Source organism: Hydra vulgaris, chromosome 09 (genome assembly GCF_038396675.1).
Source record: "Hydra vulgaris chromosome 09, alternate assembly HydraT2T_AEP".
Classification (NCBI taxonomy): Eukaryota; Metazoa; Cnidaria; class Hydrozoa; order Anthoathecata; family Hydridae; genus Hydra; species Hydra vulgaris.
This window is the reverse complement of record NC_088928.1, coordinates 33,386,598-33,458,686: the sequence shown is the minus strand read 5'-3', so window position 1 is coordinate 33,458,686 and position 72,089 is coordinate 33,386,598. Positions and strand designations below refer to the sequence as shown.

Below are 72,089 nucleotides of genomic sequence, written 5' to 3'. Positions count from 1 at the left end.
TGTTACACAATTAAACAAGTATCAGTAAATAAGTATACAATACTTATTAGGGTTAGGGTTAGGGTTAGGGTTAGGGTTAGGGTTAGGGTTAGGGGTTATATATATATATATATATATATATATATATATATATATATATATATATATATATATATATATAGTTCTATAGTTTGTTGCGTTTGGGAAGCACGGAAGGAAAAAAGTGATTCTTACGCCAACATATACGTCACTTTTAATTACTTTTGACTTTCGTCCAACATTTGCGTGTTGGACGAAAGTCAAAACCATTAATTTAATTACAAATTAATCGTTTTATAAAAAAACCACAAAAACGCAAATTTAATTTACCAGAATGTTTTTAAAAACATTCTGAATGTTTTTAACAATATAAACAATGTTTTTATTTTAATTTTTTTTAATAAAATGTTTTTATTTTTATTCTTTTTAATAAAATGTTTATGTTTTATTTTTTTTACTGTAAATCATGTGCTGAGTGTTGCTACATCGACTATCTTATAGCCTGACTCGCAAGGGAGTGCTGCTACATCGACTGACAAATAGCCTGACCCGCAAGGGAGTGCTGCTACATTGACTGAGGGTTTGGTTGGGGCAGGCAGTCTATCAATAATAAAAAAAAAAAATTCCGGTCTTGCATTTTAATTTTTACTTTTTGTCAACAAAATATGGAAAAAACATTCGGACAACATATAAGTGTTCTATATATATGCGCATGTATATATATATGTATGTATATATATATGTATGCATATATGTGTATATGTATATATATATATATATATATATATATATATATATATATATATATATATATATATATATATATATATATATAAGCATATATATATATATATATATAAGCATATATATATATGTATGTATATATTAGGGTGGGTTGAAAATAAAAGTTTGGTTTTTTTAATAGTGAATATTTTGTTGCGTCTACCTGTGTTAATGAGTAAAAAATAATAAAAAATAGTAATATGAGACATGGAGCCGCCTATTTTTTTACTTTAAAGTTTTGTCATTATTGCTTTAAAGTTTTTAATACCAAAATTTGCAGTATTGTTTGTATTTCATCTTATTTAAACAGAACATACTTGTTACACAATTAAACAAGTATCAGTAAATAAGTATACAATACTTATTAGGTAGAATATGATTAGGTAGATAGTGATCTACAAAGTTTTCAGCATAATCCTTTTTTTAGTCAAACTGCTGCATAAGACTGAGAGTAAACTCGGTTCTTATGCAACCATCTCTAGCTTTAAAGCTTCTACTGCACACTTTTGTAACAAATCTCACACAGCGTTCAACATTTATGTAATTAGGATGTTTAGCCAGAAAGTGACATTTCTCTGAACTGGCCTATTTCTTCATTTAATAGGCTCATAGTGGCTGGTGGCTCAGATGCATTAACCAATCAATAAGTTTCACCCAGTCATTTACATCGAAGTTTAAGAGAACTTCGAAATGGAACATAGAAAACAGGAACTAAGAAATGACAAATTTTGGTTCCATTGTCTTTTTTTCTACACTGAAATTATGTAAATTGCCCCCGGATCGTTTGCCTTTATCGGAGTCTGCAAACATTGCAAGCAACAATTATCAATGATTCTGAGTATCAATATACAATCGGCTAACTCTGTTTGCCAATTGTATATTGCCACTCAGAACCCAGTGTCAACCATCTTGCGTGGTTTAGAACACCTGGTTTTGTTGATGACACATTATCAGACACAATGCCGCTTTTAACTGTATTAATTATGTGATAAAGATACAGTTGGTCTGACGAAAGCTCATCTAAAACCTCTTTGTTTAAAATTGACAAACTGTCTCAGCATTCTTCAGCATTCTGAACCAATTGTTCAGGTTGTAACTGAACAATTGGTTTTGATTCGCAGGTCTGCAGTGCTGTTTCAATCGGGCCACCTAAACTGGTAGCACCAGATGTAGTATCATCCAAATGTGTGTGTATATTTAAACAGTCGCGGACAGGAAAGGCGTGCGATCGGACTCTATTCCTGACCACATATTTATTATTTTTTTGCGACAACTTAACCACAGCTTTTTAGATTTTTGAAAATGTTTAAAAAATGCACTAAATAAAGTATAAGGTAATAAAGCGAGAAATTGCTTTTAAAGATTGTATGCTATAAAAGACATTTATTTAAATTATCGAAAGATATTATTTTGTTGAAAAATGTATTTTTTATGAGTATAAATGTTTTTAAAGCAGTTTGTACAATTAATTTTATAAAAACAACGAAAATGATTTTTTTAATAAACTTTTTAATGAATCCATAAATTTGATTTAATAGTCGAAAACATAACAAAGTTATTTCTTTTGTTATGTTATGTAAACTGTCTAATAAAATTTGTTAATAAATAAAATTAGTTAATTCATAAAGTTAATTCATATTTAGGGTAAGCTATATATAGTACAATACACACAAGACTAAGAACACTAGACATAAAGTTAAAAATAAATTTAATTCCAATTTAGATTAACCTATACAGTACAATAAAATAAGACTAAAAACAAAAGACAAAAAGTTAAATATAAAGTAAATTCCTATTTAATTTAAGCTATACAATACAGTAAAATAAATAAAAACAACAACTGCTATCTGTTGCAGTCAATTGCGTAGTTACGTCCACAGACGGCATAAGATGATTTTTTATGCTAAAAGGGGGTAAGTCAGTGACTTAACTCCTTCTAGCATGAACAGCTCTACAACTGATTCCAGTTACTGGGGTAACCAAGCGTCTGGCATGTCTGATTTTATCATAAATAGTTAAAACCTACTATTAAAACATGAAAACCATTATTAACTCAATTTTCAATTTTTGTGACTTATCCCCTTTTAGCATGACCCGATTCATATATAACCAACATTAGACAATATTGTTTCGTCCTTTAGGACTCTTCAGTAATGTATTAATTCTTATGAGACCAAATCTTAGCAATAAAACTAGAAAACTGATTTAAAGCAATTTAAAAGATTTGTTGTGTCATGCCAAAGTGCTCAAACTACAGAGTAGTGAGCCAGCATTATGCAAACAGAAATGACACATCTCATAAACAGAGTGCTCAACAAAACAAAAGTTAAGGAGCTATATCCAACAATAGACAATATTGTTTTGTCCTTTAGGACTCTTCAGTAATGTATTAATTCTTATGAGACCAAATCTTAGCAATAAAACTAGAAAACTGATTTAAAGCAATTTAAAAGGTTTGTTGAAATTTAAAAGAATTGTTGTTATATATATACATATATATATATATATATATATATATATATATATATATATATATATATATATATATATATATATATATATATTTCATAATATATATATATATATTTCATTATAATATATATATTTCATTATATATATATATATATATATATATATATATATATATATATATATATATATTTCATAATATATATATATATATATATTTCATAGTATATATATATATATATATATGTATATATATATATATTTCATAATATATATATGTATATATATATATATATTTCATAGTATATATATATATATATATATGTATATATATATATATTTCATAATATATATATGTATATATATATATATATTTCATAGTATATATATATATATATATATGTATATATATATATATTTCATAATATATATATGTATATATATATATATATATATATATATATATATATATATATATATATATATATATATATATATATATATATATATATTATGAAATACTCCTTTCGTAAGGGGCTGTTGCAAAAGTCTTCTTTCGAAAGGAATCGTTTTGCAAGTCATTAAAACGGAATTTACATTTTTTTATTTTTTGTATAACGCTTTACGGAAGATGAATTTTTCCTTATGTAAATTCCGTAATTTTGAAATACGGTAGATAAAGTCTTGTATTTAGGCAATCAGCCCAAGTCTTTTTTACTTTTTCACTTGTGGACCACCATACTCGTGTACTTTTATTCTTCAACAGTTAAAGTCTTTTTTTAACTGTTATAAATACTAAATAAATTTTTAATATTTTAAAATACTTCAATGTGTAAACAAATTTGTCAGTTTTTTGCAATCCTTTTGTTAACACAAAAATCTAGAAGTTATAAAATAAATTAATGAAACCTAGATGCACCGCGGTTTTTAATGTTTCTTGTTTATTGAGGAAGTAAATGTTTTTATTGTTTTTAGCAAGCAGTAAAAGATTACAAGACAAATGTCCAACCTCGTCTTAAATTGTTTGAAGATTTTATAGGAGACTTTCCTTTCTTAGCTGGTGACAAGGTTGGTATTATTATGCTGATATATTGGTGTAAAAATAGTTTTAAAATGTTATATTCTTAATCATAATGAACAATATATTTAAGTGATGTTTTAAACTTTGATGTTTTAGTTAACCTTTGTTGATTTCATTTTCTACGAGCTTCTTGATATACACAAAGTTTTTCAAGAAGATATATTAGCCTCTTTCCCAAAACTAGAGGTAATAAAATGTATTTAGATATTTATTGATATCGTTATTAAAATTGTAGTCTAACTCGTGTAAATTTTATTTATTACAGGCATTTGTAAAGAGATTCGAAGTATGTATTTTATATACTATTTACTTAATTATTTTATTTTATTGAACTATATGTTTTTTGATAAGCTATATGTTATTTGGTGAAATTTATAAAATATTGTGCCATTTAAAAAACCAAAGTTTTGGTTGTTTTTAGACCATTCCAGAAATACACGATTTCATGACGTCTGAGAAGTTTTTTAAAGGACCTTTGAACGGTCCAATGGCGCTTATAGGTGGCAAATAAAAAAAAAATTATTTTTTAGTAATAAAAATAGTTCTTTCTTTTTAATGTTATTACTATTTTTCGCTTATAAAGTACATGGGGATTGATGCTTGAAACAAATGAAACATCAAAAATTACTGACATCAAAAGTTGCTAGTTTTGGTGCAACTTGCATTTTGATTTTAATTAGTAGTAATTTTTGATGTTTTATTTGTTTCAAAAACAGCACCGTAGTGTCGTAAATTTAATTCCTCATACAACAATTGTTTTAAGATTTGGTTTATAAAGACTTTTCAGATAATTTAGTGATTGATAATTTGAAAAGTACATTTTTTCCATAAATGGCATAAGATTAAAACAAAAATCAAAAAAGAAGACCCACCTAAAAGAGTCTTTACTTAAAGGTAAAGATTTTTAATTTTTTAAATAAAACTAACTATATTTTGAGAAGTAATAAAATTTATTTAACAGATGATCTTGATAATTTTGTTCGTATAATGTGTGCATAAATTTTATTATTTTTTTTAATCTAAATAATAATATGCGACTTAATAATATAGTGGTTTAATTAATGTAATCCGTGGTTCTCTGCGATAAGACTTTAAGAACTTGGATTTTTCACGATTTCTTTTGAAGTATATTTAAATTTTAGAGACGAAAGATAGCACAATCAAAATGTATTACGTCAAAAGAAAATAATAAAGGCCTGTTTAGAAATACGAAAGGTGTTACGCCAATTTGCAATAAGCAAAAATGGTCTGGATCCATCAATTCAAAAAAATTTAAAAATCTCTTACTAGATGGTCTGGATCCGCACCTGTATGTGTGTGTGTGTATATATATATATATATATATATATATATATATATATATATATATATATATATATATATATATATATATATATATATATATATATATATATATATATATATGGGAAGGGTGGTGGTTACTGGGTACTTTTTACCCGGGCACAGGATCAAAAAGGGCGCACACATGACAATATTTTTTTTAACTTTAATAAAATAGATATACAGGGCTTCGAAGAAAAACTCCTACTTTTATAATACAAGTTTGTTGTAACAATACACTTGACACTTATATTTTAAAATTAGTAGTTTGAGAATTGTTGTCTCAGAAATACAGCATTATCCGAATTCATATGCGGAAGTCTGAGACAAGTCAAAACCTTTGTGGGAAAATACTCATAATGGCTGCTTTGTTTATAAAAAACACATGTATGTATATATATATATATATGTATATATATATATGTATGTATATATATATATATATCAACAAAAGTTAAAGTACATTGCATAACTGAGATTCCAAGATTTCATTTAGATTCGCTAAGTAACATAAAAATAGCTTTAATACTTAAATTATTTTGTTTTGTAAAAACAAAACATGTTCAGTTTCAAGAGAAAAGATTCTGGCTACCAAAACAGAAAAAATGCGGCAAATAGGACAGCAAATGAGAAAAACAATAAACGTACACTCGAAGATAGGCCTGCAGTTTTCAGATTATTACAAATTCCTCCCAGATACGTCAAGCTTTTGAAATAGTAACGTCATTAATCTAAAAATAACCTTCTTTTTCATATATATTTTTCCCATTATACTATTGCTATATAAAAGACTTGAGAGAAAGAATGAAAACTGAAAGGCAGCTGGGAAAATTTGCATATATAGCGTATGATAAGCTAATTGTACGCAATTAGGTATCAAAAAAACCGTGCCAAGAAAGCAAGAGTTAAGTTTTATTGTTTTATTTGCAATTTTGTGTTTATACTAATGTCCTTTTTATTTTCCATTATTATTATTTTATCTTTTTTTTTTTTAAACAAAAACAAATAAACAAAAAAATGGAGGAAAACCTAATAATTAATTTTTTTGATGAAAATATCATTCTCAGGGACGAAAATGACTCTGATAATTTTAATCAACAAATATTTGTCAATACTATACAGTTTTCGAATCTTTCCAATATATACAAAACAAGGAAACTTTTTTTTCAATTTTAAACATTAATATTCGAAGTTTAAAAAAAACTTTTAAAAACTTTAAGTTTTTGTTGGACGAATTAAAACATGACTTTAAAATTATTTGTTTTACGGAGACTTGGTGAAACAAATGCGGAACTTGAAACTAATTAATTACAAATCAGTTCACCAACTACGTAATTTTGGTATTGGTGGGGGCGTAAGTATTTTTTATCCACAACTCAATTAATTATAGTTTGCGTAACGATCTCTGTGTGAATGAAATAGATTGTGAGTCATTATGTATTGAATTAAAAAATAAAAACACAAAAAACATAATTGTAAACGCGACATATAGACCACCATCAGGTAATTTAAAAAAATTTAAAACTCATCTGAAATCATTTATAACAGCTATCAATGAAACGCGAGATCATGTCTTTTTGGCTGGTGATTTAAACATTGACCAAAAAAAACATGCTTCAAATAATAATGTAAAAAATTTTATAAACACTCTTCTTCAAAATAACTTAATTCCAACAATAAACAAGCCAACTAGAGTGACTAACAATTCTTCTACACTTCTTGATAATATAATAACTAATAACTTTTATAATAACCGTCTTAACACAGGTATAATCAAAACTGACTTATCAGATCATTTCCCAACATTCTTAGTTACTAATAACATGATAAAGAACAACCTTCCTTCTAAAACTACTTGAGTTGCGAACCGCCTTTTATAATTTTAAAACTAACAAAAGTGATGGATTTGATAAAATTAACGTTAATGTAGTAAAATCTGTTTATCATATAATCGAACCTCTTGCTTCACATCTTTAATCTTTCTTTTAAAACAAGTGTTGTCCCGGAAAAATTGAAAATTGCACGAATCACACCGGTTTTTAAGAATGGCGATGACTCTATTATTTCTAATTATAGACCTAGATCTATATTACCGTGTTTCTCAAAATTTTTGAAAGAATAATGTACAACAGGTTATTTAATTATTTATCAGAAAACAATATGTTGTACTTAAAACAGTTTGGTTTTAAAAAAAAATGTTGCACTGAACATGCAGTGCTTGAAATAGTCAATTAAATAACAAACGCATTATGTACTAACTAATTTACATTAGGAGCTTTCATTGATCTGTCAAAGGCTTTTGATACTGTAAACCATAACATACTAATAAAAAAACTTGAATATTATGGAATAAAAAATAATAACTTACTTTGGTTCAAAAGCTATTTGACCAATAGAATGCAATTCATCCAATATGCACAAAAACAAACAGTTCCATATGCTGTAACTTGGGGTGTCCCCCAGGGCTCTATTTTAAGACCCTTATTATTCTTAGTATATATAAATGATTTAAATTTAGCAACACACTTCTTAAATTGTATTTTTTTGCAGATGACTCTAATCTTTTTTATTCCCACAGAGATAATAAAACACTTTTTGAAACAGCTAATGAAGAGTTGGGTAAGGTTAATGAATGGTTTATAAGTAATAAACTGTCTCTAAATGGGGATAAAACCAAATTTATTTTATTTCATAAAGTAAATAAATTAGAAAATATTCCCATTAAACTACAAAATCTAATAATTAATAACGCTAACATTAAAAGAGAAACTTCAGTTAACTTTTTGTACGTAACATTAGATGAACATTTACGTTGGAGTGATCATATAAAAAGCATTGAGAAAAAATTATCAAAAAATATTGCCATGATATATAAACCATTTCTAAATAATAAATCTTTAAAAAATTTATATTTTTCTTTCTTTCATTCTTATTTGGTTTATTGTAACATTTCACCGGCAAGTACACATCATACAAAATTAAAAAAAATTGTACAGTAAACAAAAACATGCCTGCAGAATATTATTTGGAGCTGATAAAATTTTACCATGCGAGCCTCTTCTGCGTAAACTGGGCGCATTAAATATTTATAAAATAAACATCAAGTATTAATGTTTATGTATAAAATAAAAATGGGAGTCCTAAAATAATTCAGTCCTATTTTGAAAAAGTAGTGCATAAATAGCCGACAAAATTTTCAAATAATAACTACATTGTTACTAAATATAATTCAAAACAAATTATATATTCAATTCAATATCGTGGACCTCATTTGTGGAAAAAGTTTCCTAATATTGCAAATACGAAAAAAGTTAGTATACATCAGTTTAAAAATGAATCGAAACAGGTGTTAATACTTATGGACTTTAACATATCCGATTTTAAATGCCTCTTTTAAACTAAAATTCAATTATATAAAATATGTTTCAGAATTTATCAACTTTTTTTGTTTTGTTTTTTTGTTTGTTTTTTCATTATTTCAGTTATGGTGTTTCCTCTAATCTTAAAAGTTACTGCTGAAATCTTTGTTCTTGAACATTTTACTTTTTAACTATTAATGAATTGTTATTTATTTTACTTTTAATTAAATTGGTTTTATAATAAAAATAAAACGGTTTTTTTTAAATTAAGTACTCTTTTATTTTGAATTTTTTGTTTTTTGTTTAAATATTACTTTATTACAAATTGTTATAAATTTTATTTTCATATTTTTCAATAAATACTTTGTATAATATACGTATATAGTGTGGCTCTTGTAAATACGTGCTCTCTAATTAATGAATTATTTTTTTTTTACTTTTCTTTTAGTTTTTCTTGTTTACTTGATTATTACTCTTAACATGAATATTGTCCTTGAAGTATTTCTTAAACTAATTATTATTTATTACATTTATAATTTTTAATAAATAGTTAGTAAAGTATAAATATATTATACGGCTATTGTAAATACGTACGATTGAGGCTCGGTGATAAGACAAAATAATGTCTTCTACTTTTAAATTGTAAAAGTTATTAAACAACGAAATAAATAAATAAAATAAAAAAAAAAGAAGTGTTTCCACCAAGTTCAGTAGCCCTTTTTTGGTATATTTCAGCGAGGTCAACTAATTTAAAGATACGGTTATCTTCATACTTTGCTTCTTGTATCATATAATTTTTCAATTCAGCAAGAACCTGGTAATCATTTGTTTTTCAGAACTATCATGACATTTTATCCGAATCTTTTTCATTAGATCTTCTATAAAGACTTAGCAAACAAGTTAAATGATACGTAGCATATTGGGCTATCATGTTACCAGCATTAAGCTTACCTAATAAGGTACTATCTTCAAGGAAAGTGGTGCATTTTCTAACACGTTTTTCTTATTCCCGATAAAGTGCACCGTCAGAGCTTTCACAGAAAAAACACTCCAAAATGGTTTCACAAGCTGCTATTAAAGAAGTTCTCTTATTTGGTAGCTGATTGATTGAACAAAAATTATGCTCAGTATCATTATCTTTCTTCTTGTACTCTAGTTGGTGTAGTAGTACATATTTTTCAGCTCTTTCTAACTTTCATATCGCTAAATTTATTTTATGAAACTTTGCATCATGCTGAATAAATTTGTCCATTAGAATATTTGCATCTACATTATCAAATAATATTGTAATTGGTGACTCGGCCATTCTTTCAAATTTTTCCATGTTTATGGCAACTTTTTCATATGTAGCTCTTGAATCGTGGTTTTTTTCTTTTAACATTCCCTGGACAAATTAAAATTTCAGTGGTCTTCACCTGACAATGCAAACACAAGTTCCAGTCAATTAACGAAAACTCGAATAAATCCGCATTTAAACGCCTTTAAGCCATTTTTACTTTTTATATTTTTCTATTTTAAATTATATGATCTATAAAATTTCCTCGAAAACTCATTTTCGAGGAAATTTTATAGATCATATAATTTAAAATAGAAAATTGTATACAAAATAAATCGTTACAATCAAAAAAATCGCTTTTGTTTCTTTTATTTCTTACAAGTTTTTTAAACAACCTGTCATGCCGAATCCAGAATTTTTTATGTACACAAAAAAATTTTGTAACAAATTAAAACGAAAAAAAACATGCAAACCACCTATAACCAGCCCCATGAGTTTGATAGAACAATTATATTAATAAGATATAGCAAAAACATTTGCTCTAAAGTATAATCATTTTTGTACTAAAAAGTGAAAAATAAACTTTTTAATTCAAATTTAATAGTTCAGTAAACTAAAGATTGACAGGTCTGCAGAAGATTTATATAGAAACATACCTGTCAATCTTTAGTTTATGAACTGAAATATTAAATTTAAACTAAAAAGTTTATTTTCCACTTTTTAGTACAAAAAAGATTATACTTTTGAGCAAATGTTTTTGCTATATTTTATTTTCTACTTTTTAGTTTTTACAAAGAGTTACGATATATTAATATTAAAAAATTAAAAAAAAAAAAAAAAAAAAGTTTTTTTAAAAGATTTTTATAAAAAAATTCACACCCACAAGCAATCTTAGCCAATTTTAAAAATGAAAAGATGTGTTTTTAAATTATCTTTATTTTATTGAGAACTTTTGATGCTCTTAACTTGTCTTTTTAACTTTTATTGCACACGTCGGCTTCAGCTTTTGTCCTTTTTACAAATAGCGAACTATATTTATAAACAAAAAAAAGCGTTATATAAAATTATAATATTATATGTCATTGCTTTTTTATAAAAACTACTGACGGAGTAATTTTGAACATTAGCTTTGAGCTTTTTAAATTGCATTTCGTCGTTTTTTTCTTAAGTAAAAAATAAAAATGTTTTTTTCTTTGCACTTCATTGCCTTACCTACGTTTTCCAAAATACGAGTATGCGTTTTTTTCCGTTTAGATTTTATGCTCGCAAGATCAATAATTTTTCTTTTTTCTTACCACCAGTTAATATTTTAGAACACCATACTTTTTTGTTACCTCTATGTTAGGCATCCATTTAAAAGATTTGTATGTAAGGTTTTGTTTAGCAAGCAGCATGTTGATTAGCCTGGGGACTAAAAACATTTTAGATATTAAATAGTTTTTGAACCTACGAGTGTATAATTCTCTAGTGAACACAAAAGAATAGTGTTTTATCTAAATATAATATATTTTTTATTTAAAAAATCAATATTATATAATCAAAAAATTATGACAATCAATCCTATTTAATGAGAAAAGATTGTAGAAGCTAATCCATCTGAATAAATATAGAATTAATTAATTATGAAAATATTGAATGAAATAAAAATTTTAAAATTACTCATAATAATGTTGATGCTAATACTACACAAAAAAATAACTTTTTTTCACTTTTTTTTTATAACATAAATGGTAAGTCGAGGTTCTTCTCTCCATAGCCACAATAACAATAACCAAATATTTGTGTTTCTGGTACATGGTACGCAGTAAAGCCTAGCCAATGCAAACTTCTCAAAACAATAACAGCGCCACCGCGTTCCTGTTGAAGACTCCAAGAACCTAAATTAATAGTAAATTATAAACAAACCTAATTTAATGAGTCCCAAATCCGTTCATATATAAAAAAGTACAGAATAGTATAGATTAAAGTATAGAATGAAAAAAACATATAGAATAAAAATACAGACTAACAAAAAACCACACAAAAAAAAGTTTTTACTGCAAATTTATAATAAACAAGCGTGTGATTTAAAAACCTTGACGTTTTACAAATTTTTTCAGTTTGAAAACGCGCAATTTTGCAAGATTAGTTAGTTGTTAATAGAGTTACGTTAACATCGCGTAAGTGTACGAGTGGCTGCTCATCGGGTTACCGTTAATATCGTTGGTTTCACTATGTAGAAATTAAACCAGGTCACTTATATGAAGTTTCCACTCATCCGTTTTTCTACGGAACGGGATAGGGAAGGTAAAATAATCACGTGAGCATACGTAGTTTTCTTTCGGACAAATTAAAAGTTACCCACGAAATTATTTTTTCCTTCCATTTCCCGTATTTAGTTACAGGCGATACGTTGGCATAAACTACGGTACTGTTAGCATCGCATTGGTGTATGCGCCGGGATTAGTCATTTTTCACTAAAATAGCGTTACAAAGCCGCTCTTGGTGTGAATAAGCTAGGAGTTATAATTTCATGTTCTTTACCAAATTTTTCGTTTATTAAAAAAAAAATCTCTCTAAAATTAATCATTACATTGAGGTTCAAACCAACTGAACAATATAACTATAACGTTTCATTAATAATTAGTTGCTTGCATAGCTTAATTTATTTGATTGATGTAATTTTATTATCACTTAATAATAGTATAAAAGTTAGTACTAATATTGCCAAAAATTACTAGTATCAAAATTTAATAGTGTTTTCAATACCACAACGTTACATGAAGTGCAGCAATATTTTAAAAATAATGCATTTATCACTCAAAATCTATAAATAAAATAAACTATAATTATTACATTAACAATTGTAAGTAATCTATTTTTATTTTTTACTGTGAAAAGTCTTAAGTATTTAAAAACACTTTGAAATAATAAACCACTGCTACTTATTATATACAAACCAATAAAATAAATGATAAAATCATAGTTTTTATTAAACTTTTATTTATACAAACCAATAAACCAAAAATTTCGATATAAGATTTAAACGAACGAATTCTATTTTATAAAAGTTTGCCATATTTTCATTCAGAAAATAGTTGAATTTTTATATATACTATATTAGTTACTTTGTTAAATTTCAAAACCTGCATCCAATTTTCCATTTATTTGCAAATAGTTTATAATGATATTCTAAATCAAATCTAATCCACATGGATCTGAACCCAAAAGAGTCCAAGAGAGCTACTACAGTCGAGGAGACTACTTTATCTTGGTTGAAATTATATAAAATTTTGTGCTTTAAAAAGGAAATCCTATGGTATTTTTACTAATAACTAAAAATGAAACTGGAATCTAATAAAGCTACCTATAAGCTATCATCTTCCATGTTTGCATAATTAAATTTACAAGATAATTCAACCATCTAATAACAAGCTAAAATATTATGGTTAGCCCTTGTAACTTTAGCATTTTTTAAGCACTGAGTCCTAGTTTGTGTTTCATTGTAATAGGCAAGGGTTTGCAACAGAAGCCCATTTTTTATGGAAAGAATTGTAAAAATGCCAACTCTTTAACTCCCTCCAATTTAAATTTTGAATATAATTTATCAATGGTGTAGTAAATTCCTGTTAAAAGTAAAACGTTAAAAAGTTCTCTTTATATTTAAAAGTACAGAAGTAAACCTAATTTTTTTTAATGGTGTTAATGTTTAATATAAAATTTCTTGCTTTAACTTATAAAATAGGCAATTTAAATTTAATAATAATTTGGGAGCTACAGAAAAAAAAACTTGAAACCTGGATGAAGAGCAAAAAGAAACAGAGAGCAGGAGTTCGAGCCATTCAAAATATGGCAATAGCATAATACTTTTTTCTCCCAGCTCACCATTTAATAAGTTGAGAGGGAGGTATAAAAATAACTTTTACATTTTTTTGTATGTTTGAAGAATAAAGACAAAATAATGTTTTTAGTTTGAAACTTTACCTAAACCCCACACTCACCCATTTACCCGAACACAACCTATTTATTCCTTAAAAATAACTTATGTATTAAAAATAAAAACCCACAAAAAAATTTTGTGAAAATGAAAACAAATGAAACAAAAAAATTTTAAATAAACTTTTTTACCACACTGAGGAATATCAACATCAATTGGATCAAGAAAATCAAGAGCTTTGTCGAGATCAGCCTTTGACAACAAAATTGATAAAATAAAAATTGAACAGTTATTTAAAGATCAATTTTATAAATTCAAAATGAAAAATATTTTGAAACCAATTTGAAACGGCCATTTAAAAAAATACCTTTTCCATAAGTGATTTATTTTGAAGAAGAACTGGATTGCGAAAATGAAAGTAAGAGGACAATTTCATTGCTTCAACCTGTGTTAAACCTGAAATAGAAGTTTTAAAATTGTTACATAGCTCTTAATTATTTTGAAGTGATTAGCAATTGAAGTTATTGTTAAAAAAAATCATGCAACAGAAAACTGCAACTAAATTTTTGTTAACTAAATCATTAGATAAAAAAACCTGAAAATAACTTGTTTTTATGAACTTGACCCAATGAAGTACGAATAAATGCACCACGAGGAACAACAGAAACATCATGATATATATTTTCCACTGTTACAGCCAAACGATCTTCTTCTTTAATTGATGTCTAGATGTGTGTGTGTACATGAAAATAGCAATATATAATGAAAATAGTTTGTTTACCTCTAAAACTAGTTTGTAAACAAACTAGTTTTAGAGGGTTTAATGGCAACCCATAGCAAATTTTCAGACACCCCCAGTTAGGGTCGCAACTTATAGTTTAGAAACTGCTAAACTAAAGCTAATTATGTTACATAAACTTTTATAAAAGACTTTTATAAAAACTTTTTGGGATTTGTATAACTAGTCATAATTTAATAAAACTTTTACTTTTTTAAGCCGCTGCAAAATACATTGTATGCAAAACTAACAACAATTTAAAATTAAATATTCATACATCATTTGGATGTTCATCATCTGATTTTTTTTCAGAAGGATTCTCATATATATAAGAAGGATCACCAATGAATCGACCTTTTATCATTGAACACTTTCTTCGTGTTTCTTCATTTGGGTTGGAAATAAGACCCCATTTTACACAATCAACACTGAAAGAAGTTTATATAAAAAATGTAATAAATGTTGTTAAATATGTATGCATATATATATATATATATATATATATATATATATATATATATATATATATATATATATACATATATATATATATATATATATATATATATATGGGCAATTCCATACCGTTGGTTTCAGACATTAGAGAAGATTTTACAAGAATTAAAGTATTGCTAATGGTTTTGAATAACTTTTCCAAATAAATATGAATTTAATCTAACATATTGCACAACAAAACACTGTCAGAACTTATGTAGATTACTTTTTATTCAACTTATGGTGCCTAAAAGTAATGTTGCGTTCAGAACGATAAGATTAAGAAAAACAAAAATAGCGTGTACTCTTTTGAAATTCTCTGAAACTATTAATGCCAAACATTGTAAATGGAGTTATTCTCAAACATTATAAATGGAGTTATTCTCAAAGCATAGGTCTTAAATTTTAAAATAATATAAAACTTTTGGTATCCAAACGTATATTATGCAAACATTTTCTGGAATTTCTCTTTGGAGCTTAACATAAAATGGTCTGCTGAAAGCGAATTTTGAAAAATTCATAGACACACCAGCATTGTCATTCTTGAATATCTAAATGCTTCCTTAAGTGTGAATAGCAAATGACAAGTTTGTCTTTTCTTCTGAGTGACTTTACTGATAGTAACATCTTTGATGTCAGGTGCCTGATGGGAGATATTATTGCATTCATAAAATTTATGAATTAGTAGAGTAAGACAATTCTTCTGTTCTATAAGTGTACTACTTGGTCCATCATTATTACCTACTCGCAAACCAATCGTTTTGCCCACTTCTACAAACACAACTCACCAACAGTCTTCATCTGTTAGTAAACTCTTCATAACTTTATTTACTGCCTGACCAAAAGACTGTGGTGTATAAAATGTTTGTCGATTTCTGGATGTACTTTCTGCCTCTCTCTTTCTTTTTTTTTGCCTCTCTGTCCCTTTTACGTTGTTCCTCTAATTGATCAGGTGTCATGTTTTGTCTCAAGGAAAGTACTCGGTTCATTTCTTTTCCTTTGTAATATGGATGAGAGTCACAAAACTTTTTGAATCTAAATCCCATATCTAAAATAAAATAGTATTAAAATATAAATTATGACAAACAAGCAACTTTTGATTATATAGGGTAATACAAATAGTATATTGGATGTTGGAATTAAGGTATGCCCTAAGTTAGAAATACTTCACTATGCCACATTCAGACATTTTATGTTGCGTTCAGACATTAAGACAAAGACGTTCAAAAATTACATGTTACATTGAGAAACTTCATGTTGCGTTTAGACAAATTTAAAAATCATTTTATTTAATGACATAAACATTGAATGATAAGTTAAAGTTATAATCATAAATATATTGATGCTAATTACAACTTATATAAATTTAACATTACAAATGACAGAAAAATTACAGAATAGCAATAAGTTATTAATAATGGTGTTGCGTTCAGACAAAAAATATTTAAAACATAAATAACTACCAAACAACAGATAAGAGTGATCACAACCTTGTGTTGAAAAAAAAATTAAGAGTAAGACTGGCTGTACAAAATAAAACAAATAAAAATATGTTGTAATTAGACATATTCTGCTAATCTAATTAGCCTATATTTACTAACCTAAATTTTATTGTTATTATATATTTTTAATAAATGAAATATCAGTGAACAGCAAAGTACTTTTTCAGAATAATCATAGAAAACATTTCAATATTTATATTTACCTAATGTTGAGAAACACATATAGTAATTTTTTTTTTTAACATGATTTTTAATCTTCTGACATGGAATTGCCCATATATATATATATATATATATATATATATATATATATATATATATATATATATATATATATATACATACATATATATATATATGTATATATATATATATATATATATATATATATATATATATATATATATATATATATATATATATATATATATATATATATATATATATATATATATATATATATATATATATATATATATATATATATATATATATATATATATATATATATATAGCAGGCTTCAAAAAAAATATTTAACTACTGTGAAAAAGCAAGAAGAAAAGCAATCAAGAAATTTTTTGAAACATTATTTTTTAATAAACTTTTAGTGCAATTAAATAAAAAAACAAATGTTATTTATTAAACTACAAAAAGCCATGTGTGAAAATTTAATGATTATTTTGCTCTTGTTTTAACACATTTTTGAACTTTATTTTTAAAAAATTAGGCAAAAAGTTTTATGCTTTACCTATATAAAGTTTTTCTATTGACTAATTCATCATTTTCAATACCTTGACATATAAAATAATCATTTTGAAGACCGATAATCTTCCCTAAAAAATAGATTTTTTTGAACTTTTGCTGATCTTTAACAAGTGTTAGTGAGGCTTGAAGGGCGGTTTTTTTTTCAACACTAAGAATAAAGCCACTACTACTAACATAGTCACAAGCAACTTGCAAGCTATCAATGTTCATACTTTAGGTTATTGCCACCTAAATTAAACTATATAAAAATAAGCAAAACTGAACAAGTTAGATAAAAGATAATAAGCTACAACAAAAAAATTTGTTATATACATATATATATATATATATATATATATATATATATATATATATATATATATATATATATATATATATATATATATAGATATATATATATATATACATATATATATATATATACATATATATATATATATATATATATATATATAACTATATATATATATATAACTATATATAACTATATATATATATATATATATATATATATATATATATATATATATATATATATATATATATAATAGATATAACAATAATAGATAGAATAGAGAGATTACACAAGAGAGCTTAAATCTGAAATATGTAAATCAGCCAAGCAATGTGCTATTGGGTTTTTTTTATTATTATTTTTTTATCATTTTATTTATGTACCCCAAGAAGTCCTTATGGCCTATATCACAGATATCACAGATATCACAGAGCACCGCGGATGAGCATTTAATTGGAAGTTCACATCTCCTTCCTAACCAATGTTGCAAAACTTGCCCAGAGGGGTGGGGTTTGAACCACGGATCCTTTGTTTTTGAGGCAAGTGCACTACCACTGCCACGGCTGCTTAAGTTAAATAAAAGATAATAAGCTACAACAAAAAAATTTTTTTTATAGATTTATATATATATATATATATATATATATATATATATATATATATATATATATATATATGTATATATATATATTGGGTTATTCAATTGGTTAATGGAATGAGGTAAAGATCTTAATCTCCAACTGATTGGCAGCGAAACTATAAATGAAATGTCTGGATGGAAAGATGGAATACTTAATTTTATGAAAGAACTTCTCAATACAAAACTTTTTAGATCACTTTTCTGGTTTCACATAAATGAGCTTCCATTCTGTCATTTTGTGGAAAAACTTGATAGGCCAACATCTTCGAAAATAGAATGGTTTGCATGGAAGTATTTGAATGCAATATTAAAAACAAACCTTGAAGTAGCAGCTTTTAAATGCAGTAGGTTGTCTCGCAGTTGAAGGCTTATTTATGGCATGAGATACTTGCTTCTCTATATGCAAACGTGATCTTAAACCCGAGAATGTTTATCTTCCAATGTTTTTTAAAATATGCAATTTAAAAAGTAAATTCTGGTGGGCTCGTCCTAAGAATATACTTATTGCACTTCTCTGGTCTGGTAACTCAGGACAAAGATTATTTGTCGTCAATATAATATTGGCAATCAGGACTGAAAGTGAAAAGGGCTCTACTGATGTGAGACCTTTTAAAGTTCCACAAACAATAAACTTTGATGCTTGTGACATCAAAGAACTTATTGATTGGAAAAAAAAAGTCATTACTGAACCAGTTTTCACAACAAACTTGTTGAAAGTCCAATCGATTCATTGAGAGTTTCTACCCTGGAGCTTCCTTAACAATCATTATATATCTAAAGTTGTGAGAGAGCAGTCAAATTAGTTACCAAGGCAGCTGAGTCAGTCTGCAGTTGGGTCAAGAGAGTTGGTTTTAAACAAACATAATTGCCAAATTGAGAAATAATGCTTGTGATGAAATTAGAAAAAAAATTCTTCAAGTGACTAAAAAAAATACATATATATCGTAAAATGTTTAAAAATGTTTTTTGTTTTCTTACAGAATGATTTTATATTTAGTAAGTACCAATTTTTTATTTTTTATTTGATATTATTCGATTATTGTTACTGTATTTGTCACTTATTTTACCTTCAAGCTTTTTAAATTAGTTAGTTTTTTTTATTTTATTTCTTTATATATTGTTATTTTAACTATGGCATTTCCACTATTTGTTTGTAGGTTTACTTGCTTGTTTTTTTTTTAAGAATGGAGTGAGGGGGTGTGTAAGACAATTCTAGTCTTTTTGTTAATCTTTATAAAACTTTAGTATGCATAACACGTTTAAAAAAAAAGCTTTTTTATTTATGTTAATATAAACAGTATTTGAATATATCTTAATTCTATAACTATAATAAAATTATCAAATATTGACAAAGACGAGGAGCCCTAACCTTTTTTGTACATTCCTGTCCTAAGAACCCTGGAATCTGATGATAATATGATATATATATATATATATATATACATATATATATATATATATATATATATATATATATATATATATATATATATATATATATATATATATATATATATATATATATATATATATATATATATATATATATATATGAAGACCTCAGTAGAAAAACCGGCGTTGTCACATTTAAAAAGTATTGAGAAACTATTTATTGATCATTAATAAAAGTCTTTATTTAAAGCAAATGAAACTAAGCAATTTAAAAAAATTTATATTATAATTATTTTATTTAAAACTTATTCAAAACAAAACATTTTGTAATTTTTTATACAAAAATTTTTTTTTCTTTGCTTTGAATAAAGACATTTATTAATGATCAACAAATACTTTCTCAATAAATTTTTTAAATGTGACAACGCCGCATTTTCCACTGAGGTGTTCATATATATATATATATATATATATATATATATATATATATATATATATATATATATATATATATATATACATATATATATATATATATATATACATATATATATATATATATATATATATATATATATATATACATATATATATATATATATATATATATATATATATATATATATATATATATATATATATATATATATATATATATATATATATATATATATATATATATATATATATATATATATATATATATATATATATATAGGAAATAGTGTCAGCGTGCTGTAACTTTTGGGGGCCCTGTGCAGAAACTAAAAAAAAAAATTTTTCTTTTAATTCGTAGTAATTTATGGTATTGGAGAAGTTTTTCTAATTTATTTAATAGGGGGCCCAGTGCGATTGCACTTGTTGCACTTGCGATAGTACGGCGCTGAATAGTGTAACAGTATATAAAAAATATACAGTTAAAATTATACTTTACAATTTCATATTTTTTGCTATTATGTTTATAAAACAACGTGTGTTTATTTTTCAAATAGTAACCTTTTATTTATTTACAATAATTATTATATTATTTAAAACAAATTTATTACGTATGTACAACAAAATCTCACAACTAATTGCTGCTTAATTAACAAATTATTTGAAAAAAGTTCATACAAGTTGAAATATTCAGTAAGTAATAGTCGAAGAATCAGATTAAACTAAAAATTGCATATTGAACTAAGATAAGCTGCAACAATAAATAAGTTTTAGTCTCAAAAACTTATTAAAATTAAATAACAACACAAGAAAATTTTTTTAGATAAATTCAAAAACAAACATGAAGTAACATTTTAGAAAAATAAAGCCAAAAAATAATAAGTTGATTGATTCTGTTGGTAATAGAAACTCATTACTTTTTATTTATGTGCTTTTATCTATATTTTTTAAGTAGAACAGCTTAGCATCTTATATGGTAAACTTGATGTTTTAGCACCAATCAATCAATTCATATATTCTGAAATAGATGTTACACGGAAGTTTAAAAACAGTACGTGTACTAATCTTAAGTAAAAATCTTTGCAAGATTTTTACTTAAGATTTTTACTTAATCTTTGCAAGATAAGTCTTGTTAAAATAAAATTTTAATGAACTTTATTTTCTTTTTTATTTATTCTAAATGAACTAAAAATTATATTTTACAATCAATATAAAAAATCAGAACATTTAGAAACTGCAATAAATAACAATTAGTTCTCACTGATCTGATAATGTTCATTTGGTAACCATTTCTTTATTGCAGTGGACATTGATTACTCTGATTTAGAGCAAATTAGAATTTGATATTTTAATTCTGATTTAAGTTTATATCAAAATTGTATGATTAGCTTTATGTCAAAACATTATTGACACAATTGTGTTGACTTGTCAATTTTTTATATCAAAAAAATATTATTGATATTATTTTTATCATATAGTATAATAAAAATAGTATTAATAATACTATTTTAATATAAAAAGCGTAAAAAGAAATTGAAATTATTGTACTTACTGTTAATCAAATAAGTACACTTAATAATATCAATTTCTTTTTACGCTTTTTATATTAAAATAGTATTATTAATACTATTTTTATTATATTATATGATAAAAATAATATCAATAATATTTTTTTGATATTAAAAATTGACAAGTCAACACAATATATTGTCAATAATATTTTGACATAAAACTAATCATACAATTTTGATATGAACTTAAATCAGAATTAAAATATCATATTCTAATTTGCTCTAAATCTGATAAAACCACTGTCAATTGATTAAATTTTATTTAATTGAATAGTCATTATTCATATATTTAAGCTAACTAATAAGCGAAATTAGTAAAATAGAAGTTATATTTGTCTCATTATTTATTTATTAATAATGATTATTTATTAATTAATTAATATATAATATATATAGTAAAAGCACTGCACTGATTCCCCATTTTATTGATTTTTTCCGCTTTAGCAACAAACAAGAGCCCCTTTAGCTTAAGGTCATTAAATTTTCAAATAGGTCTTTTGAAATGGCTGCTCTCTTATGATATAATCCATACGAAGGACCAACGAAGTGGACTTTTTAGGACTCAAATTCAAATGAAAGATAAATTTAGATCATATTTGTATACCGAATTTAACTGAAAAACGAATTTAAGCCGTATAAGTAGCCCGAATTTAACTGAAAGACGAATTTGGACTTCTAAACCGAATTTAATTGAAAGAAAAATTTGGATTTTATAAACACATTTAATTAAAAAAAAAATTTTTAAGAAATTTTATAAGTTTTATAAAAGATTTTTTTTTGTTTTTTGCTTTAAATGTTCCAAGATGATAAAGCGGTTTACCACGAAGTACATCAGAAAAGTATTTAACTAGGAAGATCAAACCTCCTTCCTTACCGATGGTGTAAAATATACCCAGAGGAATATGCTTCGAACCCTAGGTCTCTTGCTTCTAAAGCAAGCGCTCTAACCACTGCGCCGCGATTGCTGTATAATTATTTTTCATAAACTAAAGTTGTTATTTTTTAGCTTGTAATTAACCATAATTTAAAACATGACATAGAACAAGTGATGCTAAGTTTAAAAAATATATATGCTTACAAAAAAACAATTTGCGTCAAAATAAAAAATCTAAAAATTCAGTAATAATGAAAATTTAAGTTATGGAATCTTTACAACTCTAAATGTTTTTGAACGAACATGAACAAAAAAAAACATTTACAACGTTTATTTAAAAATTTTGATCGTCAATTTTATAAAGGAAAAAGATAGTTAAGAATATTAGGTTAAATATTCACCAGTATTTTTACATTTAGGATTTTTTAAAAGCGATAAAAAAGATTTGGTAAGTGATGAATAGGCTATGTGCCTAAAAAAGACTTTTCGAATATTGACTCTGTCAGACAAATTTATTTCCAACTTGTTTCTTTTTTTTTTTTTTTTACCGAATTCATGTTCCCAAGGCCAAGTGGGCCACTCTAGTCGAGCTGCCTAGCAACTTACCCTTTCTTTTTATCGATAACATAATTATTAAAAGAGTTCTAGTGACAAGATTTTTAGGTGTATATATTGATGAAAATCATAATTGGAAAAGCCACATTGCTTACTTGTGCAATAAAATTTCAAAGAGTATAGACATTTTATACAAAATAAGAAACTTTCTAGATAAACATACCTTAATTCAGTTATAATATTCGCTAATTCATTGCCATATTAATTATGCAAACATTGCTCGGGGTAGCACTTACGATAATTTAATTGCGCAACCATTTTCTCAAACTAATTTTGGAAAATTTTTATTTCATTTCGCGGACCATTTTTATGGAATAGTATAGTTCTAAATACTTCTAAAGATTTTTCTCAAGAATGTAATTTTGATTCTTTTAAACAAAATCTTAAAAAACTCATTTTTCAACTGATAATATACTAATCTACTTTTAAATTTTTAAATTTTTTTGAAAATCCCTTATCTATATTAGTATATGTATTTATTTAATGTATATTCTTTTTTATTTATTTATTTTGTTTGTTTTTATATCCACAAGCAATTAGCGGTTTTTCTGTGACGACCTAATGGTTTTCTTTGAGTAATCCGCGTTCTTTATATTTATTTTTAATATTTATTTCTTAACGATATCTTGGACTTGTTAACTTTTATTATTGTAACAAAGTTTTGTTTATTTAAATTGTAATAAATATTGTAATATAGAACAAAAAAAAAATAATAAGTTGAGGAAGCTACTTCTTTCATTGGTTACAACCCTCTTTCAACTCTTTAACTTCGAAACACTTTTCGGAGTTAAAGAGTTGAGAGAGGGTTGCAACCAATAGAAACAGGTTGATATACATAAAACATATAATATATTTTATAATTCTTCTTCTTTATAAATTGAAAAAAACTTTATAGCTTTCGAATTTAACTGAAAGTTGAATGAAATTTTGAAATTGTTACCGAATTTAGCAGAAAGCCGAATTTCTATTTCAACTTTGGCACCGAAGCCGAAGTCAACTTCGCCTTTCAGTAAACTTCGTAATCCGAATTTTAAAAAATGTTTGCCCGTCCCTAATCTATATCACACCAAATTTTAGATAATCATAATAATTAAAAAAATCATAATCAGGTGATTTTTAATTGTAAAGTATTGTTATTTTGAGACGAAATGGGTTTTTAACTATTTGGATAACTTCTATAAATATATATCTCGTATTTACAATCATAATTGATAAGCACGTGCATAGTATAAAAATAATAAATGTTTTTGCATGATGCGCGGGATCTTAAATAAAAACTCCTTTAAAAAATGTTAAAAAATCTCTCCTCTTTAGTTTTTTTATTGGTTTACGCTTGTTTGACATTTTTTTCAACTTTTCATTGTTCAAGATTAAGCGGGATTACAAATAAATTTTTTTGTCGCTTTAAACAACATTTAAGAAAAAGAAAATCCATTCAGACTCACAAACTATTTGAAAAATATAGACTGTCTTTTATATATTAATATATATATATATATATATATATATATATATATATATATATATATATATATATATATATATATATATAATGTATATATATATATCATATATATAACACAGGTCAACAAAAAAAATATTTTTTTCTGGTGCCGAGCAAACAATTTGTTTTTTGTATAGCATTTCTCATTTTGATTTCAAATATGTAACTCTTTTTTTGCCATCAGGTCAAGTTGTAAAGATATTTAGGTTCAAATCTTAAGTATTTAGGGTAAAGTCCCTAATATTGTCGAAAAAAATGTTATTCATTTGTAATAAAAATAAGTATTTTGTGTATTTTTGGTGAATAACATTCTGTTGACTTTTTTTTAAGAGTCTTTAGCATTTTTCACATAATTTTTTTGTTAATAAATTTTAAGGAAAAATATTTATGTTTTCTAAAATCTCTATGAAAATACGCTTCTTTTGAGACCCAGGTTGACATACTTTTGATTAACTTTTTTTTCGACAATATTAGGGACTTTACCCTAAATACTTAAGATTTGAACCTAAATATCTTTACAACTTGACCTGATGGTAAAAAAAGAGTTACATATTTGAAATCAAAATGAGAAATGCTATACGAAAAACAAATTGTTTGCTCGGCACCAGAAAAATTTTTTTTTTTGTTGACCTGTGTAATATATATTAAGATTTAGTTCTTATAATTTGCATTACTCTAAACTTATTAAAAATCGCGTCTTTTTTCAGCGAGTTATCTTACTTATAAACACTTATATCTTACTTATAAGCAATTATAAACAGCAGACCCTTTGGTTGCTTTTTTTTGAGATTAAATTTTCCGAGACTAATAAATTTTCTACTAAGTCAACATTAACGTTCATAACTTTTTTTGCTCAAAATAGTTTTGTGTGATCATTATCTAAATTTTCAAATAGTTCTTTTAAAATCACTGCTCATATTGGTACAAAAGGCAGTGTATATGGATGTCTCGCTTTACCCCTGAATCATTTTTAGACTATTAAGGTCGCCAAACAGGATTAACAAAGTTGCGTAAACTTGTGATATCTAATTTAGAGTAGACTGCGTGTTCAAGTCTGCTCGCGCTTAGTGCTTTTGCTAAATTATGAATTACTATCATTTGTTATTATATAAGTTTGAGTAGATTGATCCTAAAACTTGTTTCTTATATAACCTTTTTTGTATCATAGAACAAAATAAACGAATAAATAATGACTCCTATTCTTGGTTACTGGAAAATTAGAGGGGTATAGTATGCCGTATATCTGTAAAATATTTTATAGTGAAATTGAGATGATGTTTTTTCAATTTTTTTTTAGCAGAATGTAATTAGAAGTCATAAGAGCGTGGACGTTATTTGTTAGAATTAATAAAACTTTTACTGAAAGATGTATTAATGTGTTTATTTTTTTGTCAGCTCGCTCAGCCGATTCGACTACTTCTTGGGTATACTAAAACTGATTTTGTTGACAAGACGTACGAGTTGGGTGATGGTAATATTTTCTTTGGATAAATACATACATATACATATAAATATACATATAAATATACATATAAATATACATATATATATATATATACATATATATATATATATATATATATATATATATATATATATATATATATATATATATATATATATATATATATGTATATATATATATATATATATGTATATATATATATATATATATATATATATATATATATATATATATATATATATATATATATATATATATATATATATATATAAAACCAACTGCGGTACTCAAAAAAAAAAAACATTTGTCAACCTACTTCTATGAAAATTTAAATAACCTTAAAAACATCTGGTAAGGAATAAGGAGTATTATTTCTATCAAAATCAAAGAACAGCAATAATATAGGTAGTTTAAATATTAATAATAAAACTCTAGCTAACGAGTAAATAATTACAGACACATTTAATGATAACTTCTCTTCAATTGCAGATAATCTTGCTAAAGATATTATACCTCCTAGATTTCACTTCAGCCACTATCTAAAAAACCAAAATCCTGATTCTTTTTTTATATTCCCTGTAACTTCTCAAGAAATAAATGGCTATATCTCCCTCATGAATCCCAAAAAAAAGCACTGGACTCAATAGCATTCCTTCAAAAATAATGATCTTAGCATCTCAAGGATTGAGCTTCCTTTTAAGTATTATAATTAATCAATCTTTTTAATCAGGGATTTTACCTTATTATTAAAGTTGCAGAAGTTGTTCCAATTTTTAAAAGTGGCTGTAAACAAGATCCTTGTAACAATCGGCCTATATCCTTACTCTCAAATATAGGTAAACTAATTGAAAAACTTATGTACAACAGTTTACTCAGTTTTTTAAATCTATCAAGTGGCTTATATTATCTGCAATTTTGATTCTGAAAAAAACACTATACTAACCAAGCACTCATAGCTATAACCGAAACCATACGCGAGGCTTTGGATCAAAAACAGTTTGGTGGTGGAGTGTTTGTTGATTTGCAAAAAGTATTTGATACTGTCAACCATTAAATTCTATTATGAAAGCTATATCATAATGGTGTAAGGGGAATTGCTCTGAACTGGTTTAAGTCATATCTAAACTATCGCCCACAAAGTGTTACTATTAATAATATCTCATCCACTACTAAGTTCATGTCTATAAGCGTTCCTCAGGGTTCAACTCTGGGTCCCCTTCTTTTCCTTATCTACATAAATGATCTAAACACATGTGTTAAGTATTCAAAAGTGTATCATTTCGCTGATGACACCAACCTCCTGATAGTAGATCTAGTAGTCTTTAAAAAAGCTAAATAAGTACCTAAATTATGACCTGGCATGACTGCTTCAATGGTTGTAATCAAACAAAATACCTTTGAGTGTCAAAAAAACTGAATTAGTTATATTTAAACCTCAAGGCAAAAAATTACTAATAAACTTAATTTTAGTATTAGTGGTCAAAAACTAAATATTAGTAGATAAAGTAAAATATCTAGGCATATTATTAGATGAAAATCTTTTTTTCATTCAACAAATTAAATCCATATCAAACAAAGTCGAGCGAATGGAATGCTTACCAAAATAAAACATTTTGTGAATTACAAAACCCTTGCGAATATTTGGCATGCTATTTTTAATTCCCATCTACTCTATGGTTGTCAGAAATGGGGACAAAGTTCATCCATTAAAAAAAAACTTTATAAATCACCAGAATAAATCATTAAAAATAATTCATTTTCAACCTAACAGTTTTGGTTCTGACATACTATATAATCTTTCTAAAATTATATCAAACTGTACTTGTATGGGACATTATTCACAATAATATGCGAGCAAATAGAAATGCCTTAATAACCCATGTAAAAAAGTTTATCCTCAATAAAAATAATCATTGAACTACCATTTATGCAATCGCCCCTTTTATTTATTCTCTATAACTAAATTTTTAATAAAATGAAAGTATAAAACTCATAAATAAAAATATAAAACTCATAAAATAAGAATATAAAACTCTAAAAATAAAACTTAAAAAATATGTAACTATTCATTTAGTCTCCATCCAACACCCTCATCTTTACCATCATGTAGAGTTTATTTGGCTCTAAAGTTTCTTTCCAAGTCATTAAACTTCTCTCCATTTTTTCCCCTCCTTTTTATCTGTTATATTTTTTTGTTGATATTATTATGATTTTTATACTTTTTATTTTGCATTATTTTTAATGATATCACCATTTGCTACAAATGTTTTATTTTGATTATAGTAGTAAAAATATATATAGATTGTACTGTTTTATATTACTGTATTTAATATTATTATTACTATTTTTATTATTATTATTATGCTATAATTTATATTATCATAGGTCTTTACACATCATCAGTTTATAACTGTTTGTAAATGTCCCGCCTGATTGTATATATATACAGTTATTATTAAAGTGAAAATATATTGATTTGATATATATATATATATATATATTATAAATCGTTTGGGACATGTCAAGCTCCTCTGATCTTTGACTGGAGAATAAAATAATGAAAGTAATAGTTTGATAAAGAATATTGTATGGATGATGTTTGTCAAGAATGGATCCAGTTTGGAATAATTTTTCTGACCACAATTGAATATATTCTGCACGAGGTGGTTCACAGTCATGTAATTTGGCCTTCACTGCTCTTATGGCTGAAACAGACTTGTCGCTCTCATAATACCATACAGAGGCCAAAACACGATATGCAATCGTATATTTGCTCTGATCAGCCATCTCGAAATAATTGAATAAAAGAAAAATAAATAAATAAATAAATTAATTAAAAATATTTTGAATAATGAAATATTCAAAATTAATATTTGAAATATTAATTTTGAATAAGTAAATTATTAAAAAAATATTGCCCAAATTAAGGCATAAATAAATGCACCAATTTATGAATATGAATTTAGGAATATAGATTCCTGAAAGTAATTGTAAATTATGAAACACACTGTGTGTGTGTGTATGTATATATATATATATATATATATATATATATATATATATATATATATATATATATTTAAACAACTTTAAAAAGTATTCTACACATGTTTATATATATATATATATATATATATATATATATATATATATATATAAACATATATATATATATATATATATATATATATATATATATATATATATATATATATATATATATATATATATATATATATATATATATATATATATATATATATATATATATATATATATATATATAGATAGATAGATAGATAGATAGATATATATATATAAACATATATATATATATATATATAGATATATATATATATATATATATATATATATATATATATATATATATATATATATATATATATATATATATATAGATATATATATATATATATATATATATATATATATATATATATATATATATATATATATATATATATATATATATAGATATATATATATATATATATATATAGATAGATAGATAGATATAGATATATATGTTAGTTAGTTAGTTAGTTAGTAGGAAACGCTGTAACTGGCAGAGCCAGTGAGTGTGTTATCAGGCACACTTTGACAGCCGAATTGATCGATTGCTGTTCATCCAGCAATCAATTGCTGCTTTAAAGCTGTTGACTGAAGGCGATTTAACAACTTCTTCTGGCAGAGAGTTCCATACATTCGCTACTCGATTAAAAAAGAAGTTTTCTCTGTGCTTATGTTTTGTCATTTCCTTGAAATATTTAAAGCAGTGACCTCTTGTATGATTATTAACTATTGGAAAACGATTGCATTTTTCTAATATGTCAATATTATTCATAATTTTATACATTTGTATTAGATCTCCTCTTTGTCTCCTTTCCACTAGAGTAGTTAGGTTTAATTTTTCAAGTCTTTTTGTATAGGAAAGATTTCTGATTGATGATACTAGTTTAGTAGCTTTGTGCTGGATTTTTTCGATATAGTCACAATCAGATTTATAATATGGAGACCATACCGGAACTGCAAACTCTAGTAATGGGCGAATAAAAGTAACATAAAGCAAACGAAGTAATTTATAATCGAAACAGGCAAATGACTTTTTGATACGACCAAGCATTTGATTTGCTTTGTTAGAAGCATTCATCACTTGATTTTTCCATTATAAATTTGCATTAAAAAGCACTCCAAGATCTCTTTCTGTATCTGACTCTTTCAGTTGAATACTGTTTAAATTATATAAATATTTTTTGTTATTATAACCATAATGCATAACTACACATTTTGGTATGTTAAATAAAAGAAGCCAAGTTTGAGACCATTTGTAGACAATATCTAGATCATTTTGAAGATTAGTAGCGCATTGTTCTGAAGATAACTGAGAAAGCACTTTTGTATCATCGGCATATAGTTTGGTTACATTATGCAATTTTTTTGGAAGATCATTAATGTATAAAGCAAATAAAAGTGCTGCAATTACAGACCCTTGCGGTACACCACTAAAAATATTAACCCAGTCAGAAATGATTTCACCTTGAACAACTCTTTGTCTTCTGTTTTCTAAAAAGGCTTTGATCCATTTAAGTATCAGACCATCAAAGCCGTATGCTTTTAGTTTGGCTAACAGTCTTTTGTGTGGAACGGTGTCAAAGGCTTTAGCAAAATCTAACAAAATTACATCAACTGGAATACCAACATCTAAGCTTGATGAAATGTAGTCTATGCTTTCTAAAAGGAAAAAGCTTGATGAAATGTAGTCTATGCTTTTCTAAAAAAAAAAATATATATACATATAGATAAATATATATATGGGCAATTCCATGGCGGAAAATGAAAAAGTAGTCAAATTTTGTTCTTTTTTTTTGTCAATTTTTAGCAAATGAATATTGATGCAGACACATGAAAGTTTATTTAAAATATTCCTTTAGTACTAAAATTAATCTATTTAAGTCATTTTTATGCTTCCGAAAGTTATGGTTTTTCTAATTGTCACATGATTAAAAAAGTATAATTGTAAAATGTTGTTTTAACCATGAATTTATTCGCATATATGGAATTAATTTAGCATGAAAATGGAGCTAACATGATCAAACTGTTGTTGGTCAGATTTTATACTTTATAAAATATATATTTCAAGAAATTAACAAAAGAACTTTAGCAATTTTCATGTAACGTAAGTTAACAAAAACATGATGAAGTTTTGTTTTTTCCAAAATTTAGTTAGAAACTATTTAGTTAGATTTTTTAATAATATATGGGAAAGAATATTAAATCTTACGTTTTTATATTTAAAATTTTGCGTAACGATGCTTAGTTAAAGCACATTTTTATTTTCAATTTGTGTAATGTAAGTTAAAACTACAAGCATTTACTTAAGTTCTGGTACTTTTTCGTTTACAAAATGAGTTACGTTATTAAGTAATTCTTATTTCGTCGCGTTGCAATGCAACGTCAAACCAACATGTTAATTTGATAAGGTTCTAAGTAAAACTTTTTATAATAGGAGAATTAATTATTTATATTGTTTTTTTATTTATGTATTCTTATTTTGGTTGACATAAAAATATACATAGATAAGTAAAAAAACGGTTTATATAAATATTTTTAATTAGATATTAAAAAAAAAAAAAGATTTATTTTCTATTTTCCTAATATAAAAAGATCAGAATCTCTTTTATTTTTGTTTTAGTAAAACAAATCGTTTGTAAATGCAATTAAGGGGGATCATCCAGAAAGCATGTTACCCTATATTTGTCAATGTTTAACCCCTTCTCTCCTGTCATAAACAATCACATGTATCTGAACCCCTCTCCCTCCTAAACTGTGATAGCAGTTTTTACGTCAAAAATATTTTATAAGGTTTGCATGTAAATACTTTGCAGCATTTTAAAAATTCAACCTAATGGAAATAAGACAATATGCATAAAAGTAAAAACATCAACAAACCAATTCTTATTTAAATGACTCAAATAAGTATTAGTAAAATTATATTAGTAAAATAATTTTTTAAATTGGCTCTTGGTCTTGCAGAGAAAACTGTTTTTGATTTGATAACTTTTCTAAATGTTATGAAAAATCACTCAGAAAAATTGCCACCAGTTTTTAAAAATTTGCTTTGTTAATTATTTTTAATGAATGAGTTCAATACTTTTGCAATTCTTTTGTTACGTAACTCTAACTCTTAATAATATATATAAATCCACGATGATAATCACTTAGTAACATAAGTGATGTAATGTAAGTTAAATATATAGTATTAGAAAAACAAGTTTATTTTCCTTAGCCGGTCAGAATTCTCAACATCTTGTGAAAGTTTCTAATGCAAATCGCTTTACTGGTTCGCAGAAATCTGACCTGAAAGGTTAAGCAATTTTTTTATTTTGTTTTCCATGTAACCATGTAGGTTAGGTGGCATTTTCATTAAAAAGTTCGCCCTCTAACAGCTTTCATACAAAATATCAAAAAGTTTAATTTACAGTTTAAATAGGCAAATATTTGATAAAGTAGTTGTGCGTGTAACCTAAATTAAAAATGAAATTGCCCATATATATATATATATATATATATATATATATATATATATATATATATATATATATATATATATATATATATATATATATATATATATATATATATATATATATATATATATATATATATATACACACACACACACATACACACACACACTGAAAGTATTCGACTTGAAATGGAGATTTTAAGTCTAAAAAAATGTTCTTCAATATATAAATGTTATATATATATAAATATAGAACTAAAAAATTATATGTTAAATATAGTTTTGTATATTATATATGCTATATACAAGTCTAAATTTGATGCTTGTTTCATTGACTCGTGGAACTCTTTTCAAACAGCTTTGAGGCATTTAAAGTTGATCTTCCAATTTCACCTGTCTGTGTAAACATAGAAAAAATGACTTGAAGAATTAACTGAAAAGGTATCAATAGAATAAGGAATTTCTTCAGTTGTTTTTTTTTTTGTTTTTTTCATTGTTTCATCATTATTTCCTTATTCTTTTTTTTTTTTATCTCCTTAACTACCCCAATTATATCTTGAACAATTTCTTAATTTGTCATTACTCTATACTTCAATAATTGAATGGTGACAACTTAACCTTCTCTTTAACCAAAAGAAGAAAAGCAATTTTATTTATTTTAGAGTTTTATTTGTTCGATATGCATTGCGAGGTAATGATGCAGTTGGGTTGCATAAAGAACCCTTTTGCTTCAACTTTTTAACTGAACTTTAAATAAATTTTTTAAACAAAGTAAATTGATTAATGAATGATTAAATTTGGGCTATGAAATGAGATTGAGAGTTTTATGCATATTATTGTTTTTGTAAAAATAAATTTATATATATTTAAGTAAAAAACTTTCTGAAAAAATGTAAGTATCAATGAATAAATAATAGAATACTTGATATTGTATTAAACTAAACAAAATTCAATGCTTTGAAATGGTTCAGAATGTTTTGTTGTCTGGCATTTAAAAGCTACTCATTACATGCTTTGTCCAATCATCATGCAAGAAGATTTGCATCCTGTCTCTTTTTGTAGATGTTTTTTCAAAATATTGACTGAACAAATAGTTTTTCTTTAAACTATCTAGATAACATTTTCTCTGGAATGTAATATTTCTTGGTTATATTATTTTTCAATATTTTATCCTAATAAATAGGAGTTAAAGCTATCTGTAAAAATGTTTAATTTGTTGCATTTGTCTTTATTTGCATAAAACTTTGATTGTAGTAGCTTCCTCAGCCTTGGGATGAATAACATAAAAGATAAAAAAAGTGACAATCTCAATCTGTAAAAATATTTGAACAAAATTGTAATTATATATTTCCAAATAATGATTCAAATATTAGTAAATCTGCTCTGATAGCCGGACCGTCGTCTCAAGTTGAAACTTGTTCTTTGGCATCTGTTAGTTTTATAAGTTTCCTAAAACTTTGTAAGAAGCAACAGCTGATGTCATTATACACAGTATCAATTCAATATTTTCGAAAATCTAGCAATATATAGAAAAGCTAATAGTCTTCAAATCCAACTCAAAAAAGTTGGTGTTGTTTTAGAATCAAGTCTTTAACTTTTTTTAAATTGAAGTTTTCATTACAAAATTTGTCTTTATAGACCTAAAGGAAAAATAATAATTAAAAATAGGATTAAATAATAATAAAAATATTTTTTTTTTTTTTCAAAGGTAAAAATCGAACGATTATAAATAAAGACAAGGCAGAAAATGACTTTACAATCATTATTCTGATTTTGTACCTTAGTTGATTTTGCTTAAATTAAAGGACTGTGATGGGTTTTATACTAGGATGTTAAGCGATTAAATTATATCAACAATATTGTGCAGTGACTAGTGGCTTATTATTAACCCAAGAAACAAGAAATCAGTTCAGAAAAAATTGCCTGCAGGATTTTGCAAATTTAATTCTAGATCTGTTGAAAGAATATTTTTATAATTTGGTTTTATCTGGTCAAAAGATAGAAATAAAATATGTGAGAAGTAAAAACGGCAAAAAAGCTTGTATAAATATATAGGCAGTATCAAAAATAGTTGGTTTTGAAAAAAGTGTGTCATAAATGTAATAATTTTTATCAAAGATAAATACACCTTTATAAAATCTTGTTGAATGAATCTTTTAATTTATTTGGTTTCCGGAAATATCATTGGGAAAAAACTATTTCTTAAAAATATTGTTTGAATTAAAACTTTTTCCTTTATAGCTAACTACTATAATATGTTTATGTTTTCAGAAATGTTGGTTATTATAGTTCATACGATTAAAAAATATCTTTAAAAAAAACCAATAAAACAGACCAGATTGCCCGGCTTTTATTGGGTTTTTTAAGGGGGGTTCTATTGGGTAGATTTTTAATGCCAACCTTGATTAGAATGGCTTCTAAAGCAAGATTTTTTAGAAATATCTGCTTTGACCTATATAATAAAATAACTCCAAGTTTCAAATATTTCGTTATAAAAGTTATTTTAAAAGGTAGGTCAAGATCCTTAAACATCAGATAAGTCCCTAATATTAATAGAAAAAGAAATTTTATAAATATAATAATCACTTTTTATAAACTCTCCAGAAATTTATAAAAAAAACTGATTAAAATTAATTTTTTAATTTAATATTCGAAAAACTATATATTTTTTTTGCAATAGCGACTCCTGAATACATTTTTTATAAAGAAATGTTTAAAAATTTATTATACTCTATAGATTACTGGGCAAATTTCATGCTCTGAAAGTGTGTGTATGTATATATATATATTTATATATATATATATATATATATATTTATATATATATATATATATATATATATATATATATATATATAATATTTTTTCTATTTATTTTTAAGCCCCAGAATATGACAGGACCTCATGGTTAAGTGTGAAGTATACCCTTGGATTGGACTTTCCAAATGTAAGAGTTAAAATCTTTTTTCTTATAATATCTTATATTATTATTATTATTTATTTATATTATTTTTTAATTAAATTTTTTTTGGTTTTTTTAAAACTTATTTGAGTGCTTCTTTTATTTTGATAAAAATTGAAATAGTAGTGTTAATTTTATTTAAAGGTTAACATTAAATTTTGTTGTTGCTTAGTTGAAATGATTTGAAGGAATACTAATACTAAAATAAAGACTTAAAAATATCAACATAAGGCTTAATCTCAGAGAGGTTTTTTATTAAACCATAAAAGTTTATGATTTAGTTACATTTGTAATGCCCTTTAAAAAACATTTACCAGAATCCATAGCAGCTCTTGCAGTTAAAAAAAAGGGTCAATAACAAGCACTATTTGTCACAAAATTTAAATTAAAGTTATCTTTTTGTGGTTTTCTAAAAAATTTACTGTACTTTTACAATTAATGTAATGGTTTTAGCATTTAGGTGACAATTAAAAATTGCTTTATTATAAAGTACTTTTTACATTGTATGTATATATATATATATATATATATATATATATATATATATATATATATATATATATATATTCACAGCCCTTAGAATTAAGAAAAATGAGGTTGGCAAGAAAATTTTAAAATGTTAGAGAAAAATTTTAAACTGTTAAAATTTTTTTGCCAACATCAGGTTGGCAAAAAAATTTTAACACAAAGGGGTTATCATAAAATGCTGACCCTAATTTATATATATTTATATATATTTGTATATATATATATATATATATATATATATATATATATATATATATATATATATATATATATATATATATATATATATATATATATATATATATATATATATATATATATATGAATTTAATAATTATTTTTTAGCTTCCTTATTTTGTTGATGGAGATGTCAAGTTAACACAGAGCAATGCTGTAATATATTTAATAAATGTTTTTTTAATTAATTTGATTTATTTTTTGCTTTCTTGTTTTTTTATTTTTCTAATTATTTCAAATTAAGTTTAAAGTAAATTTCATTTTTCTATCAATTTATTTTGTTAGCATGTTTTTTTCAAGTATACCGTATCCTTTTTTTTTTTCAATCAATTTAATTTAATTTTTTAAATTTAAAACAGTAATGTTGCTTTTAATTGAATTCTTATTTTTAACCACTAATTTCTTTTAATGTTATTATTTTACTTATAATTACTATTTGTAATTATAAGTAAATAATGTATATAAGTAAATTAAATCAAGAAACATACAATAAGTGTGTTTAATTATTATAATTTGTTTTATTATGATTTACTTTCACTTTTTAACATCCTTTAAAATCTTTTTCCTTCTACATATATGTATTTTTTTTTGTTTATGTGGATGATTTCTATTTGTAAATCATTGATGCCACTCATTTATTATTTTAATATGGTCTTTATTTTTTAAAATTAGATCATTCAATATATTGCTAGAAAGAATAATATGGGTAAACAATTTTGTCTGTTTATTTTTTTATTATACAGAAAAATATTTAATAAAGTCTGACACTTTTCTAATAGGAATTGTCATAAAAAATTTCATGCTCTGATAGAGGGGATAGGGAAGGCAGGCATTTGTGACTGTGACCTGGGCACAGTGGGCCAAACACCTGTTTTCACGGACATCGGTTCATAACTTTTGAACGGAAAGTGCAGGATGAACGGAGAAGCTGCAGGATATTTAGGTCATAATTTAAAAGAACAAAAAATTTAATTTCATAAAATTTGCGATCTTATAGGTTATAACAAAAATACGTATGTTTATAAATATGTATGTATATTTTATAATACAAAGATAATATAGGTACATCAATGGCAAAAACAATAAAAATTATCAAAAGAAGTACTGAAATTCGTAATTTATTCATATTTTAACATTTTAAAATATTTTTCATCTTCAGATGAAAATTTATTTTTATTAGAGATATTTTGTTTATGAGAATATCTATCAGATTGTCCTCATTCATACCAAAATTTGCAGAATGATTTTGACTTGTATCTCTTGTCGAAAAAAATTTGATTATTATATGTTTGGTTATTTGATTATATATATATATATTTGAATATCATATTATATAATATGATATCCACATTCAGTTAATGGTGTCTGTTAAATTGACAATTTAGGAGTTTTTTCTTGAGAGTCTAGTATGTATCAATCTTAATATTTTGTTATTATTTTTTAACCCTGAATCATAAAGGTTTCCCAAACCACTTTCCTCATTATTCAAAATTAGTTCCCAAGAATGACCTATCAGTTTGTGAAGTGATTGCATTATACTAACCCATGGTTCGGGTAGATTTATTTTTGTAACAGGTGGAAACTCGTTAAATAGGAATAAATAAAAATCTGTACAATAGTTTTTATATTGATCCACATAAATTGTTCTTTTTGAGGAAAATACTCAAAAAAATTACTGAGAGCACCAATTCAAACTTTTGAAATGTTGCATGATATTAAACAAGCAATTCTGCAATAATTAAATCCCTGGTTGATTTTTTGTGCAATAGTTCTTTAGCTATAACCTGTTGTTGTCGTTCCACTTTTTTTAATTGTATCAGTGTAGTCCCATTTTATACCTGTTTTTTTTTTAATATCTCTGTTTGTAATAAAGTCTCTGCTTGCTTCAGAAATCTATTTGAAGCTCTGAAAGGGGACTCAGACCAATCAAAAACACTAGCTTTCATGTGTACAATAGTTTTCATGGTTAAATGTACCCAGTGAAGCATGAAGAACTTATAAAAATATCAGTAATTTTTAAATGTAATAATTTTTAATATCAAGTATATTCACATATTAATAATATAGAATAATATTAACACTATTACAAGATGCCAATTTACTTGTATTGGCTTAACATCTCAGGTTGGAATTGGTTTGAAGGTTTGTCTGACCCTTGTGATATAATTCAGGTTTTTTTTAAGTAAGGAAATGTCTTGTTTAATTTGGTTAAATATTTCATTTATAGTTATAGTATCTCGATTGATTACAAAACCATTTTCAATTCTTTCAATATTCAAACACTGATCTTTTGAGCATGTGCACATGATCATAATATACACCTTTAACTCCTAAAAAAAGATTCGCTGCTTTTATACCCATCATATATGACTGCACTATCACTTTTACATTAAATTGTTTTCCCTCTTTATACATAAGGAAAGCTTTATTTTCAAACTCTTCTATGTCAGAATTAAAGACGGACAATGATTGAAGTGTTTCTTTTGATTCTTTTCCCATTAAAAGACTCAGTGCTTTGTGACTCAGTAAGGCATTTAGTGACTTTTGCAACCATATTAACAAACCTGTTTCTGTTTCAAGTGAAAATGGACAAAACATTGTCAGTATGATATTGCTAGTGTTAACATTAAATATTTTAATTAAATATTACATGGCTTCCACTACCATCAAATCCAAACTTTATTTTCATCAGTATATTTTCAATGTTTATATCTAAAAAAATGTTCTTCAATATCCTTTGCATTGTCAGTTTAATAGCCTGAAATAAGCTGAAGTAAACATGAGAATAAAGTTTAAGATAATTCATAATAATTGGTGTTGCTTCGGATTGTTTTCTTCTGAGATATTTCCTACTAGGCAATATATTAAAACCAACAGTTAAAAAAGTTTTATTTTTAGTTTGTACATGAATGCCTACCAAGAGCACAAACTTTTTAAATTGTTTCTATTGGAAACTTATTGAAAGAGTTATTCTTTAACATACTCTTCAAGCAAGGTTTCCCTACCAGCCTTGAATTGTATGCCAGCATAGCCCATTTTTTTAAGTTTGTTTTTCTTCAGATGCAGATCTTTGCCAGCTATTCTGAACTATTGTTTTTGGTGAAAATATCCATTCTTGGAGCCAAGTGCCTTAGCAATTACCAGTACATAACCTGTTATATTTGCAGAAATAGTTTTTGGTTGTTTATTTTCCTCAGCAATCAAAATTTCAATTAAATCAAATTCCTTGAGCTTCATTGTTATTAAACTGAAGATATAAATATTTTTGTTGATTCATTATCTAATAACTTTTTACACCAAATGATTTAAAATTAAAATAATATAAATTAAAATATAAACAAGTTTACGTGGTAAGTAAAAATATATTATTACTATATACACTACAAAGCCCTCAGTTTTGACTCTTGTTTCATCGTTCATTTTAAAACAGATTTGCTGCAATATTTTTTTTTAATTAACGGTTGTACTAACTAGATTAAAATTTGTCAAAAAAAACTTCAATAGAAAAGAGGGCTAGGGGCGGGGGGGGGGCGCAGGGAGGTGTTGGTCAAAAATTGGTCTTAATCCTTTTTTTAATTTCTAGACATACACTTTTACTGAAAACATCTTCCCCCTATAAAAATATATACAAAATAATGTAAAACTATTTGCATTAATGTTTTTTAATATATTTTACAAAAATTTAAACTATAGGGGTAGGGTCAATCTTTTACATTTTTGTTTAAAATTGCTAAGTTGGCACAATATAGTTAAATAGCATCTTACTTCTCTATGTTATAGGAGTTTAAAAATATATGGGTTTACTAATGCCAACTTAGTACTTTGTGATTATTTTTTCTGATAAAAAATTAGTTAAAAAACACTAAAATTTTGCTAAATTTTAGTTGTTTCATTAGGTATTACATGTAAATAAAAATTTTGTGCAATAATCTATAAAGTTAACATTCACATTTCCATAAACTGCATTAATTTAAGAATGTAACATTTAAATAAAGTGTTTATTATTATTTATTAGTAATTAGTTCATCTAAATTGTCAATTAAACTATAGAGAAAAAAAAAAGCTAAAAAATATGTTGAGGTTACTTATTTTTTTTAGTTGAATAGAATTTTGTCTAAATAAACAATGTTATTCAAATAGAATACTTTACATTTTTAATTCAAATTATTTTACATAATATCTTTTTTTTATTTAATTGGATTAAAAACTATAAAATTAAAATTTTAGCTCAAAATTTGAAATTTGAAACTTTTTCTTTTTAAGTTATAGCTGCTTTACTAGTATCTTTAATATTTTATAAAAATTCAACTTCAAATGTGGACTTTCATTTATCAAAGATTAAAGCTTGAAAATCCTTTAGGTGTGGTTAAAATTGAATACTTAACAGTTGTGTAACATTTTTAACTTAAATCGTTGCAGAAACTACATTTTATATTGATTTGATTATTTTTTTAACAAAATAATTGTAGCACAACTAAAGTAGTGGATAAAAAACTACTGAAAAGTGGAAAGTACTAAAGGACTAAAAGCAGAAAATTTTTAATTATTATTATTGGTTTTTTCCTTTCTGAAAAATGTAAGTGCATATTTTCTTTATTAAAAAAATTTATATGTTAAGTCATTTAGACATTAAATAAATTTAATGTCTGAATAAATGTTAGTGGAAAAAGAACTTAATCTAGTGAACGTTCATGTTTAGATTATTTTCCTCATACTTTACTTAAATAACTTAAACTAACAAGTAGTATTGCAGTTTTCATGAGCGGTTATGAAAAATAATCTGAAAAGTAAGCTAAAATGTCATAAAGAAGAGATTCAAGATTAACCTATTATGAGCAAGTAGTGATTTTTTATCAAGACTAAAATATATAATTTTCAGTAAGTAAACTGATATGATAAGAGCTTTTGGAGAAGACATATTAGACTTAACACGATGTATTTGGTTAAAAAATCTCAAGAGCAATGGTCCTTGCCTCACCAAATCCAACTAATTCACAATTTTTTTTGTTACAGGACCAATAGAGTGATAGAATCAAAACCTGATTGAAAAATTGGTTGAGAAAAAATAATTTGTAACACTCAAGATATTGATTGTCAAAAAAAAACTTGTAAAACTCTAGATAGTTACAGTTTATTAATTAAAGACTCAAAAATCTTGCTAACTTTAGTACATATTAAAATTCAAATAGATTTGAATTTTGATTGAGTCAGAGTGATCTCCAAAGTTTTTAAAAAAGGAATGACCACCCACCCAACATCATCAAAGTACTGCTTTGCACTGTTGGATTAAGATGGTTTTTTATTCAATGAATTTATTATTAAATAAGGGGCTGTCCATCAACAATTTTCTGGCGATTTTTACCTCTCCCCCCTCCCCTTTGTCAACAACTTGTCAAACTTTTATAAAACCCTCCATATAAAATTATACCAACATTTAATTATCGTCCCCCTCCTTAAGGAAAAAAAAATTTTTTAATAGTAGTAATAGTAGTAGTTAACAACTTCATGAAAAAGTAATTAAAAGTAAAATGTTTGGAAAAAAAACTTTGTTCAACTTTTAACTTAGAAACATTCTTTGAAATATATATATCCATTTAAAATTACAAAAAGTGATTGTTATATGCAACACTTTTAGTTTGAACTTCTTCCAGTGCATGATAGAAGATAAAAAAATTAAATGCATGCAACCTATTGAAGAACTACAAGTCGATATTATGTCAATAACAAAAAAAAATTGTTCCAGTTATGGAGTTTAAAAGAATAAAGAGAAATATTAAAACTTTGAAAGTGGAGAATATTCCCCGATGTTTCAAAATTCTTACTATGATAAAGAAATCGTAACTAATGAAATTTTTGACAAGATCTTTAAGATCTTCTGTCTCTTAACAATATTTATAAGTTGTTATATTACGATTAATAATTGCAAACTTAAAAAATATATATAATTAATTATCTGAAAATTGTGAAACATATATTTTATTTTGCATCGATAACGGTCGCGTTTGATTATGCTACCCAGATAGTAACCAATGTACGGGTACTATGTCAACAGCCTTAGTCCTAGATAACGTTAAATGTTTATTATAATTTATGTACAGTGCAGAGTCACAATCTGTGAATGTGTTAATCCCCCTTACTTTAACTCTAGATCTAATCCAATTTCACATTGAAAGCAAACTATTTCTAATAGAGTCTAGTATAACAAAATACTGCACTTGATATTTGTATAAACTAGGGGTTGGCAATCTATTAAGACGGAAGAGCCAAAGTTTACAATTTATAAAAGTTTTTAAAGAGCTACTAACATCTTGTTTTCAATAGTATTTGTGCATGGAGCTGGAAAGCCGCATTTCAACATTTAAATTTTGACATCAAATTTGGCTTCCAAGCAGCAAATTGCCAACCTCTGGTATAAATATTTAAATAATATAATGTAGACTGTGTACTTACATAAGTCTATGTTTGTTTTTAAAGCAGACCAACAAACACAAACTTTGAAACAATACAGTTTAAAAAAAAGTAGAAACATAATATATTAAAAAAGTAGAAATGTCATAAAAATACTGAAAGTTGAGTGAGTGTGTAACAAAAGACTACAAATGCTGCCTAATTTTCCTTTTTTTAAGTAACTAAATTAGCCGTGACGCAGTGGTAGCGCACTTTCCTCAAAAAGTAAGATCCATGGTTCAAACCCCACCTCTGGGCAAGTTTTGCGACATCGGTTGGGAAGGAGATCCTATTAAATACCCCTTTGTCGACTAGTTAGGTTGAGTTTGATTAGTCTTTCTTCATAGCTATGTTGCCTTACTGCGTGTCCAATCATGGTGGCTCGTCACTGAACTTTTTAAAGTGTTTTTTGGTCCTTTTTTGTCAATGGTGACCAAGTGCATACTGCATATTCCAAATGTCTGACATTTGGAATATGCAATCTTGGATCTTGCAATATAAACATATTTTTTAACAGTTCAAGAAATTTATTTGCGATCATTGCGGCTTTATTGACTTGTTTTTCTGGCTTAAGATCTTGACTTATTGTGACTCCAAGGTCTATTTCTATCATCGTTGTTAGATCTCTTTTTGCGTCTGATAGTGGATCTAGCATAGTGTATGTTGCTGATTTGTTTGCTTGTCCAATGTGCATCACTTTCAATTTACTAAGATTTAGTTGCATTTGCCAAGTGCAGCACCAATCACTTATCCTGTTGATGTCATCTTGCAGGCTTTTAGTGTCAAGCTCTTCGTTTTCTGGCTGGATTGTTGCTATTAATTTGTTGTCGTCAACATTAACTCTTGCTGCAAACATTTTGCAGCAAGAGTTAATGTTGTCTGGGAGGTCGTTAATAAGATGGCAAATAGAATTGGTTCTAGCACAGATCCTTGGACAACACCGCTAAACACTGGTGCCCATCCTGATGTTGTGTTGCCTAGAACAACTCGCTGTCATCAATTTGTTAAAAATAAGCAAATCCATGCAAGCAATTGACCTGTTCTTCCATATTTGCTCAGTTTTTCAATAAGGCTAGTATGCTGTACTAAATCAAATGCACATGAAAAGTCGAGAAATACAATATCTAGTGGTAATTTTTTGCCATTGTTTTGGTGGGTAAGTCCATAGTTTCCAGAAGGTTTATCCCACATGATTTATTCGGGACAACACCATGTTGTTCAGTACAAAAAAAGTTGTTTTTTGTGAAGTAGTTGATAAGTTCATTCCTTATTATTTTCTCCAATTTCGCATGGGACTGAAGTCAAGCTGATTGTCTATAGTTTTTGGGATCTGTTGGGCTTCCTTTTTTAAATATCGGCGTTATGTTTGCATTTAGCCATGCTGAACGCAATGATACATTAAATATGATTGATAGTGGCTTGGCGAGTTTGGTGCCGAGTGCTTTTAACAATTTCTTTTTTGAATCCTTGGGCAACTATCAGTGATTCGATGCTTTCCTTATCTTGTTTTTTTCTTTCATCTTGATCTTCTAAATCACATTCATTGACTCCGGTTATAATTATGTTATGTTCAATATTTTCTCTTTTGTTCAGTTCTCGAGTGACTTGTACAACAATGGCTTTATCTTTGTCTGTTATTTTTGTGCCCCCTTTTACGATATCCGCAGGTGACTGAGTTTGTTACTCCGCTGCTTGTTGGTTCCGCTTGTTTCAGGATGGTAATTTCTTTTTCAAGATCAATTTCTTTTTGTTTTAGAGCTGTAATCGTCTCTTTGTTTATTGTTGCCTGGGCTTTCAGCGAGCTGATCTCTCCCCTGAGTTCAAGGACATGAACGGTCAGCTGCCTTATCCAGTCCAGCATATCAATTCGAAATTGAGTTTCTTGTCCTTGGTAAGAATTTGAGGAAGTTTGGTTCGATAGCTGCAGAAAATCTGTCTCTTGATGCCATAATGCTGGTCAATTATAGGGTTGCAGTTTTGAAGTTGTTACCAAATATTATATTACTTATATATTAGTTGCAAATAAAGTTTGCCAATTTTTTAACTTTGTTAAGTTTTTAAAAAGTCACAAAGAAAAAAAAAAATTTAAGAAAGAAAAAAAAGCAAAATAAGAAGAAAAAAACGCTCAAAAAGAAAAAAACTTAAATTACACAACAAGTTCAAACTATATTTGAGTCAATTATTTTAGTAACCTGCCAGATAAACCATGTGGTGCTGAGCTGTTGAAATTAATGCAATTTGTTATTGCAAATCACAATGTCTCTGTGGAGCAACTATGCTCCACAGAGGCGTTGTCGTCTGGCCTAACAGCGTTTGCTGTCCGGCCAATGGACAAAAGAAAGAAATTATTATTAATCATACTTGTATCAGGAGTTCCACAAGTATCTGTTACACAAAGATTATTGAAAAAGAATTTATTTAGTTTAACAAAAAAGTATATTTGTTATTATTTATCTTCCCCTGTTTATAATTCTTGCTCTGTTACATTTCTTACATTTCTAACAAAGCTGTTTTATAACTTTATGATATCAAAAACAAATATTAAAAAAAAAACACATATAAAAACAGACAAAAACAACAAGATAATGATAATGTTCCAGGATTTTTTAATTTTTGCATCAGTGTTCTTCTTTACATTTTACTAATACATAACACAGGAATACTTATTTACTTACTTTATTTATTAATTTAGTTTACAGAAATAGCGTAACACAAGCTATTATATGAAGAAAAAAAATGAAAATTTCAAAAAATTATAAAAATGTATGAAAAATTATAAAAAACTTATTGTAAAAAAATTAGTGAAAATGCATTTTTTTTCAATAGACTATCAGTTAATGTATATACTCAAGTTCCTGTTTATCTTTATTTTAGTATTAGCAACAGGAGGTAGAGGCTAAATTTGTTGTAATATATGTGTGTGTATATATATATATATATATATATATATATATATATATATATATATATATATATATATATATATATAAATGTATATGTAACTTTTGATTGTTTTAATTTTTGAAGTGATTAGAAATAATTTGCTATTTTTTTATATTAGATGGAAACACAGAGAAAGAAAAATATAGAATTGATATGATGGTAAACGAGGTAAGTTTTACTTTTATAGTTTATTGCATCTTATATTTTTGTTTTAAGTTTTTCATTAAATTATTCTTTTTTATTTATCTTATCATGTTAAGTCTAAATTTTTTAGGCCTTTTGTTTTAGTTAGTGGATTTCAGAATGGGTTTTGTGACTCTCTGTTATCGAACCAAACCTGAAGACTTGGATGTATGTGTTTGCTTTATTTATATGTATATATAGATATATATATATAAAAATTTTATTATAACTTTATTTTATTTATGTTTTTTATAAAATAATGATTTTTTTTTTAATTTTTATATAATTTTGCTTATTTTAAGACCCAGCAGGATATACTTTTGAAGAACTTTTGTTTTGATAATTATAGGAACCTGTCTGATGTTTCAGGCTCTTGAACTACCCCTAAAAAAAAATTTTTTTAAGAAAATTTTTTAATTCAAGATGATTCTGTTACCTACGTATATTATATATATATATAATATAAGATGATTCAGTTACCTACCTATACAACGAGGAAAACATTATAAAGCTTTTTAAACCACTAATGTCAGCACTAATATTACGCTTTGAAAAAGAAAAAAAGCAAGTAACGAAAGTGTGATGGAATTTTCACAACGATTTGCAAGAGCTGCTGAAGGATGCAGATTTACCGATAAAGATGACCGATTACTCAACCAATTTATCATAGGTTTTAACAACAGTGATACAATCAAATGGTTATTACTGGAACCTGAAGAACTAATGTTTGCAAAGGCTGTGGAGGTTACTGTTACCCTTGAACGAGTAACTCAGGAAGCGCAACAATTAGATAGTTCCGATATTGTAATGATTGCGGCAACATTGTTACTTCTGTGAACCTTTTATTTGTCCTCCTCGTTAATCATTATCTTCATCATATCTTTTAGAGTAATTAAAATTTTAAATTCTGAATATCATTCTTGATTGACTGTTCTTTTAGTTGACAGTTTTTTTGTGATATTGTTTAGTTTTTCTTTATTAGTTAATTTGGATTGTACAGCTTCTTGAGTATTCATTTTCCTGAGTTAATTTAATGTGTTGTAATTGACTTAGGAGAAAGAAGCTACGATGAGTGATGAGATGGATACTTAAATTCACTAGTAGTGTTCTTTCTGATGATAGAACAGAATGCAATGGAAAACATTACCTATCGTTTTTTTTGATAATCTTGATAATGATAGGAACCTGGTGCCCTTCCCCACAGCTAGATGGCTGCCAAAACTCTTAGTACCAGTTGTCATATTAAAATCTAAAATAGCAATAAAAATGCTATTGTAAAAGCGTACGAAACATTAAAAGATCGTTTGTGCATTTAAAATTATAGTGCAAACTTTAGTTTGTATCACTTTTTGTCTATAAAAATGTTAGGGAACTAATATGCAGAAACCAATAACTTACCAAGTGCCCGCAAAGATAATAGAATAGTTGGTATAGCGGTCCTTATCTACGGTTTTTTTTAATGATATTATTGACACATGAAATACACTTTATTTACTCATCTACTTGCTAACTTATTAAACATATTGTTTGTCAAGAGCATCATTAACAAAGGAAATTGTAAAAAAAGTAATTTAACAAGTTTGATGTTTGTAGTGATACTTAAATCTAGTTTTAAATGTTCCTAAATCTTTTACATAATTACCAAACATATCTAGTGGAGTCTTGACACTTTTTTCCATACATTTGTGGACCACCACCATACTCGTGTACTTTTATACTCCAAATCTTTTTTTAACTGTTATAAATACTAAATAAATTTTTAGTATTTTAAAATACTTAAAATATGTAAATAAAATAAAACTTTAAAATATGTAAATAAAGTTTGACATTTAATTTCAATCTTTTTATTAACACAAAAAGCTAGAAGTTATAAAATAAATAAATGAAACCTAGATACACCGTGGTTTTTAATGTTTCTTGTTTATTGAGGAAGTAAATGTTTCTATTGTTTTTAGCAAGCAGTAAAAGATTACAAAATGAATGTCCAAACTCGTCTTAAATTGTTTGAAGATTTTTTAGGAGACTTTCCGTTCTTAGCAGGTGACAAGGTAGGATTATTTTTAAATCACTAATTGTTTATAACTTGTGTAATATTTTGTATTGATCTCAGTATTAAAATATTTACCTGTTTCCAACTTGGTGTTGAGTAGGTTGAAAAATTGTTTGGTTTTCAATTTCTGTAAAAACTGTTTCTTTAATTTAAACAAGTATCAAAATATTTTTAAATTTTCCATGTATTTGTGTACCCAAATATGACAATTTTAGGTGACATTTTTTAAAACTAACTTAGGTAAGTTTTGAGAGTTAAGTTGTGCGGATTGTTCATGTTAAAAACTTTATCTTGTGTTTGCACAATTCTCTTAACAGAATTTCATTATATATTTTTTAAACCGCTTTCTGAGTTTCTTTTATCGCATCCAGTTCTTTCAGTTGTCATTTAAGTTTATATTCTTGATAATCATAAATATCAATCAAATGAAAAAATTATATAAATCTTACAAATAAGGAAAGGTTCTTCCATTGCACTGCGTTTTATATTGATGCTGTGGAAGAGCTTTCACCATAGATTTCACCATACTCAACTAAGGTTTTCAATATCTCAAGTTTTCAATTATCATTCTGATTTATGCAAAAATAATTTTAAATGTTGTATCCTTATTTCTGATGTACAATATATTTAAGTGATATATCTTTAAAGTTTGATGTTTTAGTTAACATTTGTTGATTTCATTTTCTACGAGCTTCTTGATATACACAAAGTTTTCCAAGAAGATATATTAGTCTCTTTTCCAAAACTAGAGGTATTAAAATATATTTAGATATTTATTGATATTGTTATTGAAATTATGGTCTAACTCATGTAAATTTTATTTATTACAGGCATTTGTAAAGAGATTTGAAGTATGTATTTTATATACTATTTATTTAGTAATTTTAATTATTGAACTATATGTTTTATGTTAAACTGTATGTTGTTTGGTGATATAAAATATTGTACTATTTAAGAAATTAAAATTCTGTTGATTTTAGGCTATTCCAGAAATACACGATTTTATGAAGTCTGACAAGTTTTTTAAAGGGCCTTTGAACAATAAAGTGGCGCTTATAGGTGGTAAATAAAAAAAAATTGTAATTTTTTGTAATGAAAAATCTCTTTATTATTATTGTTATTATTATTTTTTACTTATAAAGTGCATGGGGATTGATTTGTTTGTGTTAGGTTGTTAGAACAAAATATTTTATGACGTTATCCTGATTAAGGACAGAACGCGAATTGTTTTTACAGTCACTTTTTTTACTCCTTCAAAATATTTAGACAAAATGAGGTTTTACCAATTTAGTTTTCTTTTTTTTTGTACAAAATACTTTGACGAAATGAGGTTTTGCCATTTTTTTTTTTTTTTTTTTGTACAAAAGTATGCATAACATAAAAAAATCTTTTTTTTTTGTAACAAATCACGTAATTGTTTTTTTTGTTGTCGAGATTTTAAATCAATGTATTGCATAATTCTGAATTCTGATAGTGAATGCAAATAAACCCTCTAAATAAACCAAATTGACCCAAGTCCTCTAAATAAACCAAATTGACCCAAGTCCTCTAAATAAACCAAATTGACCCAAATTAAAACTTATCTAATTAAAATTATAACTTGTTTAAAACAAAAGCTTATTTAAGAGACGATCTTAGATGCAATTTAGGTAAAACTTATTTAAAATATGATCTGGATATTTTTGTTCGAATAACGTGTGCATAAGTTTTGGTTAGAGTTTTTCATCTAAATTATATGGTGCATCTTTATTGTAGTAGAGCACATAATTAACAGGAAATGACTCGATATGCTAACTTTAATTAATGTATCACCAGATAAAGCGATGCATAGTTTTTTTTTAGTTATTAATGTGCTCCGAGAAAACCTATCTTAGGGTCTTATCATAGGGTGCCGCGTAAGAGCACTTAATCAGGAAAACTACGCCTCCTTCCTTACCAATGTTGCCTAATAGACTAGAAATGGCGTCAAACCACAAATAGCTCTGAGCTAGAACTATAACCACTGCACCACAGCTGCGTTTACACCACTTTTTTACTTAGAAAAACTGCTGTGATCTTTTTTATTTTTAAGAAAACAAATAAACGTCTTACTTGCACTACAGAAATTCAGTGCGTATTCTGAACGGATTTTCATACGCATTTTTTTTCTAACATAACTCTAACAATTTTTTGAAATTTAAACAAATTTTCTAACATAAACTTGATGTGATAATAAACGTTAAGTCTTTTTTCCTAGGTACTTCAGATCATCATCAATCGGCTTCAGATCAGGCCATTTTCTCTGTACTTTCTACTTTTCAATTGATGACAAGTCTAGGGCATTTTTGCTATCAAATTTGTTAACAAATTTTATTGTACTTTTCATAACATTAAATTCCGTACATTTTAAATTGCATCGGTCAATGAAGAAAACAAACATAATCTTGAGGTAGTAATATAAACAGCCGTGGTGTATTGGTTTTCTCGGTCTTTTGAAAAGTGGTTTATTCGCGTCGGTAGGAGAGCTTCATATTGTTAAAGAAAGTAAAATTTCTGTCGCTTCAGTAAGGACCATCCATTAGGCAAGACTTGCACTAAAAAATACGTACACAAATTTGACAATTCCAAAGAATACTTTGATCTCAATGGCTGATTCAACTGCGTGCGCACCAGCCAAATTCAGACTGTGAGCGCTACAGGGAACGTACAACAAGCACCGGACATCCACTATCACATCCCTGACCGCAACAGATTATTATGTTATAACACTAATTTATGTTTTTTTATCAAATTCTATTAAAAAAAATCTTTTGTTTTTTGAGTAAAAATTCCGATCTGAATAATTGCGGAAATATGAAACCTTTGTTTTATATGTATAATTGCGGAAATATTAATAATCTGTCTGTATATTTGCGATCTGTATAATTGCAGAAATGTGAAACCTTTGATATTAGACCTTTGTTTATAAATAATTACAAATTACAAAATATTTTTTGTGTTTCTAAAACATGGGTCAAAAAAATCTTCCAAAGCTACTAAAAAAGCAGCAGAAGAAGCAACAAATGGACAGACTTTAAAAGATATGGGATTTATAACCATAACACAGACCAAAGAAAAATCTCCTCCGAAAACTCAATTAATCCTTCCAGTAAGTTAACTGTTTTTTGTATCATTTTTTTTTCTTCTAACAACCTCTGGTATTATAATCTTTGTTGTTATTACTGTTTTTCCTTAAAGATCTCTATAATAATGACCATGGCTCCTTGTTAGTCTGTGAGGGCTAAGAGATACCAATGAGCTTTCCTCCTCTTTCAAGATTAACTGCTGCACTGAATATTTGTGATTTAAGGACTGTGGATCAGTGGGGACCTCAAAAAATTTACCTGAAGCTGAGCTAGATGAATTTCAAAGTGGCTGATCAGAGTCAGAAGGAGAAACTTTATCCAACAAGAGAGAATGTGATGCTCAACCTGACTTGTTAATAGTTAATGTTGACTCCATTTTGTGTCCAGTTGTTTGAAGTCAAAAAAATCAAGATGTAATCATTTTAAAGGGATTATCCCCGTGATTCTAAGAAGAAAATCTTTTCTGGAATGTATTTTATCAATCTTTGTAAAGTAAAAATTAGAAAAAGTTAAAATAAGTATAAATAATAAATAATAAATAAATAAGTAAATAATAAGTAAAAATTAGAAAGAGATTTTATGGTTTTAAGCTCAAGCACTAAGGCTCCATACTGTTTCTCTTGATCTTTTTTGGGTACGAAAGCAGTATTCAAAAACGGAGATTTGTACCTTCTTTGTAGGAACGATTGAGCTAGAAATCGATGTAAAAAACTCATATATTGCGTGAAGCAGAATTAATCCAAACCATTGCACCAGAAGTTCTAGACGGATTTTAAAAAGGCATACTTTTGTCTTACCAGCTCCACTGGTATAGATTCAGAGCTCCTAAAGCGAATTAATTTTAAGACAGCTAAATAGATAATAATTCTTCGTGGAATTTTGAATGCAATTTTGTTCTTGGCTTCTAGGAATTTAGATTTTGTAGGTTACAAATTTTAAAGTTTTCTCAATATCAATTTTAATTATTATACAATTGTTAAAATAATTGTAAGTATTGTATAAAATTATATTTGCAGGTAAAACAACGTGAATGAGATAGGAAATGGAAAACTTCTTGTCGTTATGGAGCTAATTGGTCACTACAACCCCGTCATTGCACTCTAATTGCAAGATGTAAGACACCATCAATAAAAGGGCTTCAGAATGAGTGCTGATTATCTCTCTCAGTCTTTTCAAAATGAGTTCATCAGAGAATATGGTAGTGTCATTCGAGGTGCAGCTATCGAAGTTATCCGTTTTCTTCTCTATGTAAGATAAAGGAATTGTTGGCAAATCAAAGAAAAATTCTTGTGTATTAAAGCTTTCGAAATAAGAACGGAGTTGATTTAGCCAAGCTTATCACTAAAGGCTAGGTGTAAGTATTCGAAACTGTTGCGGTCAGGGACGCAATAGTGGATCCAATATGTCAAGTGCTTGTTGTACGTTCCCTGTAGCGCTCACATTCTGAACTTGGCTGGTGCGCACGCAGTTAAATCAGCCATTGAGATCAAAGTATTCTTTGGAATCGTCAAATCTTTAGCAACTCTTAAACATGACATGGAAAACCTGGATTTAATTAGTGAGCAGCTCAGATGAAGCCATTACTATAATTAGACAGCTGCTGGAAGATCATAAACTAAAATTAAGGGCAATTGGTTGAAAATTTTCCAAAGGGTTGTAGCTGTAGCTGAACTGTTAGGATTCGAAACTGAACTTGCTACTAAAGAAAACATAAACTAAAGCGCTTTCACTCTCTCCGTTCGACCATGATTCAGGATTGCTTTACTAATCTTTGGATTATTTTGGTTAAAAAAGATTTAGCTAAAAATATGAACGACAATGTGATCAATATTTGGGCGGCCAGAAAAGCTCAAAAAATTAAATTTTAGGCGCCTTAAATATTTTTCTCGAAGATTTTGTTGATTGACTTTTCGTTTATTGGTTTTAAAACTAATATTTTGATTCATATGTCAGTTTTGATAAATGAACCGTTTCTCAATACAGAAAATTAATAGTAACAAAGAAATAAATGTGCTGTATCAAAAATAGATAGTTGATGCGTTCACAAAACTTTAAAACTTGTAATTTCTTTGTTTGAAAAAAGGGCGCAGTTCTCCATTTTGACCCGGGTGCCATTAGCGCTCTCGAATGCCCTGAATATATATATATATATATATATATATATATATATATATATATATATATATATATATATATATATATATATATATATATATATATATATATATATATATATATATATATATATACAGTATTGGACAAAACATTTGCAACCAACATCGAACAATGCTAAAAAGTGTTCTTAGTTTTACATGTCTTAAAAACGAAACGAACTATATTATCACTGCAAACAGTTCAGGAGTCTGGAGTCATAGCATGCCATGACATGAGCAATCAGCTGACAGGTGACAGCACACAGGCAGAATTTCGTTGACAAGTGCCATTTTGCAGCGGACAAAACAAGTGCAACTTTTTTGGTTTGCTTCATTTTCTTTAGTCTGGTCCGTGTCAACGTCACGAAAGTTTTTTAATAATTAAAGGAAGTATTCAGAAGCATCCAGACGCATCCAGAAGCTTCCAGAAGCATCGAATAGAAGCATCTAGAATCTTCCAGAACAGGTTCACACAGGTTCATTTTACTATATAAGAGACATGTAAATCGACATGTAATTCAGTCAGCATATGGAAGTCAATCAGTCAATATTATCAAGACAGTTTATCGAAGTGAGTTTTATCAAAGTCTTTTATCAAAGAACATCAATACAAGAAATAAAATACAACAGGTGAGTCATTACATCAATACAATCCACATCCAACCAAGACGTTGTGTTCCACAGAACATTATTGTATCATCACAAGGTAAATGTAACACGGTAAGCCTTGAGAAGCGTGATTATTTATTTTTATTATTTTTATGACTTCAAGTGGAAAAATGGCTCCCGACAGTCTTGGATTGGAACTAAGAATGAAAATTATTTGCGATTACGTAAGTGGAATGCTACAAAAAAGTATTTGTGATAAATATCGTGTGAAAAAATGGACCGTATCAAGACTATGTTCCAAACATAGTTGGCAGTAGATAACAAAGGTGGAAGACCGCGTTTCACCACTTCTAGAGAGGATTCTATGATCGTCAGATCCGTCAAGAAGGACCCCTGGATATCATCAGTCGAGATACAAAAGCAATTAGAGCTGCCTGTATCGGACCGAACAATTAAACGACGTGCTGTTGAAGCCGGATTGTTTTCTCGACGCCCTGCAAAGAAACCGCTGATTTCACTAAAAAAACCAGAAGAAAAGACTCCTGTTTGCTGCATCTCATATTGACTGGAATGTGCAAAAATGGCGAACTGTCCTGTTCAGCAATGAATCGAAGTTCAACATCATTGGGAGCGATGGCATTTGCCGTGTATGTCGACCGGCCGGAAAACGCCTCGATTTACGTAACTGCCATAAGACCGTGAAGCATGGTGGAGGCAATGTAATGGTCTGGGGGTGTTTTTATGCTAACGGTCTAGGTCCATAATATCGAAACGATGGAATAATGGACCGTTTCATGTATGAAAATATCCTGAAAAATGTTATGTTACCTCATGCTGAATGGAATATGCCAATAAAATGGGTTTTTCAGCAAGACAACGATCCGAAACACACTGCAAAAGTAGTCAAGCAGTGGTTTCAAGACAACCACCTATCGGTGATGGTTTGGCCGCTTCAATCTACGGATCTCAACCCCATCGAGAACCTGTGGGAGATCGTCAACCGCAGAATAAATTGTGAAGGTGTTTGTAATAAGGATCAACTTTTAGAACAAATCCAAAAGGCCTGGGCAGCGATTCCACAAAGTTTCATTGATCGCCTGATCGAATCTATGCCTCGAAGATGCAAGGCTGTGATCAACAACAAAGGATTCGTCACGAAATATTGATAGCGAAATACAGCTTGGTCAACATTTTGTCGAGTTGCACTTGTTTTGTCAAGAAGGAAATTAACTTTTTATAATACTTTTGATTAATTTATTAATTTTCGTGTAGAAATAATGAACTTTGTGATGAATAATACTTGAAGAACTTTGTCTCTAAACAGTTACATAGTTATTTCTCTAAATTTAAAAACTGCAGCACTTTTATATAAAGAAACTAAATTAGCATTATTTGGTTGCACTCGTTTTGTCCGATACTGTATATATATATATAAATATATATATATATATAAATATATATATATATAAATATATATATATATATATATATATATATATATAATATATATTATATATATATATAATATATATTATATATATATATAATATATATTATATATATATATATATATATATATATATATATATATATATATATAATGATATATGTTTTAAAATGTAGAATAAAGTATAGAGGTTTTATTTTACAAGATTACAACATATTAGTGGTGTCACTTATAAGATGAGAAGGTGTTTAGCTAACAACATTAGTTTTAACACTTGTTAGCAATTGAGTTTTGTACAGACACATGAATAATAAAAATCTTTTGTTGCTTAAATTAAAAGTCATCAACAGAATCATCATTGTGAGAGAGATGGATTTTTGCAAAGCCGGCTGTCTTTGCGCACTCGGACTGACTAAAGTCGATAAAAATAATTATCGCATTACAATTTGTTTTCATAAAGCAAAGTTTACAGTGCTAAAATAATGGATATTTAGTTAAGCGCAAATTATTAAAAACAGCTAAAAGTAAATAATTTTCTCAAAATACGTTTTAAAAAATAGATAGAGAAATACGCTGTAAAATAGTAGCATTTATTTTTTTATCAAATCGAGTTTTGACAAATGAAAAGAGTGTTTGATCACTTAGTATAAATTTTCGTTCGCGAAATGTAAATGTTCGTTCGCGAAGTGTAAATGTTCATTTGCAAAGAGTAAATGTTCGTTCGCTAAGAGTAACTATTCGTTTACTAAGTGTAAATATTCGTTCAAAAAGAGTAAAAGTTTGTTCGAAAAGAGTAAATGTTTGTTCGCGGAGTGTAAATATTTGTCACAAGGTGGGTTTTATTTAAGTTAAGAGCTAAAAATACATTTAAAACTAAAGAAAACCAAGAATATCTAACTTACTACCAAAGTCACAGGTATTTCGAGATTCAAATATATATGTATTTATAAATTTATCAAAATATATTTTTTTTAAGTTATTTCAAAAAGAAAATGTACCTTTAACAAAAATTGGACCAATGAATTTGCATTTATTAAAAGTTGTCATCCACAGATAATGAAACTTCACACTGTACATATATATTATACACTTTACAAATCATATTTTAATATTGATCGTGGTGGACGTTCTGATGCTGTTAAGCATATGCAGTCTCAAAAGCATTAGCAATCCTATCATTAGGCATTAGATAAGTAATAAATAGTTTGAATAAAGTCAAGTTTATTGAAATAATGATTAACAATTCAAACCACGCAAACTTAAAAATTGTTCCTAGGCATTGACAGTACTAGTTAGGCGCCTAAAAAAGGCGAACAAATAAAAGTTGCAAAATGCCTATAATGATTAATATTCGCATTTTAAAAATTCTTGACAAATTTTCTTTCACAACGAAAATTGTGGCCTTTTTTTTTTAAACTTTAATTTTGATAAAAATGACAAGGTAAAAAAAATATGTTTACAAAATTGCATAGTTCCACCAAAAAAAAAAAAGGTTGTTTAGCCTAGATCACATTTATACTGTATATGTCGACCAACTAAATGAGCTTTGTGCATTTTTTGCCAAAGAACTCAAGCCCGTATAAGGACATTTGAAAACCCATTGGCTGCCATTGCTTTCTTCCATGGCCAGATTAATTGATTGTTTTAGCGCTTTTTTATATTTTTTTAATTTCTATAATACTAAGGTGCTCTAAGAAGATCAAAAATCTTATCACAGAGCATCACGGAATAAATTTTTACCAGGAAAATCACATCTTCTTTACCAATGTTGCTCAATTAGTCGTATAAATGGGTCGGCATCGAATCTTGAACCTCTTGATTCACTTGGATCGAGCCTCGAACCTCTTGGAACTACTTGAACTCTAATCACAGCACAACAACTACTATCAGGCAACCAAAAAAGTTTGTGCGGTTTTGCAGATCCATAAATAAATACACATAAAAACAGTTTTGAATAAAGTTTATTTTGAAAAATAGTCTCCTTCAGCAAGAATAACTTTCTTCCATCGTGAAACAAGCTGACATATTCCATTTCTATAAAAAACTTGAGTAGCTAAAAAATTGAATTAACTCATTTTCGATATCTTCTCTATTTCGAAACTGTCGATACCTCATATGATTATCCAGGACCAAAAACAGGTGATAGTCGCTTGGCGCAAGGTCTGGTGAATACGGAGGGTGAGGTAGAATCTCCCATTGTAAACGTGCTAGATTTTCCCGCGTGATTTTTGCGGTGTTCGGTCTGGCGTTGTCCTGGTGGAATACAATACCTTTTCTGCTTGCCAAAGCTGCTTGTTTTTGGTGAAGAGCAACCAAAACTCTATCTAATTGGGCTGAGTATATCTCAGCAGTAATGGTTTGTCCACTTGGTCGTAACTCATAGTGAACGATACCTGCTGTAGTCCACCATACACACAGTAAAACCTTGTGTTGGTGAATGCTTGGTTTAGGAGTCATCGGTACTGGATCGTTACTGGCTAGCTAATGATATGTTCGTTTTTTGTTGCAGTACATAATCCATTTTTCGTCGCACGTCAACATCGGGTCAAAAAATGGCACTAAATTGTGGCGGGAAAGCAATGAAGAACAAATGGTTAAGCGCTGTAGCTTGTTTTTTTCACTCAACTCATAAGGTACCCATTTGCTCAACTTCTAACGTTTTCCAAGTTGGTGCAAATGTAAACGAATAGTTTCATCACTCACATTAAATCTTAAGGCAAGGTCCTGACATGTTTGACTGGAGTCCTGCTCGATTGCCAGCCTGATATCCTCGTTATTTACGATAGATGGTCTTCCAGATCTTGGTTCATCTTTTCATTTCCAAAAAATATTTTTTAAACCATTTTTGACCCGTCCATTCTGCTATGGCACTTTCCCCAAATGCAGCGCATATCTTACGACAAGCTTCTGCAGCTTTGGTTCCAAGTTTGAACTCATAAAGTAAACAGGCGCGAATTATCGCATCTGACACAGCCATACTCCACTTAAGACTTTTTTGATTCTTTTTTGATTCTTCTTAAAACAAGCTTTAATTTATATGCAAAATCATCCCCCCACCACAACCAGTTTTTTTTAATACATTTCTTAGAAATAGGCATTTAGGATAAACCGCACGAACTTTTTTGGTTGCCTGATAAAGTTATTTTTCTTTTTTTTTGAAAAATGTCCTGTTATAATTCAAAACTTTTTCAAAAATTTATCGCTTTTATATATTTATACATTTTTATTAGTTTTACTTAATTTTTACATTTATAAAAAAAAATTAAAATAGTTGAAATCAAAAAAATAATTCCAGAATTAGAAAAAAGCTTCATTGCATGATTTAATCGAGAATCTTTTGTTTACATATGCCATATTTAAAAACGGTTTTGAGGAATTTTTCGGAAACAATTATACAGTTTTGCAATTAAAAATTGGTCCTTCATTTTAAAAAATGCATTATAATGAAATAATGCATTGGGCAACATTAAAAGAGATTGCTAAATGGAAAAATGTTCGATTATAAAATGGTAAAACATCAATTTTAAAAAAGAAACTTATTCAATAAATGTTCGAAATCAAAAAAAATTGTTAAACTAAAATAAATACGACGTAGTTGTCAAAGTTATAAAACCCGGTTGTCGAACTTTTAATGACGCTTTATGGTACGCTGCTATTGAAAGGATATTTTTTATAAAGAATTCGTCATGGACCGAAGATTAAAAATTAAACCAGAAACAATAATAAAATATCAGTCTTAAAACATTACAATAAATAGTTTGGTAAATTTTATTCCATATTAGACAAATTTACTAAAAACTCCTGTGAAAAAAGCGGTTTTGAACGAATTTGTACAATAAATAGTTTCGCTAAATTAAAATCACATACAGCAGTAACTTAATTAATTGTATTTCTTTGAATTATGAAATAGATGTGTATTAGTTTATAAGTAAACAAATTGTTATTGTTGTTGTTGCCGTTGTTGTTGTTGTTTTTGTCGTTGTTGTTGCGTCAACTTAAATTAGTTTTTAAACATAATATTTTTTAAACACATATTCTGTTGTTGTTGACATTGTTGTTGTTGTTATTGTTTTTATTGTTGCTTTTGTTGTTGTTGTTATTTTTGTTTTATTGTTGTTGTTGTTGCTGTTGTCGTTGTTGTTATTGCTGTTGTTGTTGTTTTGTTATTGTTGTCGTTGTTTTTGTCGATGTTGTTGCGTCAACTTAGATTAGTTTTTAAACATTGAAATTTCTTTTTTATTTTTATAATGTGGATATTCAAGCACTCGGTGTCTTTCATTCTTAAAAACGGAACAAGAAAAATTAAGTTATATGACTATCATGCTTTATTTTTAATTTCATGTTTTTTTCATCCATGTTAATCTTTACTAATCCTTTGAAACACGTAATTGTATAAAGTTTTCTTATATACTGACGTTTTTCTTCTATGCTACTGTTCTTGTAAAATTCTCTTATTAACTATCGCTTTTCTTCTCTTCTATGTTGTTTTTCTCGTCAAAACCATCTTCGGGGCCAAGAATGCTTGCATGCGCTTGTTGCGTAAGTATCTTTATTTCTAAAATGATTTACATATTTATATGCACCACTGTAGTTAAATAAACTAGTGTAGTTAAATATTCGAGTGTATTTAAACAAACGAGTGTATTTAAACAAACGAGTGTAGTTAAACAAACGAGTGTAGTTAAATATATGAGTGTTGTTAAATGAAGAGTGTAGTAAAATAAACGAGGCAAGTTAAGTAAACGAGTGTAGTTAAGTAAACAAGTCTAGTTAAACGAGTGTAGTTATATAGAATTAAATAAGTTAAAAAATCAATCAAAGAAACAAAAATAGTTTATAGTTAATTTATAGTTTAAAATTAAATGTATATAAAAAAACAAAATATCCAAAAAATAAACACACAAATGAGGAAATATTTAGAAAGCCCGTAGCAACCAGGGGGGGGGGGGCAGCCCCTAATAATATTTAAAATAAATAATTTTGAAGAAATTGACTGAAAAAATGACTAAAAAAAAAATAATAATTCGTTTATTAAAACTTTTTCGGGGTTTTACTGCCCCCCCCCCCCTAATATAATTTGTTCCTACGGGCCTGTTTAGTATAACAAGTTTTTAAATAAACCTTCAAAATTGATTAAACCATCTCCGTATTTTTTAAATGTAGCATCGATTTCTGTTGGAGTTAACTCAAAACCAAATGATGTTAAAACTGAATATAGATCAGAAGAGGTAACAAAACCAGTCTTGTTGACGTTTATGATCTCAAATACATTTTGAACATCTTCTTCTCTCAGCGGTTCTTTTATTTCTTTCGCCATTATTTTAACAAAATCTATGAATTCGATCACTTGTTTATCTTTTTCTGAAAAAATTGAATACTTATTTACAAGGATTGCAAGATGGATTGCGAAACTTAAAAAGATTTCAGAGATTATTGAAAGTAGAGTGGTGTGTGTGTGTGTGTGTGTGTGTGTGTGTGTGTGTGTGTGTGTGTGTGTGTGTGTGTGTGTGTGTGTGTGTGTGTGTGTGTGTGTGTGTGTGTGTGTGTGTGTGTGTGTGTGGAGGGAGTGGGTGGGGTGGCATGTTGAACAATTTTTATTAAATCCAAAAGATATCCTGAATCCTGTGTCGGATTTATATATTTGCTTTACTATTTTAAAAACAATTTAACCAGCTAAAAAATTAATCAAAAATCATTTTTGGATTTGTTTGAGAGATGTTGCGTAAAGTTGCGTAAAGTACCTGCTTAGTCTGCCCAAATGAGGTAGGTTGAGCATCTGTGAAAAGCAAGTTGGCATTCAAAAATAAAACAACTACCTTTACCAAAAAGCGTGTTTATAAGTTATAAACTTTTTAGTTTAAATACCTTAACGAGGTAATACGATTTAAATAAAACAAAGTAAAAATTTCAAGTTCAATATATTGAATTATAAAGAGAACGTTAAGACTTAAGAAAAAACGGCTCATCTTAATCAAAAAGCCTATAAATGAGTAAAATATCAACAGATAATGATGGCAAGTTTTATCGGCATTTTAGAGAAAAATAACACACACGCACACTCATGTATATACATTCAAGTTTTAGGGTCATAATTTAAAAAAAATGCTCACTCGACAAGTCGAATCCGCACTAGTTGAGTTACCTAGTCAAGGCGCACAAGTTGAGTCCACACTAGTTGACTTGACTAATCAAGTCCGCACTAGTTGAGTCAGCACAATTTGCAACAAAATGTTGTTGGATAAAGGATTGGATTGACCCGGAGTTCGGGGATCCCCCCGGCTTCTGCTATACCCAAAGGTCCTGTGCTCCACTATAAATAAAGATGCACAAGTAAAACACCAAAAAATACGTATAAATGAATAACAATTGTTTATTGTCTATATACATCAATTTTGCAATCACAATACAATAAATATGGTAGTTATTTTAACGGTAAAAATATAAAGTGTTTAAGAAAATATACAAAGACATTGTAAAACAGCCTCCCCAGCGGGCACACGACGTTGGAATAACGTTGAAATAACGTTGGTTGACGTTGATCGACGTTGATCAACGTTATTTCAACGTTATTCCAACGTCGTATGCCCGCTGGGTCATATTATTATTTGTTATTCGCAGAATAAATTATCTTGAGTAAGGCTAATAACATCATATCTGAATTTAAGATGTTGAAGAAACTTTTTAAAATTGAGCTCTCACAAAAAATAGCTTGACAACTTGACACTTGAAAGCAGATGCTTTGTGAAAATACGAGTGATGAAAAGAGACAAGAATTTCAGGACCCAGTAAAGCGGTTTAAAATTAATGCATTCGAAGATATTCTGGGTACTGCCATTACAGCAATCAAAGGCCATTTCAAAGGAAATGATGTCCATGTCTAGCCCCTTATGGCCCTCAGTACCTATCACTTGCTAGATACTGCTATCCAACAACTTTTTATTGCAGATTTTATACAGTATTGTTATACATTTGGTATACAAAATATATTGATGTATTTAAATGAACTATTAAAAAAAATTACTAAATTTAAACAGTACATACACTCTTTCATTTCTTTTTTTTTAAATAATTTGTTGCTTATGTTTTTTTCTTAATTTTGTATAAAAAATATAAATAGATGAATTTAAATCTAAAAAATGTTTTGAATCTTCTTAAATTCTAAATCTCCTTTAAATATTTAAATATATACTAGGTATTGTATCGAATATGTATACGTATATGTACCGATTTGTATACGTATATGTACCGATTTGTAAATTTTTGTATTTACGCTATATAATACGTTATTTTTATATTAACGTTATATTGCGATACGTATATGTACCGATTTGTAAACTTTTTTTTTTTAAACTTTTTCTTTATACAAACTTTAAAATTTTTTTCAAACATTTAAATTTTTTTCCAAAAATTTTTATTGTCACTCTTTTTAATAATATTAGAACCTGTTAAGTTATGATAAGATGATATGACAGGTTGATGATAAGACATTTTGTTTTCTGCTTGCTCCAGTCAGATTGTAATTATATATATTCATTAAAACTTAAGGATAACATTGTAAAATATGTGCATAAAGAAATAAAAATTAAAAAAAAAAAAAAGGTTGTTGAATAGCAGTAGCTATCCAACAACCTTTTGTAGCGGGCTGTTACCATTGACTTTTCGTCCATTAGATGTTTATTTTTTATATGATGCATAGTCATAGAAAGCTTTTTCTTAGATAACTTACGGTAAGCTCAACTAACCTTAAATAACTTCGGATTTTCGGGAACGCAAACATACTTAACACTGTTTTAAAAAATGTAAATCTAATAGTTTAGCTATTTTTAAATTTAAATTAATTGAAGACAGTTGAAAATAGTTTAACTTTTTATAACCTATTTGACACAATCGTCCGTAGATCATTTATCCAAAAATTAATTGCATTTTAGCCCTAGCCAAAAAGTCCTATAGAACAAATTAAAAAAAAACAAAAAAACTTTAATAAATATAAACACTTTTTAACTGTATTTTAATTTAATGAAACTCAAATCTTAAACTTTTTTTGTTTCAAATTTTTATAGGACTTTTTGACCAGGAAAGCTCCATAAATCCATGTTGCTTGTTTTTATAAAAAAAAAAATTAAGTAGTAAAAAATGTAAGAAAAAAAGCAAAAATATATTTAAATACACAAACAACTTCTGTCTTACTTTCTTCATTGATATCCTCAATTATTTCTTCAACATCTTGTAATGTTACTTCGCTTTTCAATGAGCTTATTGCCTTATGCAACTTTATATTTGTAAGCTTTCCTGAACCATCAATATCGATTAACTTAAAACATTCGTAAAGTTCTAAAAAAAAAGTTAGTTACATTTTAATAAATATTGCAAGATGGCGTGAGTTTGTTAGAGGGCGAATCTGTCACTTCTGCTCTCAGTTTTAGTATTGCATAAAAACTAAGTGCAGAACTAAAAACTCTATTTACTTATTATTATTTATATAGATTTAAATGTCTAAATGTCTAAAATATTATTCAATAAATGTTTTTAGTTGTTATCCCAAATTAATATCGAATTAGTATCTATACTAATTTATTATTTATGGAAAAACACTAAATGAGATTCCTACACAATTTTTACACAATTCACACATTCTTACACAATTCACAGAAAACATGTTTCATACTAATATCAATATATTTAACACAAGAGCAACTGGTAACTGGACAAAAAACGTGTTTCAAGTCTCTATCACGTATTTATATAGCAAAATAATTCTGAAATGCACCTTAATTACTCTTTCAAACAATATAACTTATTTTAAAATCAAACTCAAAACTTTTTTTCTTAATATAGATAATTAGACACTAGATAATCGGTATCGGTTTATCGTTGGTATTGGTGTGATACCTTACAGTATCGATATCGGACAATTAAAAAAAATTCTTAAATAATTTTAATATAATTTATGTACTTTTAATATAATTTATATACTGCATCAAACAAGTTTTAACAAAAAAGCATCATTTCACGCACCGATTCCACCCCCTAAGATTGACAGCAGGTTACAATAAAACATAAACTTTACAATATGCTATTTTTAATTTTAGAAGAACTGTGCTACTGGGTAAAAGTGGGACAGCCATTAGGTGAAATGGGACGAGCGAGTATTAACAACGTATTAACAACAATTATTAATTAAAACTATTAAATTCATAAATCACGTAATTTTCATCAAAATTATTAAGAAATTAAAAAAAAATATTTACACAAAAGTGGTAGAAGTAGAAGATTAATATATTTTCTTTGACCTACTTCATCTCTCAAAAGGTACAAGCTCCCGAAGCCGGTGAACTGGCGCTCGCTAAAATATAAATTTCTCATTACAAAACTCTGCTTTTATTTTAAACAGAAATAGAAAGCTTGGTGACAACAGACCATCGTTTACATACCTGCTTTACAAGTTTGCACGCATTTGCGGCAGAAAACAAAAAGGAGACGTTTTGTTTAAAGAAAATATCTCTTATAATCATAATGCACATAGTCAAGGGAATTTTAACATAGTTTGGTGTATCAAAACTACTGCGAGTGTACAGCGACAGATGTTCACAAAACTACAATGACTTTCCAAACGGTATACGATTTTTTTTTGAAAAACAAAAGGTTATAAGTTAACTAACTTCAAAGTTGTGGAGCAATTTGTAGGTCTCAAGTGGGAAGGGGATGCCATACGGGTTTTTTGCCAAAATGTTATTGGCAAAAAACCGTATGGCATCCCCTTCCCACTTGAGACCTACTCGCACCGGCCCTACTTTCAAAGTAAGCAACAATATTTCTAGCTATAATGACTCAACTACAAATGAAAGACATACATTAATTCTTAATCGAGAAAAGATGACATCATGTTTTCTTAACTTGTCTATACTCTACAAAATCTACTCGTTTTTTTTTTTTTTTTACATCTGCTTAAAAGAAGTTTTAGTAGACTAAAGATCAAAAATTATCTCTGATCAACAATGACAAAACAATATCTTTTTGGATTGACAATAATTTTTATTAAATGTGTGCTTGTTGACAGCATTGACTTTAAACTATGAATATATCATTTTGGTTCCACCAAGCGGGCACAGACGTCCGTAAGGTGTCTATACAAAGTCAGTACGATTTTCTTAAGACGTAGAATGAACATTCTGTACCCACCGGAAATGACATGTAGCAGAAAATATTTGTAGAAACTAACAGAAAAGTAATGCATGCTCTCAGTAATAAATATAGTTTAAATATATTTTGAATAACCAAACCATTGCAATAACATTAAATGTTTATCAAAATTTATTTATTACAAGGGCGATTCTCGAAAAAAAATGTTTCTAGGGGTTAATGTGCCACCTCAAACCCTTGTCGCCCCCTACTCATTTTCCCTGCTCCCTACTGCCCCCTCCCCCCTCTCCCCCCCCCCCCCCAAAAAAAAAAAAAACGCTAAACCTCAATCCGCCTCTGGTTTATAGATAACAACATGAATATGTTTCTAGTTTACAAGATTAAATTATAAATTAAAACTTAAGCGTATAACTGACAATAAACAACCAAACATAAAAAATGTAATCTATATATAAAAAATATGTTATTATTAACTCACGGACAAACAATATAATGTAATTGAAGAAAAAAAAATTACAGCAATAATGTGTGTATGAGAATGGAAACAGGTATTTTGTAAAATACTTAGTCTTCATCTTATTCTTCATCTTTTTTTCACGTTTTTTTTTAAAATTTTTTTTTAATGCAACTGTTTTTTGTATAACATCATAGTTTAAAAAGTTGTAACCAATATGTTATAGGGGCTCTATGAAAAGATTATGATAACGTACTGTCATCCTCATCTTCTTTGAGCCCCTATCTGTTTTACTTATTTTATTTATTGAAATTTTATATTACGAAGTTGTAAAATCTTATATTATATTAAAACAGAGAAAAAAAAAAAAAAAAAAAAAAAAAAAAAATGTATTTGTTAAAAAGTAAACTAAAAAAAAAGTTATATGAGATGAGTGGTTACTACGCGCATTGTTACAAACAATGACTTGTATAGAATGGCAAACTCACTGTCTTGAACAGGTTATAAGCAATTCGCGACGTCAGAATTATCTTGTTCTATCTCGACGTTTTTAAGTTTTGAGATAAAACGGTTTAAAAAATAAAAACTTTAGGAGACGGCATATAAAAACATTTTTATAACTTATTTTTTTTCCGCAACTTTTTTAGTTATAACTTAGGTTTCAATACAGTAAAAAAATAATTATTCTGAAGTATATAGCACTATCAATAACTGAATTTTTTCAAAAAGTGGAGATAGAACAAGATAATTCTATCGTCTCAAATTTTATAATATAAACAATAATATAAATCACCTTTCTCTAAAAAAAATGCTAATATTAAAAATAAGTAAAAAAAGTAAATTTTTTTGCATTTTTTAATTTTTTCAACTAATTGGTTATATATCCTATTACTAATATAGTTATATATCTATACCTATTATATATACCTGTATAATAATAGTAACGATGTAGTAATAATATCTATAATATAGTAATATACATGAAGTAATATTTTTTCCACCTAATTAGTTATAATAATAGTAATTGGTTTTCTTTAAATTTTAAGTTTGTTCTAAGAACCACAGAGTTATTATTTGATAACAGAATAATTTTGAAAGATTTTACTTAAGATAAATAAAATATTGCATGTTGCAAGTGATAAATTGAAATATTGTAAGTTGCAAGTGATAAAAATTGAAATATTGCATGTTGCAAGTGATAATAATTGAAGTATTGCATGTTGCATGTGATAAAAAAAAATGCATTTTCATTTAGATCTGAATGATCGGGACGTTGAGAAAATTGAGTACAACCAAAAAACACAATCAAAAGAAAAAGTTATATAATAAAAAACTTGCCGTTCAATTGATGATCTGTCAGATTAAACATTTGTTTTATCTAAAAATTTATTAAGAAAAGATTTTTAATAATCAAAAGTTATAACTTTAAATTGAATTTTCAAATTGCACAAGATGCTTAATGATCATTTTTAATACATTTATTAATTTATTTCGTCGATTTATAAACTTTTTAACGCATTCTTTGTAACAAGTTTTATAGATAAAATAAACAAGTGACGGAACAATAGGGAGAATCTTCTGGAGATTCTCTCTATTGTGACGCAACAACCAGAAGATTCTCCCTATTGAACCTACTTACTAAAAAAGAACCTAAAATTTTCAATAAGATTATAACTCGAAGATTACCAAGGAAACTCAAATATAATATATTATAATATGGTATGTATTATATACCAGATAAGAAAAAAAATTGAAAATTTTTTATTGCCTGTTGAATCTGTTCTTCAGAAAGTTTAATTTCATCACCATATTTCATATATGATTTGGAAGTCATTTAAAATATATACTTATAGTATTGTATATGTACATTTATAATCCAATTCGTATTACACATATTTAAAATTTCGGTTGATACTTAATATCGGCGAAAACAGCACGATGTTGCTACGATGTAGCTACCATTGAATAATTTTTTTAATATGCATAAATAGAATGCTGCGAAGAACAGTTTTAAATATATTCAAAGTGATTGATAATTTTCAAAATGTTGGATTATTTGTTTTAAACATTTTTTCATATTATTTGATTGGAAGACTCAAGGATTATTGATACATTTGGTTGGAAGATGCGTATATTTGAATCAAATAATCGTTTAAATAAACTATTTTGTTACAAATACAAAGCAAAATATTCTAAAAGCTCTATACATATGAAATGTATTTAACTAAACATACAAGAAAACAGAGTTGAGAATATCTAAAATTGAAATATTTTAATCCTAGATATTTTCAATAATCCTGATCTAAGATTTTATTTATTCATGCGTTGCATCATGCGCTGCATCGTGCGCTGGGAAACAAAATTATACAGAATGACATTTAAATTAAAACAGACACGATTATAACTTATATAAAAAAAATTGCTTTTAAAAATCATTTGATTTTACTTATTATATACTGTTTAACTATTATATGAGGAATGGACTTGCAAAACCTGATAATTCCCTTTTTCAAAAAATCTGACTTGCGCACACCACTGGATAGCTCTTGTAATTTTGCATTAGGAAAATAATTCAGGACATGCAGAATCCATTATTTCTATCACAAATTAATATGCATACAATAGTGTTTCAATTAAAACTGCATAACAAACAGATTTTCTGAAAACAGTTTTTGCCAATTATCTCGAAATGACAAAAAAGTGAATTATCAGGTTTTGCAAGTCCACTCCTCATATATCGTTATATATTTTAAGTATAGGCCGTGGCATGTTAAAAATGATGTCACAGGATTTACCAGTACAGTTTTACTTTTTATATTACCTGTTGTTTTTATTAATTATATGATTATTCTTAATATATTATTAAATAACATTGAATAAATAACTGTTTTTTTTGGGAGGTTTTCATAAATTTTGCTCAAATTTTGTCATGAATTTAGTTGTTCAATCCGTGTTTTAAATAGACTAAAATAAAAAAGACTTTATTACAAGTACATATAAGATAGAGTAAAAGACAAATGAAATAGTTAAAAGTGTTAACTCATTTTTTTTTACGTGAAAAATATTTTTAATTTTTTCTTTTAAGTTGTAGAGAATTTCGAGGTGTATTTAAGTATATAAAAATCAAACAATTTTTTTAAAATCGTTTTTTAAAAGACTTTATTTAATTGAAAAAAAACTGTTTCATTCTACCCTCATATTTAGGGTGAATAAAAAATGCAAACTGATGGGTAATGAAAAAATACTTAATTAAAAAATGCAACTCATAATAATACCACATATTAAAACCACGCAATAAACCCCGCATTAAAGAAAATAGTTTTGTTATGATGTTAAGTCTTTAAGAGGTTCTTGAGTTGAGTTGTCACTTTTGTTGCACTTTTTGATGCAAAAAAACTCGTTGTCTTTTATAGACCGCTTTGGAATGCGTGTTTAACAAAGCTAAATCTTGCATTTTGAATTTTTGCACTGATACCATTAATTGCTAAAGTTTTTAAATTGAATCGTTTCTAAAATTACGGCATTTTTTACACTTGACTTGGTATGCTGCTGCTGCTGCTGTTGTTGTTGTTGTTGTTGTTGTTGTTGTTGTTGTTGTTGTTGTTTTTGTTGTTGTTGTTATTGGAGTAACTTTCGTTGATTGATTTATCTGCTGCTCATCATCAAAGTCAATCTCACGTTATTTCCTAGCTTGCTTTGCTGCTTTTTTACTGTCATTATCTTTAAATCTTTTGAACATTTTATATTTATTGAGACACACTCCTTGGCATCTTGGCACGTCTACATTTTTTTCAAAAAGCTGTGGCAAGCAATTGGGCCGATTGCAATTGTTTTTGATTTTCTTTTAGAAATTTCTTTTGAATCGCATAGATTCTGGTGGTTGTGATGACAAAATCTCAGGTTGAGATGAAGTTGTTTCAAAAATATTAGCAATTTGTAATATAGATTAATCAATTTTTTTGATGTTGAGCTAAAACAAACCAGTATTTTGAAATCTACTGACTATTTGCGTGCGTGTAAAAACTTCACCAGAGCTAAAATGTTTTGTTTGCAATTTACTAAAACATTCTTTTGAAATATTGCTAAACTTTGTCTTTGCATAAAACTGTTGAAGTAATTTGCGCCACCGAAACCTAGTGGCTGTAGAATTTGTGACGAATGAGCTGGTAAGCAAATTAACATGGTATTGTTTTCGATCAAATAAGTATATGACCATTTATGAGTACCTATAATTGGATAACCAAAGTTCGTTTTATTTAAGTAAATAATTGAACTTATTTTTAACAAGTCGACTAAAATATTTACCTTGACTTTTTTGAATGACGGGAACGTACACGCTAGTGAGCCACTGCTCAAACTGCTTATTTTCTATCAATCCGGACGGATATGTTGCGTATACGGCATCGTCTGGACTACTTAGCATCAAATTTTGTATAAACATTTTTTTGAGTTAAAAATAATAAATGGCGCAGGACGATAACCAGCAGTTTTGATTCAATTTCCAACTGTATAACTAATTTTCTCATTGTTGCCAACCAATTTCAATGGTGATAATTTGATATCTACCAAAAATGATTCAAAATGTTGCGGCAATCTTGTATTTTAACTATAACCAATTGTTTCACTTATGTTGTTGACACGCCGATAGCGGGTTGCTACTGGTATGCTGGGTGATTGACCAGCTTTTTTGAATGAAAGTTCGTCACTTTTCATTTTCGCCACTGCAAGTGCGACTTGATCTTCGGTGTTTTTTTTTGTTGTTTTTTGTTTTTTGCGTGCATTGCATTTCAAAGTTGAATGAAGAATTTATAAAGATTTATCGGTCAGTTTAGACATAATTAATAAAAGTCTTATTTACCAAGCGAATGATTGGTGTATTTTATTTCAACCCCACAGTTAACCAATTCCGTTTTTTTTATACCGGAAATAGCAAATTAATTTTGAAAAAGATTCTTGAGTTATGTCGTAAATGTCAAAAAATGCCAGCAAATTTCACTTCCAGAGTTTTAGAGTTTTATGCTCATTTTTTTTTTTTAATTATTACGCAAACGTAAATTTGACCATTCATACAAAAAAGTTATTCATTTTGTATTAAAGTTTTACACCGTCTTATTCAGGAAAAGATTCTCCACAATATGATCAAAAAATATAATTGCAAAATGTTTATTTAATAAAGAAGTAGGAGCAAAAAAATAAAGATTGTCATAGCTATTTCATACTATCCTCTATTTCATTTTATCCGCTTTTAACTCTACATATTTTCCATATATATATTTTTCCATCCAAAAACTTATTGGTATTCAAAAGAATTTAAAAGTTTTTTTGGTCCCCGGTTTTTTAAAGCCATACTTTAGGCTTAAAACTTTAAACAGATAAAATTTCAAATTTGGGCAATTCCACATCAAATCACCCAGTCCATTGAACCATGTGTCTTCCTTTTGTGTTATATTTTTTGACTCATTATTCCTAATTATAAAAAAATATTGCATGCAAAATTTCAGCTAAAAAAGTTTAGCGGTTGACAAGATACTGCAATTTTAATACTGACCTGGTTTCCCAAAATGACCCGGTTTTCATAACACTCTGAAAAAACATTTTTCTTAAAATAATAAGAAATAAAAATGGCAAAAACATGAAAATGAACATATATGATGTTTTTTTGATGCTGAATTCAATAAATGTACTTAAAATGCTCAAATATAAAAGGAAC

General features: G+C 27.1%; 5 protein-coding genes across 6 annotated transcripts in view; 2 read left to right on the top strand and 3 right to left on the bottom strand.

The window, feature by feature from the left end:
* LOC100203517 (glutathione S-transferase Mu 5) overlaps window positions 1-4,907 on the top strand; it is a 28,045-nt gene extending 23,138 nt beyond the window's left edge. The window contains exons 9-12 of the mRNA XM_065805443.1: window positions 4,246-4,338; window positions 4,448-4,537; window positions 4,617-4,637; window positions 4,773-4,907. Coding sequence (XP_065661515.1) covers window positions 4,246-4,338; window positions 4,448-4,537; window positions 4,617-4,637; window positions 4,773-4,862 — 294 coding nt within the window. The 3' untranslated portion in view covers window positions 4,863-4,907. The remainder of the gene's footprint in view (window positions 1-4,245; window positions 4,339-4,447; window positions 4,538-4,616; window positions 4,638-4,772) is intronic.
* Window positions 4,908-11,974: 7,067 nt separating this feature from the next.
* LOC100211819 (radial spoke head protein 9 homolog) lies at window positions 11,975-18,048 on the bottom strand. Its single transcript, XM_065805440.1, has 6 exons — window positions 17,768-18,048; window positions 15,299-15,449; window positions 14,839-14,968; window positions 14,611-14,699; window positions 14,435-14,495; window positions 11,975-12,204 (listed from the first exon to the last, which is right to left on the bottom strand). The coding sequence occupies exons 1-6, from the start codon at window positions 17,992-17,994 to the stop codon at window positions 12,044-12,046; spliced, it is 819 nt and encodes a 272-aa protein (XP_065661512.1). The 5' UTR covers window positions 17,995-18,048; the 3' UTR covers window positions 11,975-12,043.
* An 8,125-nt stretch (window positions 18,049-26,173) lies between these two features.
* On the top strand, window positions 26,174-49,592 carry LOC100215968 (glutathione S-transferase Mu 5). 2 transcript variants are annotated; one of them, XM_065805441.1, is made up of 11 exons: window positions 26,174-26,335; window positions 26,506-26,581; window positions 36,005-36,069; window positions 36,958-37,005; window positions 37,522-37,555; window positions 46,358-46,407; window positions 46,528-46,590; window positions 48,378-48,470; window positions 49,134-49,223; window positions 49,303-49,323; window positions 49,453-49,592. In XM_065805441.1, the coding sequence occupies exons 1-11, from the start codon at window positions 26,300-26,302 to the stop codon at window positions 49,540-49,542; spliced, it is 666 nt and encodes a 221-aa protein (XP_065661513.1). In that variant the 5' UTR covers window positions 26,174-26,299; the 3' UTR covers window positions 49,543-49,592. The 2 variants fall into 2 exon arrangements, with proteins under 2 accessions (XP_065661513.1, XP_065661514.1); XM_065805442.1 differs by having other exon boundaries at window positions 46,358-46,411; window positions 46,532-46,590.
* Window positions 49,593-57,819: 8,227 nt separating this feature from the next.
* Window positions 57,820-58,242, bottom strand: LOC136085420 (histone-lysine N-methyltransferase SETMAR-like). Its single transcript, XM_065806723.1, has one exon. The coding sequence runs from the start codon at window positions 58,240-58,242 to the stop codon at window positions 57,820-57,822; it is 423 nt and encodes a 140-aa protein (XP_065662795.1).
* A 1,257-nt stretch (window positions 58,243-59,499) lies between these two features.
* Window positions 59,500-68,284, bottom strand: LOC101234940 (uncharacterized). The gene is made up of 5 exons (XM_065805439.1): window positions 68,148-68,284; window positions 67,718-67,757; window positions 63,973-64,116; window positions 60,907-61,146; window positions 59,500-60,340 (listed from the first exon to the last, which is right to left on the bottom strand). Exons 1-5 carry the CDS (start codon window positions 68,211-68,213, stop codon window positions 60,240-60,242), a joined length of 591 nt encoding a protein of 196 aa, XP_065661511.1. The 5' UTR covers window positions 68,214-68,284; the 3' UTR covers window positions 59,500-60,239.
* Between the last annotated feature and the right edge of the window lie 3,805 nt (window positions 68,285-72,089).

Bases quoted from the DNA above. Each gene is read 5' to 3' on its own strand.
- LOC100211819 (XM_065805440.1), bottom strand. From the start codon at position 17,994: ATGAACATTGATAGCTTGCAAGTTGCTTGTGACTATGTTAGTAGTAGT. The intron at 14,700-14,838 runs GTTTTTTTATCT...CTTCTATTTCAG, and splicing joins TAAAAACAAGTTATTTTCAG to GTTTAACACAGGTTGAAGCA. The intron at 14,496-14,610 runs GTATTTTTTTAA...TTGTTGTCAAAG, and splicing joins ATAAATCACTTATGGAAAAG to GCTGATCTCGACAAAGCTCT.
- LOC100215968 (XM_065805441.1), top strand. From the start codon at position 26,300: ATGACTCCTATTCTTGGTTACTGGAAAATTAGAGGG. The intron at 37,006-37,521 runs GTAATATATTTA...TTTTAAAATTAG, and splicing joins AGTTAACACAGAGCAATGCT to ATCATTCAATATATTGCTAG. The intron at 46,408-46,527 runs GTAAGTTTTACT...CTTTTGTTTTAG, and splicing joins TTGATATGATGGTAAACGAG to TTAGTGGATTTCAGAATGGG.
- LOC136085420 (XM_065806723.1), bottom strand. From the start codon at position 58,242: ATGACTCCTAAACCAAGCATTCACCAACACAAGGTTTTACTGTGTGTA.
- LOC101234940 (XM_065805439.1), bottom strand. From the start codon at position 68,213: ATGACTTCCAAATCATATATGAAATATGGTGATGAAATTAAACTTTCT. The intron at 67,758-68,147 runs GCAATAAAAAAT...ATAAATTTTTAG, and splicing joins CTGAAGAACAGATTCAACAG to ATAAAACAAATGTTTAATCT. The intron at 61,147-63,972 runs GTAAGACAGAAG...CAATTTTTTCAG, and splicing joins TGAGGATATCAATGAAGAAA to AAAAAGATAAACAAGTGATC.